The following is a 72089-nucleotide window of genomic DNA, read 5'->3' on the forward strand; positions in this document are numbered from 1 at the left end:
AGAGGCCTTAAACAGAGTTCTTCATTTGAACAGGTATTATGTTCTTCTTGGATTCTCTCATTAACCACTTGCCAACCATATACTGTACTGTATATATACGTATATGGCGGCAAGGTGGCTCTCCTGCACTGGATCCAGTGCCATCTTAAGAGCGTTAAAGGGCCCTGGGCAATGCAGTGCACTGGGGCCCCCCCCTACACAATCACCCACGAGAATAAAAATGAAAATTATCAATAAAGCGATATTTATTGGTATTGGTATTTATTGGTATTGGTATTTATTGGTACAGCAGTGCCAGGCTAATGACAGTTTCCAAGTTCAGCGGCTGGGTCCAGTGAACACACACACGGACGGAAGTCAGACTCGACTGTCCTGTGTGTACCTGCTCCTGTGGAGGCGGACAGGCATTCCTGCAGTTGTGGGCTCCCCCTCCACAGCCCAAGTGGCTTAACAGCATCACAGCGCTAACAGGCGCTTGCCACCTGCTAAGTTCGGTGGCGGGATACACACGGGAATCGGGACTAATGCTTGGCTGGGTCGCTGGGCAGGTGGGGCCCCCTAGGTAAGTGGGGCCCCTGGGCAACTTCCCAGCATGCCCATTCGGTAAGATGGCCCTGACTTGATAACGTACTTTGTATGTGATCCAGCATGTTCGGGTTGGGGGCGCACAGGTGTGCCACTGGCGGCCCGCATCCACTGTGATTATTTACAGCTGGAGCCGATCAGCTAGTACCGCAGAGTCGATGTCCGCCCGACACCCGCCGATTATTCGTTACACAGGCAAAACGAGGTAACAAGGCAGATTGCCGTTCTGTCAGCTGGAAAGACATTGATCCTGTGTTCCTGATAAGCAGGAACACAGATCTCTGCCTTCCCCTAGTACAAGCACCTCCAAAAGTTTAGTAAAGCACAGGCTAGGAACACAGTTAACCTTTTGATTGCTAGAAAAGACAACAAAGAAAAAGAGGTGCGCACCGACCTAGTGCATTACCATAAAACCATTTATTTAAAATATTAAAAAGTGTACAAAGTACTCACAAGACTGGTGTGATACAACACACATCAACATAACATATGCAATCTCCAAGGTAGCCAAGGTCTCAAATGTAGCGAATGGACATGCAGATGGTCGCATGGGGCTGCTGTGGCTAGGCTGACGCGTTTCAGGGGCGAACCCCCTTACTCAGAGCCAGAAAGAGTGCTGCTAGATCACATGCCAGACGGCCGAAGACTAAACGGGAGCTGGCCCCACCCCTTCCTGCTCCGCCCCAAACCCAAAGGCGGAACAAAGGGGATGGAGGGGAGGGGGAAAAAGGGAGGGGAAGTTTCCCCGCCCCCCCCCCTCGTTTATGTTCCTTTCCTGTCCCAGCACCCCCTTCATGTCTCTTCCTCCCCCTTTCTTTCTTGTCGCCCTTCCTATCCTATGAGCCCCACTTCCCCTTTCCCCTCCCCCTCCTTTTTCCCCCTCCCCTCCATCCCCTTTGTCCCGCCTTTGGGTTTGGGGTGGAGCAGGAAGGGGTGGGGCCAGCTCCCATTTAGTCTTCGGCCGTCTGGCATGTGATCTAGCAGCACTTTTTCTGGCTCTGAGGAAGGGGGTTCGCCCCTGAAACGCGTCAGCCTAGCCACAGCAGCCCCATGCGACCATCTGCATGTCCATTCGCTACATTTGGGACCTTGGCTACCTTGGAGATTGCATATGTTATGTTGATGTGTGTTGTATCACACCAGTCTTGTGAGTACTTTGTACACTTTTTAATATTTTAAATAAATGGTTTTATGGTAATGCACTAGGTCAGTGCGCCCCTCTTTTTCTTTTTTGTCTTTTCTACCAGTTGGTTCTGGATACCCTTGATCCTGAAGGGGGCAGCAAGACCGATAGCTCTTTCAACACCTGAGTTTGTAGTGCACCTCTTTTCACTCCATCAGACAGCACTCGAGCGCAGGAGATTTTGTTTTACTACTTGAATAACCTTTTGAATGCCCCTGATGTTAACCCCTTCCCAGCCATTGTCATTAGTACAGTGACAGTGCATATTTTTTTAGCACTAATCACTGTTATAGTGTCACTGGTCCCCAAAAAGTGTCAAAATTGTCAGTTAGTGTCCCGACTGCTCACCACAATATCGCAATCCTGCTATAAGGTGACAATCCCCGTGATTACTAGTAAAAAAAAAAAAATAAAAATTCTATAAAAATATCCCATAGTTTGAAAACACTATAACTTTTGCGCAAACTAATCAATATATGGTTGTTTGGATTTTTTTTTTTTTTTTACCAAAAATATGTAGCAGAATACTTGCCTAAATCTATGAAGAAATTAGATTTTTTAATTTCTTTTTATTGCATATGTTTAATAGCAGAAAGTAAAAAGCATTGTTTTTTTTTTGTTTTTTTTTTTCAAAATTGTCGGTTTTATTTATAGCGCAAAAAATAAAAACCGCAGAGGGGATCAAATACAACCAAATGAAAGCTCTATTTGTGGGAAAAAAGGACATACATTTTATTTGGGTGCAGTGTTGCACGACCGCGCAATTGTGAGTTAATGTAACGCAGTGCAGTATCCCAAAAAATGGCCTGGTCATGAAGTGGGGTAAATCTTTCAGAGCTGAAGTGGTTAATAAGGTGTTTTTCTCTTAGAGCTCCCGTTTTTTTTTTTTTTTTTTTTGTTTCGTTTTGTTTTTTGTATTAAATTGTCCACCGAGTTAGTTAGACTCACTTTTTCATCACATTTTCTTGTTGGCCAGTAAATGACAGTATACCATTCAGGAACACAAAGTTCTTATCTTTGATGCGTGGCTTGTGCAGTAATGTTACAGGACACGCTAATATGACAAAACAAACATCAAGCTGCACATGGCCTTGATCTTGACATACAAAAGCAGCCATCTCTCCTGGGATGAGCAATAATGTATAATGAGTTCAGTGTCTGCACTATTCAGAGCTGGGCACAATTGCCGTATTGAGTGGCATTGTACGCAGGACAAGTTGTTTTGCATTCGCAAGTCAACCCACTTTAAATCACTCCACTATAGTGTGTTCAATACATCAGCTTGTGTTTTGTGATTGTGCTTAAAGTTAAAATTTAGAGGCTTTTAAGGGAAAGCAATGAGAAAAAAAAAAAAAAAATATATATATATATATATATATATAGATATATATAGATATCTATCTATCTATTTATATATGTATATATATATATATATATATATATATATATATATATATATATATATATATATATATATATATATATATATATATATATATATATATATACATGTATCTATATCTATCTATCTATCTATCTATCTATCTATCTATCTATCTATCTATCTATCTATCTATCTATCTATCTATCTATCTATCTATCTATATATGCTGTCATTATGTCTGACTAAGATATTAGTATGCGTACACATGTAAATTCCTTTATTTTAAACAAATGCAAGTCAAATGTTGTTGTCATGGTAACCTTTCTGATAATATTCTGTTTATTAATAGTTGTTCTATGAATACATTGAAAAATTGCACAGCATATGCACTGATTGGGTAAAATGTATAAAAAGGAGTGCCTCAGATATGCATGTTTAGACATAAAATCAGAGTAATGCTTGGTGTTCAGTAACAATTGTGACTATACAGTAATGTCAGCAGATATTCTGCTTCCATAGTCATTTCTCTTCCCCCAGCCTACTGATTGGACAGTGAAGGAGCAGGATGTTGACAAGGTAATCTTGTGGTTTCATCTCCTCCAAGCAAGTATGTTGGTCTCTTGTACATGGGCATCAGACTCTAAAGCAAGTCAAATTCCCCATGTCATGAGTTATCCATTTAATTTTCTTTGCATTGCCTGTAAAGTTGTTTTTGCATATGTCAGTAACAGTTTAGATGCTAGCAAAAAGCCTGTGTACATTGGTCCTTAGGCTGACAATTGCATTTAACAGCTAAAACTCTTTTTGTGAGTGTACTGACTCTCCTTCTGACATTCTGGGTGCTGCTGTACAGAGGTTTACAGGGGGCTTTGATCAACTCAGATGCAGGTACATATGTTTGTTGTAAGATAGTTATTTATTTTGAGTGAATATTTAACTGGATTAACTTTTTAAATGTTTGCCTGGAATTCAACATTAGTTTGATTTACTAATAAGTTGACCTTGTTCTGTGTATTTTTTTCCATTGTGCCCCATTTTTACAATATCCTACTATCTGGAAGAAGGTGGTTGCATGACCCTGCCATAAACCTAACATAAACATACCAGAATCCCAAGGCTTCTGTGTTGCAATCTGGCTAGATCGTTTTTCAAGGCTTCAGCTATAGTTATAGCCAGCACCTGTCCCAACATATTTCTTTTTGATACTAAGAGCCGCACAGACGTCAGTTTTTTCATTGTTAGCCGCACAGACGTCAGTTTTTTCATTGTTGCTAGTTTTACTTTGGAATTGTCTGAAAAAGTTTTTTTGAAAATCTTATTCAGCTTGATCTTTACTTAAAGGGTAACTCCTTTTAAATTATGTTGCACCCATATTTAGGGTGTAACATGGTTGCAAGGAGATCTCTGTGAATGAATGAACTACAAGTCCCATCTGTCACAGCACTCCTAGTCTATTGACACATCTTTGACTTCAGCTTTCTAACTAAAAGTCTGTGCCTCAGTAAACACCTGAGCTGCAGGAAGAATTTTTCGGAGCCTGATCGTGGTTCAGTTCTTTGCAAGGTCATTTGCAAATAAAGTAATAAAAAAAACAAAAAAAACAAAACACTTTTTTGCTGCAAATATTGGTGCATTTATTTCTACTGTATTTATGTATTATTTGTAGAATGTGGAGTTAGCCTTTAGCTGTAAATTTAGTTTGTAATATAATATTGTTTTTTTTTTCTAGGTTTCTGAAAATTAATTCAGAACACTCACTACAGCTGGTAAGTGCTCCTTTTATATCTAATTATTATAAATATTTCCGTATGCACTGCAGTAAGCTCAGTAAACGTGTTACTTTTTGTGTTCTTTATGTGTTGTACCTTTTTTCTGTTTTTTGTAGGGGTAGCTTCGCTCTCGTAATTATGTATAGGTTAAAGTGAAATTGTCACCATTGCAATTCCTAAAGATGTTGTGTAATGACCTTCACAGCTTGGTAACCGTTGGGTTCACAGTGGCCTCCATGCTGATCTCCAGAATTTCCCGAGTTGCATGCATTGCATTTTGCATGTATGGCTTTTTGTGTAAGTTCTGCCCAAACCCATATGATACATTAGGGTGGTCTGCAGCAGGGAGTGTGAGTCCACAGAGCTAAAATAAAGAACTTGCTACTGAGTGCTCCAGTGTAGAAGGGGTTTATAATTAGTTTCTATGGGCACCACATGAGCAAAGCTTTTAGCCACAGAGGCCCAAATCTCGTTCCAAGTCTCTGATGGCATGGTTGCACCAAGATCACATTCCCATTTTGACACACAGGGATGGGATTGGTTTGGGTCGGTACAAAAAGTAAAGGGTACACAAATGAGATCAGACCAAGGCCTTGGGAGTTATCTGACAGAGCCCTTACGAAGACTGTAGGCGAGTATAAATCGCCAGTTATGAGCTGGAGAAAATGCTTACTTTGAAAGTATTAGATTGCCTCCCTTGGTTTGAGTATCTTGAAGAGTCTGGAAGAGTTTAATACTTGAATCCGGGGGCGTGGTCTCGGCGTGGATGGATGAGGACGTATGCTAGTTGAGCCCCCGGCCCAAAGTGCTTTCCCAGCCTTATTACACAGCATTAACCCCACTGATAACAGGGAACACCTCTGTCTGTTTGATTCCAGCCGCTACCGGCATAGAGCAATACTTGCTCCTGAATCCGCAGACGGCCTCTACTCCGGTCGGGAATAGGATGGCACCGCCCCCCACCGCCAGTATCCCTGCTGCTCTGGATCACGCAACCTCTATGCAGGGAGGTCACAGGGAGGAACACGACTTGCCACTGTTCTCCCCTCCTAGCCTCCTAGTGATCTATCTCCATGCCTACCTTACTCTTTCTCTATGTCTCCTGATGCAGGCGATGAAAATTACATTCTGGGTCCATGCCTCTTACCAGCAGCAGCTACCCCATCACACAGCCTTAACTGCAGCTATAACACTGATGCTGGCACCCAGCTGCTTGGCTCTACGTCACAGAACACAGTGAGTACTTTCCCCAAAGACACATTACAGCTCAGATCCCTCTCTGCACATCTGACCAAGCAGACCCTATGGACCTGTTAGGAACACTCCCTGTGCGCACTAAAGTGCTGTCTTGAATCTGCCACTAAAGAGTTAACTTAGTGCAGACTAATTGCACTAATTGGCAAAAGGCTGGCCTATTTAAACACCTCAGCAGCACTGAGCCTTTGCTGTCTTGTCTGCAGCTTTACCTGTACTTCCTGATCCTGAACCTGCTGTTTCCTGTTGACTTCCTGATCGACCTCCCGGCTTGTCCACTTCTTCGTCTGCTTGCTGCCAGCCCTGACCTTGGCTCGTTCCTGTGACCACTCTCCTGCCTTATCCTTGTCGGCTTATCTGCTTCCGATTCTGGACTTGTTCACCTCCTGGTGGGGCAACCCTGAGGACCGCAACCTGGTGTTCAGCACGCAGCAAAATCCATCCTCACCATCAGAGGCCCTGGTGAAGACCTGCTGTCACTTAGACTCCGCACCTCAGACTAGCCCAAGTCTACCACCAGTGTGACCCGTCCCTGTTCCTGTTGTACCAGATCCCGCGAGGCTACCTCTGCACGTCAGGCTCAGCCACGAGCACCATTACAGGACCTTTCTTCAGCAGTTACCCACAAGAGCCGACTTTGAAGCTCTAGCTAATCGAGTGGAATCTGCACTGAGAGGACGATTGCAGGTGCTCAAGCAAGAAGTGTCTGAGGTAGACGCTAGGGTGGCAGTTCCAGAACAGGATAAAGGATCACCTTCAATCTACTCATACTGACCTGGCTGACCAAGTTGTACAGCTTTACCTACTTCTTGACAACCTTGAAAATTGCAACCATAGACAGAACATCCAGCTTCGGAGGATTCCAGAGCATGTAACGCAGGCAGAACTCTGTTCACACGTTACTGCCATCTTTAACAGGTATCTGGATCGCCCCCCAGAAACGTAGGTTGTCATTGATAGGGTTCACCGTACCCTTGGCCCTTGATCTACCATTCAAGACAGGCCCAGAGATGTGCAGGCACGGAGAGTAGGAGTATTGGAATTTGATGGGGACACCTCCTGCCTGACATATCCAGAAAGAGAAAGACCCTGCTGATGTGCAGAGCCTTGAAACCCCTGCTGGAGAGGGTCTTGGAACTGGGGATGTCTTACACATGCAGTCATCCCTTCCACCTAAAAGTACGCAAAGGCAATTGTTCCTTTTCGCTGCGTCACCCATCGGAGTTACCTGGCCTATTAACCTTTGCTGAGATGGCTCCCTTGCATGTACCTAACTGGCTTACTACTGATACCTCCATGAATCCCCCAGATTGGGCGCCTCGGGGCAGACCTCAATGAGCCCGAGACAATTGCCGATTCCGAAGGAACGGACCATCTGCGTCACGGAATGATGAACGACGCTGATTGCCTCTCAGCCGTACCTTGTGATTTTTCTATCTATATACACTTGAAGAAAAGCGCCACTCCATCTTACCTTGAACATTTAATACTTAAATCCATGAGGATTTGCTTACAATAAACAGTTACTAAACCAGCTTTTAAGAAATGATGGAGTATTGAAGCCTGGAGGAAACAGAGTATTACCCAAAATGTATATAGAAGGTAGATGTCAATAAGGCTGTAAATGGACTTGAGGCAAACCCATAACCCCAGTGTGTGCTTGGTAACAGGGCAGGTGACTCTGATCTGACTCTTCGATAGTGAAGGCATGTTAGCTATCTGTATCTGGTTGGGCAGGTGGGCCTCCAGTAAACCCATAATGGAGTGTTGCTTGAGGCTTTCCACTGTGCCATTTTGGTTAGTTGCACTTCTTGGCACTACTTATGAAAAATTGGCAGACCCAGACCGCCATGTGTTTTAGTTCTGTAAAAAACAACTTTGCATCCTAATGGAAGGGGCCTCACTGTATCAGTTTTAGAATTTGACACTGTAATGCCTAAAGTGGAAAAGAGGGAATAGAATGTGGCAAGACCCTGACTAAGTACAAAAATGTGGGCAATAAAGATATACTGTATCTTATTTGTATATTCACAGACCATGGGATATAAACTTGTACTTTCAGGTGCCCTGACACTGGCAAAACTTTTGCAGACATGCCCCCTCAACGCCCCTGCTATACCCCTACCCCACTCCATGAGTTGTCAGTTTTTTGCCTGTGTCCTAAGGTGATGGATGTCTTCTCCCTTATGGGGAAATTACTCTTAGCCTAACAAGTAAATTTTTTTTGTCTGCAAACTCAGTAAAAGTTTTGTTAACATACAACCCCAAAAGCTGGCCAAGTTACATGAGCAATGGCATCAAGTTCATAAGGAAATCAGTGGGCTGGAGAGAATCGGGAGCACATCATCTATGAACAGGCATATTTTAAGATGATATCCAATCACCTTTACCCCAGTAATGTTCCGTTTGTAGCTTGGGCAAGAGGCTCAATGGCCAGAGCAAATAGCAGTGGCGACAGGGGGAGCCTCCTTTCATGCCCTGTGATATTGGGAATTCGCCTGAGAGATAGCCACCATAACTAATAGATGCTATTAAAGATGAGTAAAGGGCATCAATCCAATTCAAGAACAAAACACTGAACCCCCAGTGTTTCAACACTAATGCCTAGTACACACAGTGAGAAAATCGGACGAAAAATACCACTTACGGAGCAATTGCCCAATAATCTGATCTTAGTATACAACTTTCAAGAGGCAATCACGACAGTTAATGCAAAATTATCCAAAGGAACAAATATTAGGGATAGACCGATTATCGGCAAGGCCGATATATCAGCGGCCGATATGCACTTTCCCCGATATTGCTGATATTTTTGTGACGTTATTCTGCCTTCTTAGGCCGCCTCCCTCGCTTTGGAGAGCCTCATCTGGAGTCGCAACAAGTCTCGCGGGAGTGTATCACAGCCATACACTCACTCACAGCCAGCCACCCACATCCATAGGCCCTCTACCAGCCAGCCAGCCACAGGCACTGTACCAGCGAGCCAGCCACCCACAGGACCTGTACCAGCCAGCCACCCACAGGCCCTGTACCAGCCAGCCACCCACAGCCCCTGTGCCAGCCACCCATCCACCACAGGGTGCCAGCCCGCCAGCCACCCACCACAGGGTGTCAGACAGCCAGCCACCCACCACAGGGTGCCGGACAGCCAGCCACCCACAGCCCCTGTGCCAGCTACCCACCTACCACAGGGTGCTAGCCAGCCACCCACCCACCACAGGGTGCCAGCCAGCCACCCACCACAGGGTGCCAGACAGCCACCCAACACAGGCTGCCAGCCAGCCACCCACCACAGGGTGCCAGCAAGCCAGCCATTAAGCAAAAATTAACATGTTCAGTACCAGATTTGTGTCAAAAATTGTCTTTATTTTTCAAAACTTTAAATGTACAAAATATCGGCCCATATCGGCCGATACTGATACGTTGTGACCAAAATATTGGTATCGGCCCTGAAAAAAAACATATTGGTCTATCCCTAACAAATATGACATTTTTTTTGTTAAAAATTGAGTGAACAAGACCGCGCAGGTTCAGAAACGCAAGAATACACCACATTACAATACATGACATCATTACGGGAAGTTGTATTCTGTCTTATGAGAATTTCTAGTAACCTATTCCTTTTCGATATGAGATTAGCATGCAAAAAAAAAAATGGACAATCATTCCTCCTATATTCTCATTGTGTGTACTAGGCATAAGTGTAGGTAATCTCAACTGAGAGAGTTGAACACCTTTTGAATTTCCAGCCAAAGGAGCATTAGGGACATTTCCCGTGCAACGTGAAGAAGAAGTGAGATCCTACAAACATTGTCCCCTAACTTTCTGGTACAATCTAAAATCTAAATTAAATGCTAATATGGTTAATATTTTTTGTCAGTGTTGCTTCAGTCCTAGAATGGTTAATTTCCACATAATTACCAGCATCCTCATTGAAATGTAAGTGCATATTTCCTTGTGTCTTGTAAAATATGTCCAATGGGTGGGGAGGACAGCTGTAAGCATTTAGTGTAAACCAAAGTAGAGCCTTTATGGTCCTTTACTAGTCATACTATTCAGTGCAGCTGGAAGCAAAGTCTTCACCTTTTATATTTCTCAGCAGTATTTGTCATTAAACCACTCTGCAATGTCTATGGATTGGACAGCGGAATGAGTTTTACTTTACCAAATGGCTGCATACTACAGTTTTTACTTCAGAATTCTAGCCACAAGATTTAGGCCTCATGCACCCAGGTTTATTGCTAAATGCTGTATCTCCTGACAGGAGAAAATCTAGGCCTCATGCACCCAGGTTTATTGCTAAATGCTGTATCTCCTGACAGGAGAAAATCTAGGCCTCATGCACCCTGGTTTATTGCTAAATGCTGTATCTCCTGACAGGAGAAAATCAGCATTAAAGACTTACCAAAGCTGCATTTTTTTCAAATCAGTTTACCAGCGTTGGGTGTTCGGGTGTTTATTTTATTTTCCAAAATTTTTATTTTATTCTGGCTATTGAAATGAATAAACACCGAAGTGCTAAACAGATCTAGCGTTTAGGTGCGTTCAGAAGTGTCAAGCTTTTTTTTTTCTGTAAAACTCTGCTGCTCCTGGACGCACTGGCAATGGTGTTTTTTTTTTTCCCTGCCACTAAACACTGCTAAAAGCCTGTGTGTGTGGACACATAAGCTAACATGCATGGGAATTTAGAGGCAGGAAACAAAGACTCCTCTAGGAGCAGCTGAAAAATGTCCAGTGTGCATTAGGCCTTACAAGTATCGTATCTAATGTGGTTTCCTGGTGGAAAGTACATTTTCAAGGCATTTGGTTTATAAATAAATCTTGACGATAGACAGTCTATAATGTTTTAGGAAGCAAATTAATTGTAACCCAATCTTTTAGGCCCCTTTCACACATACGTTCCAATCAGTTCATCAGTTCAGTCACGTCAAAATGTATCAGTTTTTCATCAGTTTTTCATCCGTTTTTTCATCCGTTTTTCATCTGTTTTTCATCTGTTTTTTCATCCGTTTACATCCCTTTTTCGTCTGATCCGTTTTTTTGACGGATGAAAAATCGGGCATTCATCCGTTCCAAAAAACAGACATTGACGGAAGCGGATGAAAACGGATGTTAACGCATGATCATCCGTTGTCATCCGTTTTTACATAGAGATACATTGATGTCCGTTTTTCATCCGTCAACAGATGGATGAAAAACAGACAAACGGACCGTATGTGTGAAAGGGGTCTTAATGTTAAAGTAAACGTCTCCTGTTTTTACAATTTTTACAATTGAGAAACCTGTCCTGAGAAATGCAGGCATCCTTGACATACATGCATGTAAACAGGAGGTGAGATGCATTAAGATGCTGCAAAAGATGAAACAAAATGAAAATAAATATTTTATTTATTAAAAAATGGCACTAGTTTATGATACATAGGGTTTACATCTACTTTAAGAGTTTTGACACTTGTGTGAAAGGCCCCCTATATTTTTGCAACAAAGCTCCTTTTTATGTAACATAGGGGTTGATTTACTAAAACTGGAGAGTGCAAAATCTGGTGCAGCTCTACAAAGAAACCAATCAGCTTCCAAGTTTTTTTGTTGATTAAAGAGGTTGTACACCGAGAAAAAAATTTTTTCTCTTCTTTACATCCTGAAAGAGAAACACATAATGAGCTAGTATGCATCGCATGTATAGTCGCCCGTCTTCCGGGATCGCGACATCCGGCCATCTGTTTGGCCGGAGCCGCGGTGACGTCACTCCCGCGCACGCGCGCGGGAGCCGACGGTCACGGCACGGGGCTCTGAAGGAACGGCACGATCTGCCGTTCCTTCAGAGCGCATGCGCCAGTGACGTCACTGGCTGCATTAAAGGTAAATATCTCCTAAACGGTGCATGTTTAGGAGATATTTACAGTACCTATAGGTAAGCCTTATCATAGGCTTACCTATAGGTACAACTTCCTGAGGAGGGTTTACTTCCTCTTTAATTGAACAAGCTAAAGATATAAGCTGGTTGGCTACCATGCACAGCTTCACCAGATGTTGCACTCTCCAGTTGTAGTAAATCAACCTCATAGATTCAATGGAGAGCAATATCACCATGTGCAACAGGAAAGATACTACATTTTCCCACGGAGGGCTTATGTAGTCCCGTACTCTTGTTTGAACAGCCATTACTTGTTTCTTTAAAACATTTAGGGCTCATAGCAATATTTTAAGCCTGGAGTTTATATACAATGTATACATAACATACAGTATTGTATGCCGGTTTTGGAAGGCTTCCAGATTTCTAGCAAATGGTTTAATTGTGTGAAAATAGATATTTCATTTAAGCATGTTTTACATAGCTGGACAGCTGCACAAGCAGATGTGTTTTTTAGGTTTCCATAGTGGTCTCAAGTGATCTTCAGGATGTTTGCTTTGGCTCTTGGGTGTGCTTGGATGTATGGGAAGTTAAAATTATATTATGCTATATGTGAAAATGATGTGTGCGTGGGTTTCTTCCTTGGCTGATTGTCTCACAGATTAAAGCAGATGACATTTGATGAAGGAAAGGAAGACCCATCTTATTTCTTATTAGTACAATTTAAAAAAATGCTATTTAAAGTATTGTACTTATTTTCCTTATATTGTAGTATTCTATAGATAAAAATTAGTAGTGATTAAAGGACAGCTTTGCCTGGAACTGAAAGCTCAATTTTGCACTGCTGCAAACAAGTTGAAATATACAGAATATTTTCTTCCTTCATCTTCCTGAAATTCCAGTGATGAGTTATCCCTATATAGAGAGTGTGCTCCAAACAATATTTGAGAAGCTATCGCCTGCTTGCTGCAGGGAATTGTCATTAACCACTTGCCGACAGCCGCACGACTATGTACTGTGGCAGTCAGCCTCTCCTGGGCAAAGTGACGTATGGGTATGTCACTCGACGTATGGGTATGTCACTCGCCCTCGTTCCCTGCCTTCCCCGCGCGTGTGACCGGCGGCTCCGATGTCCCCGGCCACTCACGATCTTGCTCAGGAGAAGGAGAAAGACAGACAAGTGATGTAAACACAGCCGTCTGTCATTCTCCCTTAGATCATCACTGAGGCTATACGATCTTGCTATGTAGGATCGTATGTCTCTGTGATGATCTAACAAGCCACACCCCCTGACAGAATCACGCCCCTAGGGACACACTTAACCCTTTGTTCACCAACAAAGTTAACCCCTTCCCTGCCAGTGTCATTTTTACAATAACAGTGCATATTTTTAGCACTGATTACTGTAGTAATGTCACTGGTCCCCCCAAAAGTGTCAAAAATGTCAGTCAAGGGTCCGATCTGTCCGCCGCAATGTCGCAGTCCCGCAAAAAAAATTGCAGATCGCCGCCAGTTAGTTAAAAAAAAAACAATAAAAATGACATTAATCTTTCCCGTAGTTAGTAAGCACAATAACTTTTGCGCAAACCAATCAAAATATGCTTATTGCGATATTTTTTACCAAAAATATGTAGCACAAAACAAATTGGCTTGAAATGTTAAAAAATTTTGATTTTTACATTTTTTTTGAGAATTTTATATAAAAAAATGTGAAAGATATTGTTATTTTTTCAAAATTGTCGCTCGTTTTTTGTTTATAGCGCAAAAAGTAAAAATCGCAGAGGTGATCAAATACCACCAAAAAAAAGCTCTGCTTGTGGGAAAAAAAGGACATCACCTTTCCTTTTCAATCTGCAGCTCTGTAATTTTCTGTAAGATGCAATGCAATATGGCTACCTGGAGGTGTTCTGTACACAGAATGTGTACTGACCACACCCCTAATTTCTGGCTTTTGTAATTGGCTCACTGATCTTCCCAGAAGTCTGCACTAAGAAATAAGTCAGATATCAGGCATCCCCTGCAAAAAAAAATTTAATCTTTGGTGAGTTACTCCCAATGGGAAATCACTTTCCCCATGGACACAGACAAATACACAGGGGTTTCTTCAGAATAACAAAAGGTAGGAATCTGCAACAAAGTTTGTTGCAATCCTTGCAATGTACAGAGATCACTCAGAGGGGCATATTTTTTTCTCACCAAAAGTGGAGTTACACTTTAAAGCTAAAACCTGATGGGTGATTAAGACCACCAATGTCTATTCAAACACTTTCTAACTTGAAATTGCAGTCCTGGGTTAGGTTGACTTTTAGTGCCGGTTCACACATATGTGATGACAGACATCGCGTGTGATTCAGAGCCAGAGATGTATAGTAACTAAGTAGAACTAGTTCACTACTGTACTTAAAGCGGAGTTCCAGCCATTCACTCACCTGTCCAACGGTCCAGCGATGCGGCTGCCCGAAGCCTCGATCCTCTCCCTCGGCGCCGGCATCACTGCTGTGGGCACCCGGCTGTGACAGTTTGCGGCTTCACAGCCGGGTACCCACTGCGCATGCGCGAGTCGCGCTGCGCGACGTGATTGGCCAGCAATCTTCTGGGACCTCTGACGTGTCCCAGAAGATTGCAGGGAGGGAGGGGGAGAGGAGAACTTCCGTTCAGGGCGCCGCTGCGCTCCGAGCGAAAGTGGGAGCGGGTACCTGTCAAAACTAGGTACCTGCTCCCCCCCCCCCCCAAAAAAAAATGACATGCCAAATGTGTCATGTCAGGGGGTCAGGACTCCCTAAAGCGGAAGTTCCACTTTTGGGTGGAACTCCGCTTTAAGTACCGAAAGGCGGTATCTGTACTGTCCTGGAGTAGAATTTTTTTCTCCTACTTCCACTTTTACTTCACTACATTTTTTCGATGATTTCAATACTTCTACTCCGATATTTTTTTTTGTGCTGCATAGTTACTCGTTACTATTATAAAAATTACCACTGCCAGAACAGTAGATGGCAGGTTTCATGAAGCTGAAAACATGTGTATTATCAGCGCATACGAAAATAAATGCTACTGTATGTATAAATAAAAGCTGCATTTGAAATAATAAAAAACAATATGATGTTCAAACTTTTGACTTCTTTCTTTAATAACTACATAATACAGTACTTGTACTTTTACTTTCAGTACTTGAGTAGCAATTTTTTTTCAAAACTACTGGTACTTTTACTTTCAGTACTTGAGTAGCAAAATTTAAAAAAAAAAACTACTTGCGATACTTAAGTACAAAAAATGTTAAATACTTTAGTACTTCTACTCAAGTCACTTTTTTATCGAGCACTTCCACTTCTACTCAAGTCACTTTTTGATCGAGCACTTGTGCTTTTACTCACGTATGGGTTTCGAGAACTTTATACAACTCTGTTCAGAGCACACTGCACTGCAAATCACATGCAATGTCTGTGCGATGCAAATTCAGCCATACAGATTATATGGCTGAATTTGCATTACATTCAGGCACAACTTGCACAGGACGCTTTTTTGGGTCCACTCCAGAATCGGATCGCATGGGTGTTCACACCTATGCGATCCGATTCATGTCCGAACTGACAGTTCGCGCTGTGATATGCAAACTGACCTGGGGGTGTCGTTAACGTTGTATTGACACCCCCAACAATTCACATTTGGCAGTGTGTACTGCCTGCGAGATGAATGCGATGCGGGAACCCGCAGTGGATTCACAGGGTTCCCGCATCGCATATATGTGAACCGGGACTTAAAGTTAAACTCTGGGGAAAAGAAAAATCCTCTTGTGCATTGAGGCTACCCCTGCATTGAAAGGTTTAAATATTCGTTTATGACTAGGGTACCAGTAACAAGGACTTTATTAAGGCTTACCTATAAGTACTGTAAATATCTTCTAAACTTGCTCCGTTTAGGAGATATTTACATTTCATGCAGCCGATGACGTCATCAGCGCATGTGCTACGCGTGCCGTTCCTTCAGAGCCCTGTGCCGTGGATGGCGGCTCCCACGCGCATGCGTGAGAGTGATGTCATCGCGCCTTCTGCCAATCAGATGGCCGGAGGACGCGAACCAGGAAGCAGGACGGCTGAAAACGTCGGCCATGTCACTGGTGAGCGGACGGCACTGCGGGGGCTTTATTCTAAGGTAAGTATTTTATAATGAGCTAGCATGCGATTCATACTAGCTCATTATGCCTTTGTCTTACAGGGTTTTCTTTTTTTTTTTTTGGGTTTACAACCTCTTTAAAATGCAAAATCTGAACTATTTCACTAATAATGCTCCAATAAACAATTAATTGGAAATCTTTGAAAATTGTTTCTTTCCTAAACAAATAGGACTCAAGGCACCCTCCATTAGTCAATCTTTTGGCCAGTGCTCATTACAGTCCCATTTAAAAAAACTGCAGTTTATAATGCATAATCACCAAGCATGTAAATCCTATAGTAACTTGAGAAACTAATGCAATTGTGTAGTTGAATATGTTTTTGGGTTGGTTTGTCTAGTTGTGTAGCACCCTACAAGGTAGGTGCTAGGTAAAGTGTAGTAGGTCTTGTATGCTTATCAGCAGGGCCATGCTTTTCAGCTAGGCTGTCATGTGTTCCCAGGTGTGCCTGTTGAGTTGGGTAGTCTCCCCACTGTGTCCCAATGAGGGCTCTCATTGGGCAGTGGAGAAACCTGACCAATAGCACACCAGGGCTTGAATCCATCCTGGAAGGGCAGATTTTGCCACAGAGCATTCTGGGAGGGGGAATAAGCCTCTGGGGAGCACATGACAGGTTGTCTTTGGCAGGAAGCAGAGTCCCAGGAGGGAGGGCATGGCTGTCTCTCCTCCTGACAGGAAGGATTGAGTATCCCAGGTGGCTTGCCTGAGGGGGTACAGGGCTGAGCTGAGCTGCAGAGATGATCCGGTGTGCCGAGGACCAGCGGAGCTGAGATTGGACGAGTTTCAGGAAAGCATTCTCAGTCGTGAGTACTGAAAACTGCCCCTGGGGGTCTGCCTAGTGAAAGGGGACCACTCCGGAGAAGGTCAGAGGGATCCAGGAGCTAGCTAGCCGGTGCAGGAGCAAAGTAAAGGGGGTGCCAGACTTGACCCTGAAGAGAAAAAGGGGGGTGCCAGTGGTTGGGCCCTGAAGTGTACAGTGCAGTGTGTACAGTGTTAAGTGTTGCAGCAGCATTACAGAAGGCTAACTCAGTCAGGAAGAACTGGAGGGAGCAGTGTAAAAGACTTTTGAGCTAACCAGAGCGTCAGAAGTTAGTCTTCAGTACAGTCAAGGACTTTTGAGCTAACCAGAGTGTCAGAAGTTAAGTTTCAATACAGTTCAGCAAGTCAGTGATTTCAAGCACCAGCAAGCCTTGGTCGGTATCCAGATGGCGCCAGGTCAGCGCTGAAAGGCATTTGTACCTAGTTGAGCCAGAGGAGTATCCCACTCATTCCCTTCTCCCATCCCCATATAAAATAAACAAAACAAACCAAAGATGCCGAACTATTCATTGTCTTAGATCTCACACTTGGGCAATAGGCTTAAATGTGCTGTTGGTGTTACCAGTGACCATGGCAGACCCACATCAGGCCTAATGCCTGGAAATCCTGCTACAGTTGGAATTGTTTTCTTAAAAAGTCTTCCTTACGTCATTATTGGGCTCATGGCTGATACTCATGTAAGGCTCCATTCACACTTATACGACTTGTCATACGACTTTGTACATCAAAGTCGCATGACATGTCAAACCCCATGTTTTCCAATGAGTATCGTTCATATCTATTCGACTTGGTGTCCAATTCACACTTGTACGACTTCTCATGTGACTTTGGACATTAAAGTCGGAAGACAAGACGTATCTCATGTTTTCCAATGATAACCGTGACCTTTAAATAGGCTATCCCCCCTTCAGTCCATCATGAACGCTGCTGCCAGGCTCATCCACCTTACAAACCTCTCTGTGTCTGCTACCCCTCTTTGCAAATCCCTCAATTGGATGCCCCTCAACCTACAAATTAAATTCAAGTTACTGACCATAACTTACAAAGCCATCCATAACTTGGCACCCAGCTACATCACTAACTTGGTCTCAAAATACCACATTCTCTTCATTCCTCCAAGGACCTCCTGCTCTCTCTAGCTCCCTTGTCACTTCTTCCGATGCTAGCCTCCAGGACTTCTCCCGAGCCTCTACCCTCCTCTGGAATGCTCTACCCCAATTTGTCCGCCTATCTCCTACTTTGTTTACTTTCAGACGATCCCTGAAAACACATCTCTTCAGAGAAACCTATCTGGAAACCACCTAACAACCTAACAACTGTACTTATTTTCTCCATCAGCCCATCCCCCACAGTTATTATCTCTTGTATCTCTTGACCCTTCCTCTTAGATCGTAAGCTCTAACGAGCAGGGCCCTCTGATTCCTACTGTATTAAAATGTATTGTATTTGTACTGTCTACCCTCCAGTTGTAAAGCGCTGTGTAAACTGCTGGCACTATATAAATCCTTTATAATAATGATGTAGCACCCTACAGGTAGGTGCTAGGTAAAAGTATAGTGGGCCTTGGCTGCCTAACAGGAGGGCCATGATTTCAGCTGGGCTGTCATGTCTCCCAGGTGTGGTTACTGAGAGGGGAGTCTTCCCACTGGCTCTGTGAGAGGATTTTCATTGGGCAGTGGAGGAAATCCAATCAGTGGCCCATTCAGGCTTGTATCTACCCCAGAAGGCACATTCTGCCACAGAGGATTCTGGGAGTGGGTATAAGTTTGAGGGGAATACATGACGCAGCATCTTTGGCGGGAAGCAGAGTCCCAGGAGGGAGAGTACGGCTGTCTCTCCTCCTGTCAGAATGATCGGGTGTCTTGGGTGGCTACCTGAGTATCTAGAAGGGAGAGCTGAGTTGCAGACAGGATCCGTTGTGCCGAGGACCAGTGGAGGAAGAGGGGTTCAGTTCCAGGAAAGCCTTCCAAGGTCGTGAGTACTGTGAACTGCCCCTGGGGTCTGGCTAGTGTAGAGGGGGCCACTCTGGTGAAGGTCCCAGGGATCCTAGAGCCTGCAAGTGTAAAGGGGGTTGCCTAGTGAAAGGACCCTGGAGTGTAAAGGTGGTTGCCTAGTGAAATTACTCTGAAGTGTAAAGGGGGTTGCCTAGTGAAAGGACTCTGAAGTGTAAAGGGGGTTGCCTAGGGAACGGACCCTGAAGTGTAAAGGGTCGCCAGCAGTTGGGCCCTGAAGAGTTAAGTATGCAGTGTTAAGAGTTGCAGCAGTACAAGCAGTCACAAGGAACTACCTCAGTCAGTGAAGGGCTGGAGGGAGTCATACACAGGACTTTTGAGCTAGAGAGTGTGTCAAGAGTCATGGATCATTACAGTCCTGGATCTTCTGAGTTAACCAAGGAGTTAAAATCAATGTTTCAGCACTTTCAGCAGAACAGTATTTAAAGCGCCAGGAAGCTTTGGTCGGCATTCAGCTGGTGTCTGGACAGCGCCAACGGGCATTTTTCTGTACAGTGTTCCAGTTAAACCTAGTTGAACCAGAGGAGTATCCCACTCATTCCCTTCTCCCATCCCCATTATGAAATATACAACACAAACCAAAGATGCCAGAATGGTCATTGTCTCAGTTCTCACACATGGGTTTTCAACTTAAATGTTTCCAGTAACAATGACAGACCCACCTCAGGCCCAATGCCTGGAAATATTGCTCTAATAATAATATGTGCAACTTAAAGTTGCAGCAACTTCAAAGTCGTTCATGCACTATTTTGGTTCAATTTTAATGCAACTTGAGGACCATGTGAACATATGGACTTTAATGTTAGCCCTCAAAAGTGGCATGAAAGTCATACCTATATGTTTTACGTGCAACAGTTGTCCATTATCATTGGTCAAAGCCAAACTCGCATCCAAGTGGCACCTATTCAAAGTTGTATTCCAAAGACGCTTGACTTTGGAGTTGTACAGGTGTGAATGGAGCCTCAAAGTAGTTCATGCACTACATTAGTCTGAATTTTCATGCAACTTGAGGGACATAGACTTCAATGTTAACCTTCAAAAGTTGCATTAAAATCGAACCTGAATGTTATACATGCGACAACTGTGCAACAGTTGTCCATTATCATTGGTCAAAGCCAAAGTCACATCTAAGTTGCACCCATTCAAAAATGCACCACACTTGCTCTCCAAAGCCGCAAAACTTTGGAGTCGTACAAACGTGAGTGGAGCCTTAGTTAGAGCTTAAATCCATAAAATGCAGTGTGACTTATGTTGGAAGATGCAATTAACTGTCTGTATTCTACTCTTTTTATGGATTCATGTTATGCAGATTGGGAGTATCCAAGACAGCCTATGATAGTGGCACCTTTAGTCAAGGCCAAAAGGCAGAAGGAGAAGCCACTTGCTAACTTTCTTGAAATGCAAAACCATTTTGTTAGTACAGAGTATATGTATGTAATTTTCTCTACTTTTTATTTATGTCTTCCCAGGCAAGCATATATCATCAAGAAACAGAGCCATGGTATGCAGGCCGAGTGTATTCTAGGTATTGGAAGCATTACAGTCAGGCAATGCAGTGGCTGTACAGACATAAGAGAGCATATAGAATGGCAATGGCATCTCTCTATTATCCTCCCTGGTACCTGGCTGAAACCTTTCAAGCCGGTCGCTATACTGTTTGTGAAGGGGAATCCTCTCGCTCAATCACCTACACAGGCTCTCAAAAGCAATCACACCGACCATGTCCATGTTTAAAGGTATCTTCTTCAAAGGACAAGGAGTCTGATATGGAGCAGGAAGCTGCTGCATCAACAGATTCTGAAGAGGGTGGAATAGAATGTGATATGAGTAACATGGAGATCACAGAAGAGCTGCGCCAATATTTTGCACAAACGGAGAAACACCGGGAGGAATTAAGTGAGTAAAACCATTTATATCTGTTATTAAATGTTATTCATTTACAGTAACATTTTACTGTAGTGCACTGTTTAATTGGGCGACTATGTGGCAAATGAGGTTTAATGTTTATAAATGTAAACATGGGAGCTAAGAATATGCATGCATCATACATACTAGGGGGAGTAGAAGTGGGGGAATCAATGGTGTAGAAGGATCTGGGTGTTCTGGTAGATCAAAAGCTTAACCACTTAAGCACCGGAAGATTTTACCCCCTTCCTGACCAGGGCCTATTTTGCGATTCGGCACTGTGTGACTTTAACTGACAATTACGCGGTCGTGCGACGCTGTACCTAAACGGATTTGACGTCCTTTTTTTCCCCACAAACAGAGCTTTCTTGTGGTGGTATTTGATCACCTGTGCGATTTTTTGATCATGCGCTATAAACAAAAAAAGAGCGTCAATTTTGCAAAAATAGCAATATTTTTCACATTTTTTTATATGAAATTCCCCCCCAAAAAAAATGTAAAAATCTAAATTTTTTAACATTTTCGTCCAATTTGTTTTATGCTACATATGTTTGGTAAAAAAAATCACAAAAAGCGTATTTTGATTGGTTTGCGCAAAAGTTATCGCGTTTACTAACAAAGGGAAAGATTTTTGTCATTTTTTTTAACGTGTAATGGCGGCAATCTGCAATTTTTTTTGCGGTACTGCGACATTGCGGCAGACAGATCGGACCCTTGACTGACATTTTTGACACTTTTGGGGTTATCAGTGACATTACTGCAGTAATCAGTGCTATACATATGCACTGTTACTGCAAAATGGCACTGGTAGTGAAGGGGTTAAATTTATTTGAGAGGGAGGGGTGGTGTGTGTCCCTAGGGGTGTGATTCTAACTGTGATTGGCTGTGGCTTGAGCTGTAGAAACAGTGATCAACGGTCCTACATAGTAGAACCGTATGATCACTGTTTCTACACAGGGGAGAATGACAGGCGGCTTGTTTACACTAGCCGCCTGACTTTCTCCCTCTGCAGCGACGATCGCAGAGTGACCGGCGGACATCGGGTCCGCCGGTCACACGCGCGGGGGGGTCCGTGACCACGCCTCCGGGGGTGCGCGCTCCCTAGACCCTCACAGGCTAGCGACGTAGATCTACGTCACTCTGCCTGTGAGGGGCTCACTGCCGACGTAAATAGTTGTGCGGCAGTCGGCAAGTGGTTAATAATAGCCTGCAATGCCAAGCTGCGGTTTCCAAAGAAAGCAAAGTTCTTTCTTGTATTAACCACTTGCTTTCCAAAATGGGGTAATTTTGTGGGCATTTCCATTGTCCTGGTGCTCCAGAGTCTTTAAAATTGTTATAGGTTGTCAGGAAATGATATGTATAATTTTTGCTCCTAGAACACCTGGAGGTGCTACTAAGATGTTTGACCTCTGTACGTGGTCAGGCTGTGGAAAAGTCCCACACATGTGGTATTACCATACTCAAAAGGAGTAGCAGAGTGTATTTTGGGGTCTAGTTGCAAGTATGCCAATACTGTGTGAGAGAAATAACTTGATAATATGACCATTTTGTGAAAATAAATAAATAAATCTTCATTTTGCAAAGAATTGTGGAAAAAAAATTACAACTTCAAAAAACTCACCATGCCTCTTACTAAATACCTTGGAATGTCTGCTTTCCAAAAAGGGGTCATTTGTGGGGTATTTGTATTTTACTGGCTTGTTAGGGTCTCAAGAAATGAGATCGGTCGTCAGTACATAAGGTGTGAGCAATTTTCAATGATTGGCACCATAGCTTGAAGACTTTATAACCTTCACAAAGGCCAAGTAATTTATACTTATTTGGGTTTTTTTTTTACCAAAGATATGTAGCAACATAAATTTTGGCCAAAATGTATGAAGAAAAATTACTCAATTTGCAAAATTTTAATACCGTAAACAAAGAAAAATGCATTTTTTTACAAACGTTTTAGTCTTTTTTATTTATAGCACAACCCCCCCCCCCCCAAAAAAAAAAAAAAAAAAACAATGATGATTAAATACCACCAAAAGAAAGCTCTGTTTGTGTGAAAAAAGGACCAAAATTTCATATGGGTACAGTGTTGCATGACTGAGTAATTGTCATTCAAAATGTGAGAGCACTGAAAGCTGAAAATTGGTCTGGTTAGGAAGGGGGTTTAAGTGCCCAGTGGTTAAGTGGTTAAGAGAGGTATGGACTGCAAAGAGAGAGATATCACTTTGCCCCTGTATAAATCATTAGTAAGACCTCGTTTGGAATATGCAGTTCAGTTTTGGGCACCAGTTCTCAAAAAGGATATCGGGGAACTGGAGAAAGTGCAGAGAAGGGTAACCAAACTAGAGGCCTGGAGGAGCTCCGCTATGAGGAAAGTTTAGAGGAACTGAATTTATTCTTTCTTGAGAAGAGGAGATTAGGGGGGATATGATCAACATGTACAAAAACGTAAGGGCTCCAGATAGTGAATTTTGTGTGGAGTTATTCACTTTAAGGTCATCACAGAGGACAAGGGGGCACTCTTTACGTCTAGAGGAAAAAAAGATTTATTCTCCAAATACGGAAAGGTTTCTTCACAGAAAGAGCTGTGAAAATGTGGAATAGGCTCCCTTCAGAGGTGGTTCTGGTCAGCTCAGTAGATAGCTTTAAAAAAGACCTGGATTCTTTCCTAAATAAATATAATAAAACTTGGTAATCACATTTATAGGTAAAGTTGATCCTGGAAATATCCGATTGCCTCTTAGGGGATCAGGAAGGAATTTTTTCCTCTGCTGGAGCAAATTGGATCATGCTTTGCTGTTGTTTTTTGGCTTCCTCTGGATCAACTGTGGGTATAGGATTGTGTATATGGGATTGTATGGTTGTTTTTTTTGGGTTGTGGGTTGAACTAGATGGACTTGTGTCTTTTTTCAACCTGACTAACTATGTAACTATGTTATTTTTGGAAGTTGTAGGGAATAGTAAAACCTTTTTGTGCTGTTTGGTACAAAAACCAAAAGAAAATGAATTCAATGGGACACAAAGACACAACAGGAAGTGAGAAGAAATCTCTCCAAAGTGAAAGGAAACCCCTTTTTAGAAAGTTGTCGCTGAACTGAGTGCCCCTTTTGGAAGATTTGGATTGGAGAACTCAGCTCCTTTTCTGGTGACAACCATAACATTTTGGTCTTCTCATCACAAGATGATAGCGGTCACCAGAAGAAATATAGAGCATAAATCTCTCCCAGGGGAAGGCAGGGGGATGGAAACAGCAATACAACCTGTGAGACCTGAAGCTTTCCCTACTATATCCATAACTAACATGGAAGCGGTTTAAAATCATAGTAACTGATTCTCATAGTCCACTTCCACATGCATTGATTGACTCTTAAAGCAGTAGTAAACTGTGTTTTTTTTTTTTTCACTCCTACCTACAGGTAAGCCTATAATAAGGCTTACCTGTAGGTACAGTGAATATCTCCTAAACTTGCACCGTGTAGGAGATATTAACATTGCATGCAGCTGATGACATCATTGGAGCATGCGCTCTGAAAGTCCGGTATACTGTGCCGGACTGTCAGAGCTCTTTCAGTAAATGAGGGCTCCAGTGCACATCTGAGGGAGTGACGTCATCGTGACCCCGGCCATTTATGTAGCCAGAGGCCGCAAAACCGGAAAGAAGACCGGGTGAAGATAGAATCCCTGTCAGCAGTGAGGGATTCCACTCAAAGTGGAAGTTCCTCTTTAGGGACTCATCCCCGCTCTTCTTGCACAATTGGCAAGGAGCAGGGGAGGGAGGGGGAACAGGTACCCGATTTTTACAGGTACCTGCTTCCCACTTCCGTCCGAGCCCTGCGACGTTCAGAAACACAAGTTCTCCTCCCTCCCCACTGCATTCTTCTGGGACACTGACAGGTCCCAGAAGACTGCATCCAGCATTCAGGCTGCGTAGCATGACTTGCGCATGTGCAGTAGGCACCCGGCTGTGAAGCCAAAAGCTGTCACAGCCGGATGCCCATAGTGAAGATGCACGAGCCACCAAGGGAGGACAGGGGTGAAGACGTCTGGGCTGAATGCACCCCTGGATCATGGAACAGGTGAGTGGCTGTTTTTTAAAAGTAAGCAGCTGGACTTTTTGTAGTAGCTGACATTTATCTTTTTCAAAGGTGGCTGGAACTCCTCTTTAAGGTAAGTCTCGCATTATGTGCTAGTATGCGATGCATACTAGCACATTATGACATTGCTTTGCAGAAGATTTGTTTTTTAGATGCCGTTTACTACCGCTTTAAATATCAAATAATAATCTGGGGTGTTACATTTTTTTTCTGTCTATACAGTAAACCCCCCTCCATTGCGGGGGTTACGTTCCGGACCCAGCCGCGAAAAGTGAAATTCCGCGAAATAGAAAAACCCTATTAAAATGCATTGTAGGCATGTTTTTTTACTGTCACTGTACGTGTAGAAGCATTTTAAGGTCTTTAAACACACTTTTAAAACAATAGAAACTCATTTAAACACATAAAAGATACTAAGAGACATAGCAAGAGCTATGGAAAACACAAAAATATTTCATTTTTAATGATTTATATAGTAAAATAACATTACAAAAAAAACCGCGAATTACCGGGACCGCAAAAACTGAACCGCGATGTAGCGGGGGATTACTGTATACTGCTTAGCAACTATGAATTAAACTTACTAAACAAGATTTGTAAAATGTGAACAACACAATTCTAGTTTTGGTATATATCGCAGCTTTTTATTGTTGAATTTTTGCTTTGTGCAGTGAATCAGTTTTATCCGAATTTGTTTTGTGAGTAGCTGTCCAAGTCAAACTCTCCATGTAAAGTAACTAGATTGTAGGGAAATTGCACATATAACTGCACGTAGGAGTCATATGGAGTGATATATGCCAACACATCCTGATTTCGTTTTTTTTTTCTTATAGTTAAGTTCCTGTTCCATTTTCACACATACTTTATACTACCATCTGGTTGATCTGAATATAACATATTCTTCATTATTAGCACAGTTTTTCTTCTGTCATTCATTTCAGATTTGTTTAAGTTTTTTTTATAGATTGACACGATCATGTAAAATACCTTGCAGCACCCAAAAAGAGATTTCCTAAAATATGCCCTGTTTATGTAATGCAGACAGAAAGTAGCATAGTTTGTTCTTGATAGAGCTTGTGCTTTATGGCATGCCAGTTACTTTGCCTAAGACATGATCATGCTCCGCTTCGCTAAAAACATTGCAATCCCACACTTCAAAGTTTCCATAACAACAGAACAGAGTGCTTAGAAAGGCTCCATTGACAGGACTCAATAGGGCCTCTTTAAGTAGGAGAGAGCTGGAAGCTCCAAAGGAACAAAAGGGAGAGGAACACAGTCTGAAATTGATTCACATCTTTCTAAATGTATACCCTTTATTTCTTCTTCCTTCTTGTAACTTAAAGTAGAACATATTTACAGTATCTCACAAAAGTGAGTACACCCCTCACATTTTTGTAAATATTTTTTATATCTTTTCATGTGACAGCACTGAAGAAATTACACTTTGCTACAATGTAACGTAGTGAGTGTACAGCTTGTATAACATTGTAATTTTGCTGTCCCCTCAAAATAACTCAACACACAGCTATTAATGTCTAAATCGCTGGCAACAAAAGTGAGTACACCCCTAAATGAAAATATCCAAATTGAGCCCAAAGTGTCAATATTTTTTGTGGCCACTATTATTTTCCAGCACTGCCTTAACCCTCTTGGGCATGGAGTTCACCAGAGCTTCACAGGTTGCCACTGGAGTCCTCTTCCACTACTCCATGACGACATCACAGAGCTGGTGGATGTTAGAGACTATTCGCTCCTCCACCTTCCATTTGAGAATGCCCAACAGATGCTCAATAGGTTTTAGGTCTGGAGACATGCTTGGTCAGTTCATCTCCTTTACCCTCAGCTTCTATAGCAAAGCAGTGGTCGTCTTGGAGGTGTGATTGGGGTCTGTCATGTCACATAGTAGGTGAGGTGAGGTTGAATAAAGACAATAGTCCATCCAGTTCAACCTGTGTAGGTGTATGTGGCCGTAATCATCTCGCATACCCCTGAATGTTCTGATTCTTGAGATGTACATCTAAGAGTCTTTTGTAAGCCACCATACTTCCCGCAGAAACCACCTCTTGTGGTAGAGAATTCCACAATCCTGTAGCCCTAACAGTAAAGAACCCCCCACGTTGCCTGAGGTTAAAACGCTTCTCTAATCGCATTGTATGCCCTCTAGTCCTCATGCAATCCTTCCGACTGAATAGCATTTTTTCTATGCTGAGATCATCATTGAGATATTTATAAATTGCTATCATGTCCCCTCTCAGGCGTCTCTTCTCCAGGGAGAATAAATCAAGCGATTGCAGATGCTCTTCATAATTAAGGTCCTCCAATCCCCTAATTAGTTTAGTTGCCCTTCTCAGGACTTTCACCAGCTCCAACACATCCCTCCTGAGGACCGGCGACCAGAACTGGACAGAATACTCCAGATGCGGTCGGACCAGAGTTTTATAAAGTGGAAGGATTATAGTTTTATCTCTGGAATACATCCCTTTCTTTATGCATGCTAATATTCTGCCGGCTTTGGCAGCTGCCGCTTGACATTGCATGCTATTGCTTAGTCTATCCTCTACCAAGACTCCCAGATCTTTCTCCATTTTTGATTCCCCCAAAGGTTCCCCCCCTAAAGTGTATTGTGCTTTTATGTTTTTAGTCCCCAAGTGCAAAACCTTACACTTCTCCACACTAACCTCATTTGCCATGTCGTTGCCCACTCCGTTATTTTGTCCAGGTCATTCTGTAGGATATCTGCTTCATGCTGTGCAGTTATTGACCTGCCCAATTTTGTGTCATCTGCAAAAACTGATATAGAGCTACTGATCCCGTCCTCAATGCTGTTTATGAATAAATTGAACAAGGTTGGTCCCAGGACTGAGCCTTGGGGGACCCCACTTACCACCTCAGACCTGTCTGAGTATGCGCTATTTATTACCACCCTTTGGACACGCCCTTTTAGCCAGTTCCGTATCCAAGAGCAGACCTTGCGGTCGATGCCTGCAGACCTTATTTTATAAATTAAGCGCTTTTGGGGAACTGTATCAAACGCCTTAGCGAAATCCAGGTACACCACATCCACTGGTTTCCCCCTATCTAGCTCACAGCTCATCTCCTCGTAGAATGTTAAGAGATTGGTTTGACAAGAAGGCCCATTTGTAAACCCGTGCTGGTTATTGCTGATGATGTTGTTGTCTTTAGCAAACTCTACAATATAGTCCCTTATCATCCCCTCCAGAAGTTTACATACTATCGATGTCAGACTGACAGGCCTATAATTTCCCGGGACATGCCTCTGCCCTTTTTTGAATATCGGTATCACGTTAGCTTTCCTCCAATCCCCTGGTACATTTCCTGTCATAATACTGTCAGCAAAGATCAGAAACAGTGGTCTAGATATACTGTAGTCTTACTAAGTTCTTTGAGTACTCTCGGATGTATGCCATCCGGGCCTTGTGATTTATTTGTGTTAATTTTATCCAGCCTTTCCCTAATTTCACCCTCTGTTAGCCATAGTGGCAAGTCCTGTGTATTACTACTAACCATATAGTCGTGGTCAGTGTACCCCTCCTTTTCCTGAGTAAAGGCTGACGAGAAAAAGGCATTCAGCACGGTTGCCTTTTCAGTGTCCTCTGTAACCATCCTCCCATCATCGTTATTTATGTGTGCAATATGCTCTGCTAGTTTTTTTGCTGTTGATATATTTAAAGAATTTCTTTGGGTTCTTTTTACTATCCTCTGCTATTTGTCTCTCAAAGTTGATTTTAGCCATTTTGATTTCGTATTTACTTATTTGCCTCCTTGTATTGCTTGAAAGCCGATACTGTGCTCTCTGATTTATATTTCTTGAAGGCCATTTTTTTTTCCCTTAATACGTTTTTTAACATTACGGTTTAGCCAGCCAGGTTTGGCTTTGTCTCTTCTAAATTTATTTCCCATAGGAATGCACTGCGAGATAGATTTGTTTAATATGTTCCTAAAGCAATTCCATTTTTCCTGGTCAGTGTTCCTAGGGTTTGGTCCCAGTTTACCCTTTCCATCATGGAGCACAATTTGGGAATGTTTGCCCTTCTGAAGTTTAGGGTTCTTAAGTTCCCCACTTGCCTTGTTATATTGTTATTTACGCTAAATGTGATCATCCTGTGATCGCTAGAGCCCAGGTTGTCCTGGACTCCTACCTCCGAGATTAGGTCTGGGTCATTAGTGATCAATAGATCCAGGACTGCATTTTCTCTAGTAGTAGAATCCACCAACTGAGACATGTAGTTGTCCTGTAAGGTTTCCATGAATAGACGGGCCTTCTGTGAGTGTGTAGTCCCCTCTTCCCAGTCAATGTCGGGATAATTGAAGTCCCCCAATATGATGACTGATCCCAGTTTTGCCACTTTTCCCAACAGTGATATAAATTCCAGCTCTACCTCCTCCCTTTGGTTGGGTGGCCTATAGCCAACCCCCACAATTACTTTTCTCTTTTCTTCTTCCCTGTGGAGTTCTACCCATACAGATTCTAACTCCATACTCCTCCCTTCCATAATATCACTCCTCTCTATCACCCTTACATTATTCTTAACATAGAGATATACCCCTCCCCCTCTTTTTCCTACCCTGTCCTTCCGGTATTCCTACCCTGTCCTGTTGGAATACTGCCTAAGCCCATTTCCTGAAGGGAGGGGATCATGCTCTGCTTCAGTATGTCACAGTACATGTTGGCAATAATGGTTCCCTCAATGAACTGTAGCTCCCCAGTGAGGGAAACACTGATGCAGCCCCAGATCAAGACACACCTGGTTGCCGCCACACAGGCTTGACACCATCTCAACCAAATAAGTTTATCTTTGTCTCCTTAGACCACAGGACATGGTTTCAGTAATCCATGTCCTTAGTCTGCTTGTCTTCAGCAAACTGTTTGCAGGCTTTCTTGTGCATCATCTTTAGAAGAGGCTTCCTTCTGGGAGGATAGCCATGCAGACCAATTTGATGCAGTGTGCGGCGTATTGTCTGAGCACTAACAGGTTGACCCCCCACCCCTTCAACCTCTTCAGAAATGCTGGCAATGCTCATACGTCTATTTCCCAAAGACAACCTCTGGATATGATGCTGAGCACTTGCACTCAACCGTTTTGGTTGACCATGGCGAGGCCTGTTCTGAGTGGAACCTGGTCTGTTAAACTGATGTATGGTCTTGGCCACCATGCTGCAGCTCAGTTTCAGGGTCTTGGCAATCTTCTTATAGCCTAGGCCATCTTTATGTAGAGCAACAATTCTTTTTTTTAGATCCTCGGAGAGATCTTAGCCATGAGGTGACATGTTGAATTTCCAGTGACCGGTATGAGAGAGCGATAACACCAAATTTAACACACCTGCTCCCCATTTACACCTGAGACCTTGTAACACCAACGAGTCACGTGACACAGGGGAGGGAAAATGGCTAATTGGGTCTAATTTGGACATTTTCACTTAGGGGTGTACTCACTTTTGTTGCCAGCGGTTTAGAGATTAATGGCGGTGTGTTGAGTTATTTTGAGGGGACAGAAAATTTACACTGTTATATAAGCTGTACACTCACTATTTAACATTGTAGCAAAGTGTAATTTATTCAGTGTTGTCACATGAAAAGATATATAATAAAATATTTACAAAAATGTGAGGGGTGTACTCACTTTTGGTAGATACTGTATTTTAAATGCAGAATAAAGTGTAACTCTACTTTTGTTGAGAAAATGACAATCTCTGGATGATCTGTGTACATTGCAAGGGTTTTTAACAAAGGTTGTTGCAGATTCCTAACGTTTTCTGCTCTGAAGGAATAACTGTTTGTTTCACAATGTCCTTTCCAGACTGATTCCCAACTAGAGAGGTTGTGCTCATTATAACCACCTGGCTCAATATTCTGAGTGTCTGCATTGCTTTAGATGTAGTTATTTCGTACAAGTTAAATTACCAAAAATTAAATTCCTATTGCAGGGGATGCCTAAAATTTTACTTTAATTTTAGTGCAGACATAAAACCAGTGAGCCAATCGCACAACCAGGAAAGGACATTTCTGGGGTTTGGGCGTACACCAACAGTGTACAGATTGTCTCCAAATTACCATATTGCGTTAAATTTTTGGAAAGTTTTAGAAAATTACAGTGACTGCAGTTTAAGATGCAAAGGGGAATTATAATAACTTTACATTTTCAAAATGGGTTGTGTACCAATTGCGCATTATTATTTTTTTAATAGATTTGAAGTTCCCCATAAGGCTCCTTAAAGCTTTTACTGTAAGGCTGACCTCTGATATACACTCACCGGGCCACTTTATTTGGTACACCTTGTTAATCCGGGGTTGGACTCCCTTTTGCCCTCAGAACTGCCTTCATTTCTCGTGGCATAAATTCAACAAGGTTTTGGAAACATTCTTTAGAGATTTTGGTCCATATTGACATTATAGCATCACACAGTTGCTGCAGATTTGTCAGCTGCACATCCATGATGTGAATCTCCCGTTCCACCACATCCCGAAGGTGCTCTATTGGATTGAGATCTGGTGACTGTGGAGACCATTGGAGTACAGTGACCTCATTGTCATCCCAAAGGTGCTCTATTGGATTGAGATCTGGTGACTGTGGAGGCCATTGGAGTACAGTGACCTTATTGTCATGTTCAAAAAGCCAGTGGTGAGATGATTTGAGCTTTGTGACATGATGCAATATCCTGCTGGAAGTAGCTATCAGAAGATGGGTGCACTGTAGTCATAAAGGAGTGGACAGTGTCAGCAACAATGCTCAGGTAGGTACTAAGGGGCCCAAAGTGTGCCAAGAAAATATCCCCCACACCATTACACCACCACCACCAGTCTGAACCATTGATAGAAGGCAGGATGGATCCATGCTTTCATGTAGTTTATGCCAAATTCTGACCCTGCCATCTGAATGTTGCAGCTAAAATCAAGACTCATCAGACCAGGCAACGTTTTTCCAATCTTCTATTGTCCAATTTTGGTGAGCCTGTGCTGATTGCAGCCTCAGTTTCCTGTTCTTAGCTGACAGGAGTGGCTTTTGGTGTGGTCTTCTGCTGCTATGGCCCATCTGCTTCAAGCTTTGATGTGTTGTGCATTCAGAGATGTTATTCTGCATACCTTGGCTGTAACAAGTGGTTATTTGAGTTACTGTTGCCTTTCTATCATTTCAAACAAGTCTGCCTATTCTCCTTTGACCTCTGACATCAACAAGGCATTTTATTCCACACAACTGCCTCTCACTGGATATTTTCTCTTTTTTGGACCATTCTCTGTAACCTCTAGAGATGGTTGTGCATGAAAATCCCAGAAGATCAGCAGTTTTCAGAATACTTAGACCAGCCTGTCTGGCACCAACAACCCTTCAAAGTCACTTAAATCCCTTTTCTTCCCCATTCTGATGCTCGGTTTGAACTTCAGCAAATCGACTTCATCACGTCTAGATGCCTAAATGCATTGAGTTGCTGCCATGTGATTGGCTGATTAGCAATTTGTGTTACCAAGCAGTTGAACAGGTGTACCTAATAAATTTGCTGGTGAGTGTATGTAAATTTCAATTGTTCATTTTTTGTAGTCCCTTTGTTTTTGTATGTTCTCTATGGGCTCGTTTACATGGGCATTCAAAAAGGCACGTTTGGATGCATACAGCTAATAGTTTTGTACACATCTAAATGCAGCACTATAGAATCAATGGGGCCATACACACAGCTGTGTCTACAAATGAAAATGTGCGCCATGCTTAGCGGTATACAAAAAAATGAAGACACAGTTGCGCTGAAGGCCCTACATTTTTGCTTAATTTTTGTGTGTACATTTGTAAACACGTACATACGGTCATTAGAAGAATTGTATGTGTTTAACTGCTGTTCACATGTAAACACTAGTACTTTATTTTATTTCACGTTGGATCTTCTGCTAGCTTTGCCAGCAAGAACTTGTATTCCGTGCAGAAAATAAGCATATGCCCATGTAAATAAAGCCATAGGGCTCTTTCACACGGCCGCTCCGCTTGTCCGCAAATCATCCTATTTTTTTGCGGATGATTTGCGGACATAATGTAAGTCAATGGCACTGCGGATGTCAGCGGAATACCATCCGCTTGAAAGTGGGGGGTGTCATGGCGCTCTTCTAATATCCCAAGGTGGTACAAGGAATGAGGGTGGATGGGAGGGGGGGGGGGGTTATGGGGCTGCGTGGGGGGGGGGAACAAAGTTTGGTACTGTAGGGAAGCTATAGTCCGCGGCAGCCGGCTGAAGCGTGGAGAAGCCCTGAGAGATGCAAGAAAGGAGAGAGCGGCGCCAGCTTAGTATAGTACAAGTTTATTTAACACTGTTAAAATTGGTGACTCACTGTCCGAGGTTGGGTGAGACCGGTACACAAAGACTGTTAGGGTCATCCATCCTCCTCTTCCAGGATAGTGGTCATAGGAGAAGGTGGTGAGGTTCCAGAGGTATAGCCGAGCCGCTGTGGGGCTGCTAGTTGTCACTGGCCGCGGCGGAGCATGCACAACAGGGCTCCGGCTGCCGACTTCTGATCCCTGATGACATCACTTCCTGGCAGGAGAAAAATAGGGGTTGCACGCGTTCGGAGCATCCGTGCTCCTTCGTCGTCGTGTAATCACTTGTAGCATATAATTTGGCTTACATTGGCATAGTCTATAGCAGTGTTTCTCAACCTCAGTCCTAAGGGCAAACTAATGCCCCGTACACACGTACCGATTGTCGGCCGTAAATATTCAGCCGACGACCGATCGGCCGATTGTAGGCTTGTTAGTATGATGCTTCCAACAGCCGACAGCGCACTTTCAGCTGAAAAGAATCTGTCGTGTAGGCATTAAAATTTTTGTTGGCCAACACCATAACGGCCGATTGTTCGCCAGTCAGTACAGATTTCGGCCGACAATCAGCAGATTTGCAAGACTGGGCATGCTCAGAAAAGAAAAAAACACACGGAAAGTTAACCATCACATGACATCACTTCTGCAGTCGGCTGTTGTTGGCCGACAAAATTTGTGTGCAGTCTTTTGCAGTTTTCAACAGACACGACACCCCTGGACAAAAGACGGCCAATCGTTCGGCCGACGATCGGTACGTGGGTACGGGGCATTACAGGCCAGGTTTGCAAGAAAACTGAAATACATCACAGGTGATATCATTTGCTGCTCAGTGATTGCAGTATTCTAGTCTGCATCCCCCCAAGATAATGTTCAAAATCTGGCCTGTTAGTGTGCCCTGAGGACCGGAGTTCAGAAACACTGGTCTATAGTTTAACGCCCATCATAACACCAGGGAGCCGAGATTTCCCTTTTTTTCTGGATTGAACCACATTCTATGCATGAAGGTAAAAAAACCTTCACTATGCAGCTTCTCCCACCCCCCACTCCCCACCCCTCCCTAATACCTGAGCCCGATCTAGATCCAGCAATGTGCACAAGAGTGTCTGCTGTCCCGGCTCACTGCCTCCTCTTTGGCTAGGAGACAGCAAGGACCATTGGCTCCCATTACTGTCAATCACAGCCAGTGAGGAGGGAGCAGGGACTTTGTGAACTGTGTGTCTTATAGACACATAGAGCCGGGGCTTGGGAGCAAGCATGCACGAGTGCCCCCATAGATATAGGCTTGCTTTGGGGGCACTCAGCAGGGGGGAGGAGCCAGGAGCACTGACAGGGGACCTGAGAAGAGGAGGATCTGGGCTGCTCTGTGCAAATTCTTTACACAGAGCAGTTAAGTATATCATATTTGTTATTTAACCACTTATCGACTGTATACCTTACATACAGTGGGTACGGAAAGTATTCAGACCCCCTTAAATTTTTCACTCTTTGTTATATTGCAGCCATTTGCTAAAATCATTTAAGTTCATTCTTCTTCCTCATGAATGTACACATAGCACCCCATACTGACAGAAAAACACAGAATTGTTGACATTGTTGCAGATTTATTAAAAAAGAAAAACTGAAATATCACATGGTCCTAAGTATTCAGACCCTTTGCTCAGTATTTAGTAGAAGCCCCCTTTTGATCTAATACAGCCAGGAGTCTTTTTGGGAAAGATGCAACAAGTCTTTCACACCTGGATTTGGGGATCCTCTGCCATTCCTCCTTGCAGATCCTCTCCAGTTCTGTCAGGTTGGATGGTAAACGTTGGTGGACAGCCATTTTTAGGTCTCTCCAGAGATGCTCAATTGGGTTTAAGTCAGGGCTCTGGCTGGGCCATTCAAGAACAGTCACGGAGTTGTTGTGAAGCCACTCCTTCGTTATTTTAGCTGTGTGCTTAGGGTCATTGTCTTGTTGGAAGGTAAACCTTAGGCCCAGTCTGAGGTCCAGAGCACTCTGGAGAAGGTTTTTGTCCAGGATATCCCTGTACTTGGCCACATTCATGTTTCCCTCGATTGCAACCAGTCGTCCTGTCCCTGCAGCTGAAAAACACCCCCACAGCATGATGCTGCCACCACCATGCTTCACTGTTGGGACTGTATTGGACAGGTGATGAGCAGTGCCTGGTTTTCTCCACACATACCGCTTAGAATTAAGGCCAAAAAGTTCTATTTTGGTCTCATCAGACCAGAGAATCTTATTTCTCAGCATCTTGGAGACCTTCAGGTGTTTTTTTAGCAAACTCCATGCGGGCTTTCATGTGTCTTACACTGAGGAGAGGCTTCCGTCGGGCCACTCTGCCATAAAGCCCCGACTGGTGGAGGGCTGCAGTGATGGTTGACTTTCTATAACTTTCTCCCATCTCATGACTGCATCTCTGGAGCTCAGCCACAGTGATCTTTGGGTTCTTCTTTACCTCTCTCACCAAGGCTCTTCTCCCCCGATAGCTCAGTTTGGCCGGACGGCCAGCTCTAGGAAGGGTTTTGGTCGTCCCAAACGTCTTCCATTTGAGGATTATGGAGGCCACTGTGCTCTTAGGAACCTTAAGTGCAGCAGAAATATTTTTGTAACCTTGGCCAGATCTGTGCCTTGCCACAATTCTGTCTCTGAGCTCTTCAGGCAGTTCCTTTGACCTCATGATTCTCATTTGCTCTGACATGCATTGTGATCTGGAAGGTCTTATATAGACAGGTGTGTGGCTTTCCTAATCAAGTCCAATCAGTATAATCAAACACAGCTGGACTCAAATGAAGGTGTAGAACCATCTCAAGGATGATCAGAAGAAATGGAAAGCACCTGAGTTAAATATATGAGTGTCACAGCAAAGGGTCTGAATACTTAGGACCATGTGATATTTCAGTTTTTCTTTTTTAATAAATCTGCAACAATGTCAACAATTCTGTGTTTTTCTGTCAGTATGGGGTGCTATGTGTACATTCATGAGGAAGAAGAATGAACTTAAATGATTTTAGCAAATGGCTGCAATATAACAAAGAGTGAAAAATTTAAGGGGGTCTGAATACTTTCCGTACCCACTGTATATGGCAGCAAGGTGGCTATGCTGCACCAGATCACATACCTAGTACGTGATCCAAAACTTCCGGGTAAGGAGTGCGCATGGCGGGAGGCGGCCCACTCCTGCTCTGATTATACACAGCGGGGGGCTTATCTGTGGGTATTGCAGACTTGATGTCCACCAGCAACCACTGGACATTAGGCAGAGAGCAAGAGCGGTGGTCTGCCAATGTAAACAAGGCAGATCACTGTTCTAATAGGAGAGAAGGCATGGATCCTGTGTCTCTACAAAGCAGGGACTAGGATCCATGTCTTCCCCTACTAAAAGCCCCTCCTACAGAACAATAAAACACTGGCTAGGAATGTAGTTAGCCCCTTTTACCGTCCCTGATGTTTAACCCCTTCCCAGCCAGTGTCCGACTGTTCACCGCAATATTGCAGTCTCGGTATAAATCGCTGATCGCTGCCATTACTGGTAAAAATAAAGAAAGAAAACTATTCCATAGTTTGGAGATGCTTTAACTTTTATGTAAACTAGTTAATATATGCTTATTTTTTTTACCAAAAATATGTAGCAGAATACATATTGGCCCAAATTTATAAAGACATTTGATTTGTTTACATTTTTTAATTGAATATGTTTTATAGCAGAAAGTAAAAATATTGTTTTTTTTTTTTTTTTTCAAAATTGTTGGTCTTTTTTTGTTTATAGCACAAAAAATAAAAAAGCAGAGGTGATCAAATACCAAAAAAAGAAAGCTCGATTTGTGAGGAAGAAAGGACACAATGTCAAGTGGTTAAAAAAACAAAACAAATGTAAGCTTTTAATATTACTTTAACTCCCAATCATCAAAAAATAATTTCAAGCTATACATATCTTTTTTCCAAGGGTTTTCTAGATAGACCAGGACATCGTAGATCATTTTTATCCTCACTATTGCACTGAACAGTGCTCACCTTACGTGTAAGCACCATTTAGTACATTAGTACTTTGAGCCCAGGCTGATGTGATAAAAATCCCCTAGGCGGCAGGTCCATGACAGCCATGGGCTCAGGGAAAATGGATTAAATGACAGTCTGTCATTCAACCCAGAAGACTGGCTCTGTTTAGTGTCAGTGAAGATTTAATGCAACGGACAGCTCTGGATTGAAGGTGAGCAGGGCCGCTGATGGAGGGGGGGGGGCACCAGTCCTCCTGTAGGGGCCCCTGGCACACAGGGGGGCCCCAACAGCACAGGGAATTGGTGCGGTCGGACGGAGGGGCAATTACAGAAGGAAGCCCTGTGCGGCTTTCTGCAGTATCTGAAAGCCAGTTTCTCCCCCTCCTACCAGCTTTCACCCGCTGCAGGGAGAGACACAGACATAGGGCATTATTCCTGTAATTGCTTCAGACACGACCCCCCTTCCTGTTCTTCCAGCTTTTGACCTTCCTGTGTGTCCCGCTTTCACTGTGTCCCCCCCCCCCCCTTTCCGCAGTGCTTTAGGCTTCCCTGTTCTCTAAAAAAAAATAACAAATTGTAAAAAAAAAAAAAAAAAAAATTTAACATTGCAATATATAATTTAAAAAAATTTAAAATAAAATACATGTAAACATATTTAACATTAAAGAAAAAAAGTTTTACATTTTTTTTTTTTAATTTAAAAAACAATTACAGGGCTAATTCGCACAGGTTCTCTGTTATGTTTGTGTCCCCTAAAAATGATTTTAGTGTACAGTAATCCCCCGCTACATCGCGGTTCAGTTTTTGCGGTCCCGGTAATTCGCGGTTTTTTTTGTAATGTTATTTTACTATATAAATCATTAAAAATGAAAGATTTTTGTGTTTTTCATAGCTCTTGCTATGTCTCTCAGTATCTTTTATGTGTTTAAATGAGTTTCTATTGTTTTAAAAGTGTGTTTAAAGACCTTAAAATGCTTCTACACGTACAGTGACAGTAAAAAAATCATGCCTACAATGCATTTTAATAGGGTTTTTCTATTTCGCGGAATTTCACTTTTCGCGGCTGGGTCCGGAACGTAACCCCCGCAATGGAGGGGGGTTTACTGTATTTTTAGTGAAAATATTGTCTTGATAAATCCGGGGGGGGGGGGGGGGGCAGGGCGGTCAGGTGGGCGGTACTGGGCCCCATGATTTCTAACAGCAGCCCTAAAGGTGATTATTGCATTATTTAAAATACATTTAAGTAATGTTATTCTGTTAGGCTTTATCGTTACTTTAGGAAAGCAACAAACAATTCCGGGGGGTGATTTCAGCATCAGTTAGCATCAGACAGAACTCCCTGTTGATTAGGATCTAATGTGTTCTATAAAGCTTCCTTTGAATATGCTAAGTGAACAGTATTTTACACCAATGTATGCTGTAAGTAAAAATTACCAGGAATGAACAAAGTACAAAGGAAACAGGATCTTTAGATCTCATTCACACCTGTGATTAGGGCCCGGACAGTGGATTCCTGCAGCTAGGCATCACAGATGTGTGCATACAGTTGCGGTCAGGAAGCTGGCATAAAGCAATGGCATAGTTACTCAGTTACATAGTTACATAGTTAGTGAGGTTGAAAAAAGACATCAGTCCATCCAGTTCAACCTATGATGTGTGTGTGTGTGTTTGCTGTTAACCGTACATTGTATACCCCTGTATGTTGTGGTCTTTAAGGTGCCCATCTAATAGTTTTTTGAAACTATCAATGCTCCCTGCTGATACGACTGCTTGTGGAAGCAAATTCTACATCCTTACTGCTCTGACAGTGAAGAACCCCTTACGTATTTTAAGATTAAACCGTTTTTCCTCTAGCTTTAGTGAGTGGCCACATGTCTTATTGTATTTCTGACGTAACGTGTAATGGGGGGTGGAGTCTGCGTGACGTACCGCGTATAGTGGGCGGAGCCTGCGTACCTGACGTTGTACTTTCCCTTTGTCCCAGCTGCATGTGTATCTGTCTGCATTGCGTGCACCGCTGAGTGCCGCTAAATGTGAGTACCTTTTACTATATCTAATAAAGACATTGGTATTCAGACGGAGAGCACTATATATGTCCCCTTTGTTTTATATATACACCAATTTCTGAGTTTGATTGGAGTTCATCCATCCCCACCTGAGTGATCTATGTTGGGCTGTCCGAGAGAGCTAGGAGAGGATAATCCTCAGGCTGCTACAGCTGATATATGCGATCTCTGACCCTTTATGGGTCTGTGGCTGAGGTGAGAGACCAATCTAGCAGGTGGTGGGATATATGCATAGCGGTGTTTGTGAAGAATAAACTTTATTCTAGACTCTTTTGATATTTATTATACCATCAATATCACCTGTTTATATATTAAGTATTTCTGGCGCAGCACTTTGACGGTAGCCATAAGCCATGGCTATTCGCATGTATCCACAAATGAAACTGTTACATCCGGTTATAGACAGACGATCAGCCCTGGATGCAATCTGTGTCCTGCCCTAATCACGGGTGAGAATGAGGCCTCAGTTGTGTAATGGCCTGTACACGTGATCCAAAGATTGGATGACAGATTGTCCGTTTTTGTTTTTGCATGCTAGTCGCATATCGAAAATGGAGAGGTTACTAAAGTTACGAAATTCTCATACAACAGAATAAAAAATGTGAAGTAATGTGTTGTAGTATATTTGTATTGTATTTTCGGACAACTGTACTGATTAAATGAAAACCATATGATCTGGTATCATACGAGAAAAATGTTCCTGCTTGTCCCATCGGATAATATCGGATGAACTGTCGTGATCGGCTCTCGAAAAGTTCTGCACTAACGATCAGATTATCGTACGGTCGCTTCGAAAGTGTGTATTAGTGCTTGTATAAGGTCAATATAGGACATTCTGTACATTTATTGATATCATGAATCGTTATTTGACCCCTTGAACGGTTTAAAAGTCTGGGCTTCTGTTTCTATGTCATACTGCTGTGTTTGTGAAATGTAAACGGATGAGGATTATTAGTGGTTGCATGGGACATTATTTTCTTGTTTTCTTAAACCTGCATGTAGGAGAAGACACAGAAGTCAGTTCTCATAGCCTCTGTGCTGGAGTTCTGTATACTGGGACCACATTTCTATCAGTCTTATTTTTCTTCCTAAGGGGAAGGATGGTGTTCTGTTTCATATACAGCAGGCATACTTCGATGTTTCATAATGTGATTGCCACCTACTCACTGCTATTTATTGTTTCAGCTTTGTCTTTATGTGATCTTATGTGGCCTCTTGTTAACTGTCTTCCTGAAGCTTTTCTTTTATACATGATTGATTTTATTCAAGCTTCTTCTAGAACTGGATGGAATAGTAATGTAACTGTCTAAAAGGTCTCTTTAATGTCTTTTCTTTGAAAAAAATGTCACAGATGAACTAGGGTTTTTGTTTTTAAAATAATGTTTTACGCTTTTTATATATGTGTTTAGATATCTATAGGCTGCTGGGGGCTACAACCGTTTGCTGAGAGGCACTGCTTTGGGCACCACAGGTCCAGGCAGCTCTTCACTATTGCATACTTACATCTTTGCCCTTTGTTAGTTTATTTCACGGATGAGATAATGCATTTATTTCGGAACTTGCTAGTGACAGTGGTGCTGTTCCCAACTTCCTACACCAGCATGGGCAAAGCACAAGTTTGCTTTAAATACAAATTTTGTAACCAGTGCTCTCATGTAACAAATGTTTCTGCATACTTTACTTTTTTTAAAGCAGAGGTTTCTGTAGAAATACAGATATTTATCATATCTGCAGTGCTTATGATGAAAACATGTTCAAAAAAACTAAAGCACAGAAAAAATTGGGTTGTCAGGCTTTGGCTCATAGCTTGGCAGAACAGCTTCATTTTTTCCACTTGACGCTCTCTTTTTTTTCCAACCTGGCACTCGCAATGCAAGAGATTTTGCACATTCCCATATCCTACCTCCCACTTCCCCCTCATCACCCTTTGTATGCTTAAGCCGTGCATCTGCTGCCATTAACCAGGGAAATTGTGACTCAAGACAGGAATCAGAAAAAGCAGGGGCTTTACACCCATAAAGTTTGAATTCTGAGTGGACAGCTTTTCTACATTACAGGGTACAGTGCATGAGATGGCTCTGGGACTAGATCAGCCATCTGTATTTTCAGCTAATTTCTAGAAAATCTTGTCCACAACTTACTTTATCATAACATGTTTAAGTGACTGCAGTTTTTACTAAAGAAAAAACTTTTTGAATTAAATGTCTGCCTGTTGTGGTGTTTGAAGGCCTCGCTGCTGCTGTTTAGTCAGGTTTTAAATAATGGGGCAGCAATTTATGATCTGCTATCTAATCTCCATACCAGAAAAGCTAATGAACTATTCTACAAACTACATTTATCATACACAAACTCCACACAGATCATTTTCTCCAAAAAAAAAAAAGACCCCAGACTTGAGAGATAAGCGGGTTGAAAATAAGCTTTTCGCTTTACAAGGGAAGTTGCACTTTGCAATTTTTTCCCAAAACTCAGTAACTGAGATGAATCTCTGTTGACTCGTGTCTTCCTATCATGTACGAACAAATATTATGTTTTTCCTTCCCCCTGCACATGATTGGGGCATTCTAAATTTTACCCCATTTAATAAGCTCTGAACAAAATTTCTTTGCAAAGTGCAACTTCCCCTGCAAAGGGCCAGTTTATAAGCATTCAGTAAATCAACCCCATAGCATAAACCACTAAGCCAGAGCTCGACAAATCCCAGGCGCCAGATTGCCATGGTGACTAGAAATTACGCCCTGGTGCCTGGGCTTTTGTCAGCCTATTCACTGTTGCAGGGATGCACAATTTGTATTGGCCGACGCCCAGGCCATGAAGTTCCGGCTGCCAGACAGGTTCTTTTTCACTTGTCAGTTGGAAGCATTCAGGTGGCTCCACTGTCGTCTGATTGCTTCCACACAGGTGAGCAATGTGCCCCTTCTCCCATGCGCACGCCTGCCATGTATCTCCGGCTCCGCTTGACCACCTGTGGACCCCAGACCGACACTGCAGGTGCCGCTGTTTGATACGGGAGGGAGGATAGCAGACTCATGTCCTCTCTCCTCGCTATCTTGATCCTGATCCATAAGCGGCGTGTATGACGTCACTTTCGGGTCCAATTGACAGTGTCCCTGGCCAGCATGGCCAGGAAAGAATGTAATGCAGTGTGATCCACATGCAGTGGAGCACGGGGGAGACATGCAGGGTCTTTTAGATCTAGCTCCCAACTTTTTGAGCTGGCTCCTGGAATCAAAGCAGATTTGTCATGCCCTGCAATAAGCTATTATTAAATGTGAAAGGGGCTTAAGTCATATCTTCGCTTTTCTGTATAGTGGTTAAGCTCCGGTGTGCAGTGTTTACACCTTCTGTCTTGATTTTCTTCTGCTAGTCTGGATGAGCTTGTTTAACCGGTTGCCGACCGCCGCACGACTATATACTGCGGCGGTCAGCCCCGGCCAGGCAGAGTGACGTAGCGGTACGTCACTAGCCTTCGCCGCTCTGGCGCGCGCGCGCGCACCCGCGGTCCCGCCGATGACTCGATTGGGTTCAGAACCGATCAGTCATCAGGTCCAGGCCAATCATTTTTGGTCTGGACCTGTTGATCGGTCCTGCCCAATCAGATCTACCTCTAAGCCTGTGAAATGTAAACACAGGCTTAGAGGAGATGTGCCCTCCCCTCCCAACGGTCTTTTTGGATCCAGCGTGAGAGGAGAGCACATCTAATTGTAAGTACAGCACCAAGCACGTACATACACACTTAGATAGGCACATTTCACCCCCGATCGCCCCCCCAATTAACCCCTACAGCACCTGACACAACACACACTATATACAGCATATAGCATATACCTATATACCTGTATAAGTGTGATTTGTGAACAGGTGTAGCCCTTGCGACCCCCCCTTTTCCACTCAAATTACCCCCCACCCCCCCCTAATAAAGATTTAACCCACTGATCTCCCCTGACCCCCCCCTGATCACCGCCGTTAACCCCTACACCCTCTGTCACATCAGCACTAATACAAACGCAATATACGGTGTTATTGTATTTTTGTATTAAGGCCCGTACACACGTACCGATCGTCGGCATACAAACGTCGGTGGACGAAGGATCTGCCGATTGTACGCGTGTTAGTATGGTGCCTCCGACAGATGTCTGCGCACAATCCGCGGACAAAAGTCTTTCGTGCAAACATGAAAATATTTGTATGCCGACACCAGAACGGACGATTGTTCGCCTGTCAGTACACAATTCGGCCGACAGACCGCAGATTTGCAAGACTGGGCATGCTCAGAAAATAGAAAACACAGGGAAAGTTAACCATTACATGACATCACTTCTGCAGTCGGCGGACAAAATTCTTGTGCTGTCCTTGTGCTGTCTTTGCACTTTTCAGCAGACACCGACATCCCGGGGAGAAAAGAGGAACATTTGTAAGCCGACCATCGGTACGTGTGTACGGGGCTTAAGTGTGATTGTGATCAGAATTAGCGCAGGCGACTAAGTTTCTGTCCCAAGAAGGTTTAGGGTCCCCGCCACCCGCCCAATAAAGATTTAAGCCCCTGACCCCCCCCTGATCACCCCTACACCCCCTGCCATAACACACACCGTATACAGTATATAGCATTTTGCTATATACCCGTATAAGTGTGATTTGTGGTCAGGTCTAGCGCTTGCGACCCCCTTTTTTCCACTTGAATTACCCGCCACCCCCCCTAATAAAGATTTGAGCCCCTGATCTCCCCTGACCCCCCCCTGATCACCGCTAGTTAACCCCTACACCCTCTGTCACATCAGCACTAATACAAACGTAATATACTGTGTTTTTGTATTTTTGTATTAGTGTGATTGTGATCAGAATTAGCGCAGGCGACTAAGTTTGTGTCCCAAGGAGGTTTAGGGTCCCCGCCACCCGCCCAATAAAGATTTAATCCCCTGATCCCCCCCTGATCACCCCTACACCCCCTGCCACAACGCACACTGTATACAGTATATAGCATTTTCTATATACCCGTATAAGTGTGACTTGTGACCAGGTTTAGCGCTTGCCACCGTTCCTTTTATCCTTAGGATACCCGCCAGTCCCTTCCAATAAAGATTTAAACCCCTGATCCCCCCCTGATCACATCCCGTTAACCCCTACACCCTCTGTCACATTAGCACTAATACACACATAATATACTGTTTTTACTGTATTTTGTATTGGTGTCATTGTGACTTGAGGTTGCGCTAGCTAGCTAGTTTCTTTCCCAAAGGAGGTTTAGGGTCCCCGCCACCCCCCCCCCAGATCCCCGGCGCATAGTTTAGAAGTAACCCCTTGATCACCACACACGCACGCACGCACCTACACTTCCATTTCTAGTATAGTGTTTGAACAGATCAATATCTGATCTGATCAGAGCTATACTAGCGCCCCCATAGTTTAGGGTTCCCAAAACGCGGTGTTTGCACGATCAGCACTGATTCCGGCCAGCACCTGCGTTTAACCCTTTCACCCAGGTAAGTGTAGTAATCAATAGATTACTGTCACTTACAAAAAACACAAGACACAAAACCGCTGTGTTAGCAGAGTCAGGCCTGATCCCTGCTAGCATTAGCAGTTTTTTTGGTAGCGCTTGAAATAGTCTTCGACAACCAGGTGCTTTTATTACCTGTGAGTCGCATCACTGTACGGGTAAATTTAGTTACCAAAATGTCTAAACGTTCGTACAGTGATGAAGCTATTTACAGTATAATGACCATGTCAGGTGAGAGCGATGGGGAAGCCTCACCGGCAGAATCAGGGTCAGTATACGAACCAGATGACAGCAGCGGCTCCCTGACAGACAGCTCCGACGACAGATGGGTCCCTGTTAGACCCAGGCGTACCCGACCCCATTCTGGTGTTGTTGAAATGCAGGAATCGCAGGGTGCTCGTATGGAGCAGAGTGTGGGTACTAGTGCCGCTCATCCTTCTGGCGACCTGGCAAGCGCCAGCGGCCTAGTACAACCTGGACCTAGTACAACCAGCACTGCAGTAAGACCTGGTGACGTGGCGAGTCCCCTAAGTGCAGTTGAAGCTGGTGCGGTGGCTAGCACAAGTAGTGGCCCGCAGCCACCGCGTATTCGAAGACAGGCCCGTAGAGCCCATAGTGCCCTCCCTGATGCGCTGGCATATCCCAATTGGCAACCCACTGATTCTACAGCGCCAGTACTTCCCCCATTCACCGCCCAACCTGGAATCCACGTGGAGACAGCTGGTTTTACGCCCCTGAACTTTTTTGAGCTGTTCTTCACGGAAGATCTTTTCAGATCTATTGTGGATCAATCAAATTTATATGCTCAACAATTTATCGCCGCCAACCCAAATTCGCACCTTGCCAGACGATTCGGCTGGAATCCTATAACGGTTTCCGAATTTAAGATCTTTCTGGGCCTTTCCCTCCACATGGGCATAACTAAACAAAGTGAATTGCGGCTATATTGGTCCACTAGCCCAGCTCACCATATGCGCATGTACTCTGCCTCCATGTCCAGGGGGAGATACGAGCAAATTCTGCGATTTATGCATTTCAGCGACAATGAAATCTGTCGTCCTCGGGGAGACCCTGCATACGATCGGCTCCACAAAATTCGGCCCCTCATAGACCACTTCAATCAGCGGTTTGCAGCCTTGTTTACCCCCGAACAAGTTGTCTGCATTGACGAGTCCCTGATTAAATTTACTGGCCGTCTTGCTATCAAACAGTACCTCCCCAGCAAGCGTGCCAGATACGGGGTCAAGTTGTATAAGCTCTGTGACAGGGCCACAGGCTATACAGTTAATTTCCGTGTCTATGAGGGAAAAGATAGCACTGTGGAGCCCCCGAACTGCCCAGACTACATAGGGAGCAGCGGTAAGATTGTTTGGGACTTGGTGTCACCCTTATCCGGAAAGGGGTACCATTTGTACGTGGACAATTTTTACACAAGCGTGCCACTATTTAGTCACCTGCTTGATTTACAAATTGGCGCATGTGGCACCGTGCGACCTAATCGCCGGGGCTTCCCCCAACGGCTTGTAAATTCCCGTCTTAGTCGGGGGGCGAGAGCCTGCTTGAAAACGGACAAATTACTTGCGGTGAAGTGGAAGGATACACGGGATGTTTATGTTCTGTCCTCCCTTCACGCAGACACGACAGTCCAAATCCCTACGGCAACTGGCGTTATGGAGAAACCCCTCTGTGTCCACGAATATAACCTTAACATGGGAGGGGTGGACCTTAACGACCAGCTTTTGGCGCCGTATTTAGTTGCCCGTAAAGCCAGACGCTGGTACAAAAAAGTGTCTGTTTACCTTTTCCAATTGGCTATGCTGAACGCCTTTGTCCTATACAGGGCGTCAGGACGAACTGGACCCTTCCGGGAATTCCAGGAAGCGGTCATCCTTGCCTACCTGTACCCAGGAGGCATGCCTGCCCAACTTCCCCTTCCAGATGCAGTGAGCCGGCTGCATGAGAGGCATTTTCCTTATGCCCTCCCGAGTACCCCTACCCAAATACGACCCCAAAGACGATGTCGTGTCTGTAGCAGGCGCGGATTTAGGCGTGACACCCGTTATTATTGTCCCAAATGTCCTGACCATCCTGGTCTCTGCATCGGGGAATGTTTTGAGCGCTACCATACACTAGTGGAGTATTAGTGTAGGGTACAGCACGACACAGTGTAGGGCACACAAACACAGGGTCTCGAAGGATGTTGGATGTCCATCGACATTTTGAGAGACCCAAGCTGGAAGAGAAGATCGCAGAAGATCGCACTCCCTCCCAAATCAAGAAATAAAGGAACAGTTAGAAAGTAAAATAAAAGGATCCAAAAACTGTTGTGGTGTCAGTAATTTTATATGTCCTTCTACTCCTTCCTACTATACTTTTTTCAATGTCCTTTGTTTGTTTTTTCATTCTTTTGTGACCTGTTTCTCTTGCAGGTAATTGTCGGCTACCACGCATTGATTTTATATATTCTGACACAAACAGCGTTTGCGCTCAGCATATATGGATACCTTTGCTGATAGCAGCTGTGGTGATTTTCTGATTTCAGCACTGCAGTTAAAATCTTATTTTGGTATACGTGGATAGTGTCGTGTATACCCATCATTAAATTCAGTGGGTGGTTGTTTGGGCGGTTAATGATGAGAATCCAAAAACTTTTGTTGTGTCAGTCATTTTATATGTCCTACTCTTCCTAATGTACTTTTTTTTAATGTACTTTGTTTGTTTTTTCATTCTTTTGTGACCTGTTTCTCCTGCAGGTACTCGTCAGCTACCACGCATTGATTTTATATATTCTGACACAAACAGTGTTTGCGCTCAGCATATATGGATACCTTTGCTGATAGCAGCTGTGGTGATTTTCTGATTTCAGCACTGCAGTTAAAATCCTATTTTGGTATACGTGGATAGTGTCGTGTATACCCATCATTAAATTCAGTGGGTGGTTGTTTGGGCGGTTAATGATGAGTAATACTACGCATTATTCCTGTGCTGATTTCTGATAGGTTCTCTTTTTTTCCGTTCAGCCCACAGGCTGCATGAAAAAAAAAAACCTATATGCCAAACAAGGACCAGCAATGTACTGGTACGTTGCTGGACTTTGAGTGGTTGTACCAGGATGATGCCTGCAGATTTAGGCATCATCTTGGTATCGTTTTTTACAGCCAGCGGTCGGCTAACATGTAAAAGCAATCCTAGCAGGTAATTGGCCGCTAGACTGCTTTTACATGCAGTGGGAGGGGTCTCCCCCCCCCCCCACCGCCGCCTTCCGCAGCCTTCCGTGGTTTTTCTCGGGCTCTCCTGTCCCACCGGTTAACCCGAGAGTGCAGCCGGTGGTTCAGTTATCTAACCATAGAGCTAATTGAAGATTAGAATGGCTCCAATCATCTCTATGGCCTAAGATGCCGGAGGCTACGAGCATTTCATGACTTCTTTTTCGCCAGAAATAAACAGGGCCATTGGGAAATTGGGAAAGTATTTTATCACACCAATTTTGGCGTGGTCAGATACATTAAGGTCAGAGGAGAGATCTAGAGTATAAAAGACCCCAATTTTTTTAAAAAAGAGTACCTGTCACTACCGATTGCTATCATAGGGGATATCTAAATTCACTGTGATAACAATAAAAATGATTTAAAAAAAAAAAATTAAAGGAAAGGTGTCAAAATAACATAAAAAAGCAAAAAAAAAAAAAAAAAATTGAGCCCCCCCCCTTTCCCCCCGTGCTTGCACGCAATGGCACACGCAAGCGTTGGTCTAGTGTCATATGTAAACCGCAATTTCAGCATGCATGTGAGGTATCGCCGCGATCGCCAGATCGAGTGCAGTAATTTTTGCAGTAGACCTCCTCTGTAAGTCTAAAGTGGTAACCTGTAGAGACTTTTAAAGTTTTTAAAAATGTACGTACGTTGTTGCCGCTGCGCAGGCGTGCGCAATTTTTAAAGCATGTCATGTCAGGTGTCTATGAACTCGGCATAAGATCATCTTTTAAATTTTACCAAAAAAATTGGAATTATATAGTGTATTTGTGCAATAAATTAAAAAAAAATGTATTTTTTTCGCAAAAATTGCGTTTGGAAAATCTGTGCGCAAATACCGTGTGACAAAAAAATTTGCAACATCCCCCATTTTATTCTATAGGGCCTCTGCTTTAAAGAAATATATAATGTTTGGGGGTTCAAAGTAATTTTCTAGTAAAAAAAAAATATTTTTTCATGTAAACAAAAAGGCACAGAAAAGGCTTGGTTTTCAAGTGGTTAGAAGAGTGGGTGATGTGTGGATAAGATTGAGCATAAAATGCCGGGACAGTTCAAACACCCCCCAAATGACCCCTTTTTGAAAAGTAGACACCCAAAGCTATTTGCTGAGAGGCATGGTGAGTCCATGGAATATTTTATATTTTGCTACAAGTGTCGGGAAAATTATTATTTCTTTTTTTTTTGTTGTTTTTTTACAGAAAGTTGTCACTAAATGATATATTGCTCACACATGCCATGTGTATATGTGAAATGACACCCCAAAATACATTCTGCTGCTTCTCCTGAGTACAGGGATACCCCATGTGTGAGACTTTTTGGCAGCGTAGCTGTGTACGCGCCCCCGAAAACCAATCCACATCTTCAGGTTTTCTAATGGCGTAAATTGCTGATTTTACCCCTGACTACCTGTCACAGTTTCAGAGGCCCTGAAATTTCAAGATAGCACAAAACCCCCCCAAATGACCCCATTTTGCAAAGTAGACACTCCAAGCTATTGGCTGAGAAGCATGGTGAGTCCATGGAATAGTTTATATTTTGCCACAAGTTTCGGGAAAATAATTTTTTTTTTTTTTTTAACACAAAGTTGTCAGTAAATGATATAATGCTCACGCATGCCATGGGTATATGTGAAATGACACCCCAAAATACATTCTGCTGCTTCTCCTGAGTACAGGGATACCCCATGTGTGAGACTTTTTTGCAGTCTAGCCGAGTACAGGACCCCGAAAACCAACCTCCACTTTCAGGCTTTCCAAGGGCGTAAATTGTTGATTTCACTCCTGACTACCTATCACAGTTTCGGAGGCCCTAAAATTCCAAGATAGCACAAAACCCCCCCAAATGACCCAATTTTGCAAAGTAGACACTCCAATCTATTTGCTGAGAGGCATGGTGAGTATTTTGCAGCTCTCATTTTTTTTGGAAAATGAAGAAAAAACAGGAAAATGCATTTTTTTTCCTCTTTTTTCAATTTCCAAAACTTTGTGACAAAAAGTGAGATCTGCAAAACACTCAACATGCCTCTCTGCAAATAGCTCAGGGTGTCTACTTTCCAAAATGGGGTCATTTGGGGGGGTTTTGTGCTATCTTGGAATTTTAGGGCCTCCGAAACTGTGATAGGTAGTCAGGAGTGAAATCAACAATTTACGCCCTTGGAAAGCCTGAAAGTGGAGGTTGGTTTTCGGGGTCCTGTACTCGGCTAGACTGCAAAAAAGTCTCACACATGGGGTATCCCTGTACTCAGGAGAAGCAGCAGAATGTATTTTGGGGTGTCATTTCACATATACCCATGGCATGTGTGAGCAATATATCATTTACTGACAGCTTTGTGTAAAAAAAAAAATAAATATATATATATATATATATATTTCCCGGAACTTGTGGCAAAATATAAAATATTCCATGGACTCACCATGCCTCTCAGCAAACAGCTTGGGGTGTCTACTTTCCAAAATGGGGTCATTTGGGGGGGTTTTGTGCTATCTTGGAATTTTAGGGCCTCCGAAACTGTGATAGGTAGTCAGGAGTGAAATCAACAATTTACGCCTTTGGAAAGCCTGAAAGTGGAGGTTGGTTTTCGGGGTCCTGTACTCGGCTAGACTGCAAAAAAGTCTCACACATGGGGTATCCCTGTACTCAGGAGAAGCAGCAGAATGTATTTTGGGGTGTCATTTCACATATACACATGGCATGTGTGAGCAATATATCATTTACTGACAGCTTTGTGTAAAAAAAAAAAAAAAATATATATATATATATATATTTCCCGGAACTTGTGGCAAAATATAAAATATTCCATGGACTCACCATGCCTCTCAGCAAATAGCTTGGGGTGTCTACTTTCCAAAATGGGGTCATTTGGGGGGGTTTTGTGCTATCTTGGAATTTTAGGGCCTCCGAAACTGCTACAGGTAGTGCAGAGGTGACATGAACAATTTACGCCATTAGAAAACCTGAGAGTGTTGATTGGTTTTCGCGGTCCTGTACACAGCTAGGCTCCCAAAAAGTCTCACACATGGGGCATCCCCATACTCAGGAGAAGCGGCAGAATGTATTTTGGGGTGTCATTCCACATATACCCATGTCATGTGTGAGAAATTTATCTTTTAGTGACAACGTTGTGTAAAAAAAAAAAATTAAAAAAAAAAATTGTAATTTTCCCGAAACTTGTGGCAAAATATAAAATATTCCATGGACTCACCATGCCTCTCAGCAAACAGCTTGGGGTGTCTACTTTCCAAAATGGGGTCATTTGGGGGGGTTTTGTGGTATCTTGACATTTCAGGGCCTCCTAAACCGTTATAGGTAGTGAGAAAATGCAATGAAAAATGTACGCCCTTTGAAATTCTGATGGTGGTGATTTGTTTTCCGGCTCCCGTACACAGCTACGCTCCCAAAAAGTCTCACATATGTGGTATCCCTGTACTCAGGAGAAGCAGCAGAATATATTTTGGGGTGTAATTACACATATACCCATGGCATGTGTGAGCAATATATCATTTCAATGACAACTTTGTGTAAAAAAAAAAAAAAAAAATTTTTTTAGTCATTTTTCAAACACCTGTGACAAAAAAATAAAATATTCAATGAGCTCAACATGCCTCTCAGAACATTCCTTAGGATGTCTACTTTCCAAAAAGTGGTAGTTTGGGGGGGTTTTGTACTGCCCCGCCATTTTAGCACTTCATGAAATGAGATAGGCAGTCAGAAATTAAAGCTTCGTAAATTTCAGTATTTACACCATAGTTTGTAGACGCTATAACTTTTGCGCAAACCAATAAAAATACACTCATTGATTTTTTTTTTGTCAAAGACATGTAGCTAAATATATTTTGGCCAAAAAAAATGACATAAATTGAGTATATTGGATATTTTTTAAAAGACAAAGTTGAAAATGTCATTTTTTTGCAAAATTTTCGCTCTTTTTTTATTAATATCGCAAAAAATAAAAAGCGCAGAGGTGATCAAATGCCACCAAAAGAAAGCTCTGTTTGTGGGAAAAAAAGGACGTAAATTTCGTTTAGGTACAGCATTGCATGACCGAGCAATTATCAGTTAAAGTCACGAAGTGCCAAGTTGAAAAAAGGGGTCTGGTCCTTTAGCAGCCAAATCCTCCGGGGCTTAAGTGGTTAAACCTCAGCACCCATTCTGTGCTTTGGATTGCAGGGGAAGGCTTTGTAGTGCTTTGAGCAGCTCTTGGCATATGGGACACAATAATTATGTCTATGCCATACATTTTCTACATGCATTTTATAATTGACATCAGCCTTGGCACATTATGCGTGTTTTCTCTATCTGCTCTATATCAGATAGTTTTAGATCTTAATGAAAATAACTGTGTTCCCTAGTTTGGGATAAATCTCCAAGCAATCAGTCAATGACAGTTGTAAAATGAATCGATCTTGGATGTTCTTTCTCATCTGACTCATTGTTATGTTCATTATCTGCACATTTAACATCTTTTTATTTTTTTTAAATAAATTTGTCATGTCATTTCAGAGAAGCAACAGCAGTTGGAGGAGGAAATGCAGGAACAGTATGTAGACGCAGGTCATGATCTTCATGTCCCCACAAAATGATCCGCACAACCTCCTTTCAAGAGGCCTGGAGAAAGGAGTAGGATAGAGATGAAGAAACTTCATGGAGAGGACACAGCTAAAATCCAAGGAATGGAAATAGCCATACAGCTTATTTTTGACAGGCATCAAAGTACTGGCCAATCATCCCATTAAAGTTATAGTCCAATAGTCCAAGATCTGAACATTTTTATGTGATATTGTCAGACACTGCAGCTGTATCAACGTGTGAATTTAACTAAGCGATGTTTGTTCTGCCTTGGTTACCTTTTTATTACTATAGCAATAGCAGAATGCATTTTTTGCTTACATTATCCCTGTTTGTTCAGAATTTTATATTTGAATCTAGGTTACATGTTATTGATATTTCTTATTGTGTAAAAACAAAAGAAAATACCTTAACCACTTAAGCCCCGGAGGATTTGGCTGCTTAAAGACCAGGGTTTTTTTTGCGATTTTTTACTGCGTGACTTTAATGGACAATTGTGCGGTCGTGCGACGCTGTACCTAAACGAATTTGACATCCTTTTTTCCCCCACAAACAGAGCTTTCTTTTGATGGTATTTGATCACCTGTGCAATTTTTACTTTTTGCGCTATAAACAAAAAAAGAGCGTACATTTTGCAAAAATAACAATATTTTTCACATTTTTTTTATATGAAATTCTCCCCCAAAAAAATGTAAAAATCCAAATTTTTTAACATTTTTGGCCAATTTGTTTTCTGCTACCTATGTTTGGTAAAAAAAATCGCAAAAAGAGTATTTTGATTGGTTTGTGCAAAAGTTATTGCGTTTACTAACTAAGGGAAAGATTTCTGTCATTTTTGGTGTTTTTTTTTTTTTTAACGCGTAATGGCGGCAATCTGCGATTTTTTTTGCGGTACTGCGACATTGCGGCGGACAGATCGGACCCTTGACTGACATTTTTGACACTTTTGGGGTTACCAGTGACATTACTGCAGTAATCAGTGCTATACATATGCACTGTTACTGCAAAATGACACTGGCAGGGAAGGGGTTAACTTTATTGGGGAGGGAGGGGTTAAGTGTGTCCCTAGGGGCATGCTTTCTACTGTGATTGGCTGTGGCTACTAGTGTAGGAACAGTGATCAACGGTCCTACATAGTAGAACCGTCTGAACACTGTTTCTACACAGGGGAGAATGACAGGCGGCTTGTTTACATCAGCCGCCTGACTTTCTCCCTCTGTACAGACGATCGGCGAGTGACCGGCGGACATTGGGTCCGCCGGTCACACGCACTAACTTCCCTGTGAACGAGCCGCGGTGGGCGCGCGCCTCCGTGGGCACACGCCCGCCCGCTATTGGCTCACAAGGAAGTGACAGGCAAGTGACGTACCGATACGTCACTCTGCCTGGCCGGGGCTGACCGCCGCAGTATATAGTCGTGCGGCGGTCGGCAATCGGTTAATAAAGTATCTATAGCAGAGCTAAATGAGAATAAGTACAAAAATGGTTACACCTGGTTGTCGAAAGGTGGTCGAGATTTTCCTTGAGATATATCCCTTTTGATGATGCATGGCAAAACACTGGGTAAGAGGTTAGAAAGTCACAAAGTGTTACAGAACATGGAAATGTAATTATTTTAGTAAATATAAACTGCTAAATACCTTTTCTCATCAGCAGTATATAACAATCTTTTAATGTCTATCAGTGTCTGGTTGAAGCTTGTAGGAGGATTTTTCTTTCTATTCTGACTGTTCTATGAGGCTGCAGGACTCCTGACCCTCTGTCTTGACAGTGCTGATTGGACTTTCGCCCATCACATGCTTTCTCCCAGGAGAAAAAGAAAAACTCTCTAGCAATGCACACCAAGCTGAGCATGTCCAGAGTGACTCCAAAGGATCTCTCTTATCAGGAGTTGGTTAGGGGACAGTGGAAGAAGGGGAGGATCAGATAAGACAGGATCAAACAGCCCTTTACACAATGAGGAGGATTAACCCCTTAGATTCCACAATGAGAATAGCAAGCATGCTTTCCTGCATCTACAGACTGATTTTACTGGTGTGGGTTTAGTAACACTTTAATGGTCATGGGTCAAAAACAAAAACCCTTTTTTTTTTATTTTCTATTTAGAAAGTTGCAAACCTATGAAAAATCAGGGGCTACAAAATGAAAGAGGATGCTCTGATAACTGGATGAGGTATTCCAGGATAGGAATCTCTAATGGCTGTCACAAGATCTCAAAGAGGCTAACACCAACCAGTCAGATGTTCTATTTCTTTCCTGGTTTACACAAAAAAAAAAAAAAAAATATATATATATATATATATATATATATATATATATATATATATATATATATATATATATAGATGCACCTAATTTACAGTTAGTTCACCAGCAAAGGTATCAAATTTTATTTTCCTAATTAGAAAACAAAAAACAGGACCTCCTTTGTATCTTAACCTGTCTTTTATTGCTATGTAGATATTACATTTTATTTTCTTCTTTTAATCACATCATGTAAGATTTCCTAGGAAGGGTCACAGCCCTCATACTTCTCTGACCAAGAGTTTACCAGGCCTTAAGTTATTAATCTAAAATTTTACTAGCCAGAAATAAGCTTCCCCAGTTACTCGCTTGGTCCTCTATTTAGCCCCCTGACACCTTAGGTAAGGGTACTCACTAACCAATTGTATGGCACATGGCTTAGGAAGGGGGTAGCCAAAGCCAGCTATCAGGAGGATGGTCAGTACTTACACTATGGGTTTCATAGTTTGTAGGGGATTATATTTACCTTAAGGGGGCATACTGTTCATAGTAGGTAAAAAAATATTTCCACATTGTTTTGCTTTATATATTTAAATACTAGTTTGATCTCTCAATTATAGATGGACACTGGATGGCTAAAACCTCTGCAGACAGTTGATAACTGTAACTTTATGCCATTTAAAGGACAGGTTTCTTCCCCTGTACCACAGTAGGATCTCACAAAGTTTCAAACTTTTGAGACTGTTCATTTCTTTTGATGAATCCCTAATTCTGCACATAGTATGCATTGAATTGTGGCTGTTATTTTGTAATCGGTCAAGATGATATGGACCCTATAGTCAACTAGTGTCATGTACTATCATAAGATTGCTATGGGGGCACCCAAGCCAGACCCTGCCCCCTCTCTTTCCTGATTGACTAACTGACTTTGATTGACAGCCACGGGAGCCAATGGCACCGTGGCTGTGTCCCAGCCATACAGGAGGGAGAGTCCCAGACAGCCAAGGGACTCATGGACATTGCTGGAGAGAGAAGAGGCTCATGTAAGTATTAGGGGGGCTGAGGGGGGCTGTTTCACACAGAAGGCTTTTATCTTAAGATAAAAAACCTTCTAACTTTACAACTCCCTTAATTTAACACGCTAAGGTTAGAAACTGATTGGTTTCTATGCAGAAGTAAGCCTGATTTTGCACTTTCCAGCTTTGGTAAATAAACCCTTATGGAAGCGAAGATTTGCTTTTATTGCTCAGAGACTTGACAAATTTACTTTGAACATTGATAATACACAGAGTACAGTGAGTTGTCTTTGAACTTAGGCCCATAAGCAAGTCTACATTATTGCACACAATAATAGTCAGCATATCAAATATAGATGATATAAAAAGAACGGTATTTGAAAATGAACATGTTACATTTCCTACATATAAATTTATCTTGACATATTCCTATTAATCAATTTTCTGTGTGTGTGATTTGGTAGAATTCAATGCAAAATGATCTGTTTATCCTATTCTCAATTTCTCCTCTGTGAGCTATTACCATATCAATTGGAATCTGAACATTTTAATATGATGTGAGCTTTGTCTGTAAAATGCAGTGTTATATGGATGGGCAGTGATACCTTTTATGTATCACACTGTGTCCTTGGTCATATATATAAATAAATCAGATTCACTTGGGCAATATATAAGTAAAAACATCTTCACCTATGATTGATTTGTCTGGCATAAATCTTGAGTAAGCACGAGTCATTCGTGTGAAACGCGTCAACTATGTTCCTGTGCTGTTATCTGGCATGGTGATAATAAAGAACTTCTAAGATTTTGACTTCACTGTGGCGTGCCACCATCTTCCTTTCTTCATTTGCATCTTCGTTGGCGAGCCAGGGTGAGCAACTGCAGCGGTCAGCAACCTACTGATTGCCTGAGCGGTGTACACTTTGTGGTTGGCATAAATCCTGCCCTATTACTGTGCTTGTACACATCTGTTTTTTTTAGGATGCTCTGTTTCATGTATGTTCAACACTAGGGCCAGGGGCCAAATCCAGGCTGCAAAGGACATGTGGTCCTCACACCCAGGGCTTTTCTTTTTGCCCTCGCCCTCAACTCCCCACCATCACTTGTACACACAGAAGCCTACTGTGTTTATAAGGACAGCTTTGCTCTGCTACTCGTCGCTCTCACAGATCCCTGCACGCTTTCACAGTGGGGACAGATGCCGACCAATTATCTCCCTGCATGACAATGCAAAGCCGCCTACACCACTAGACTAGTACACCCATACTAGAACAAGACCGGATGCGAGATGTGATGAAGCTGAGGGGAGGGTTGGGTGGGGGGGGGGTGAGGACTGTGGAGGGAGATGTGTGCAGAGATGGGGGATGGGGGGAGAGTGGTGCAGAGGTTAGAGTCAAGTAGGACAGGTGGAAGTGAGATGTATAAAACACCCCTAAACCTTGCACTCTCTATATAGCATACACCAAACCCTGCACTCTGTACAAAGCGCACGCCTGAACTCTGCACTCTGTATGTAATGCACTCCTGAACCCTGCACTCTGTACATAGCACACTTCTAAACTCTGCAGTCTGTACTCTGTTTACCCTTGAACTCTGTACATAGCGCATTCCTGAACCCTGAACTTTGTACACATTGCACCCCTAAGTTCTGCAATCTGTACACTCCTGAACTCTGTAATCTGCATGTAGCGCACTCCTGAACTATGCACTCTATAGGTATAGGACTCCTGAACTCTGCATGCAGCGCACTCTTAAGTCCTGCACTCTGTACGCAGTCCACCCTTAAGTTCTGGACTCTGTTCGTATCACACTCCTGAACTCTGCTCCCTGTATGTAGCACAATCCTGAACTCTGCACTTTATATGGAGCGTACTCCTGAACTCTGCATTCTGTACGCAATGCACCCTTAAGTCCTGCACTCTGTATGCAGTGCACCACTAAAGTATTACTAAACCCAGGACCAAGAATTAACTAGTTTTGGTCCCCCACAGTACCTGGAAATGCAAATACTTTAGTAACTATAAACTGCTAAATACTTTTTCTCATCTGCAGTGTATAGCAGTTTTATTACTTCTATCGGTGTCTGGTTAAAGCTTGTAGGAGGAGTTTCCATTCCACTCTGAGGCTGCAGGACCCCTGATGCTCTGTCTGGACAGTGCTAATCGGTCCTGTGCTGATCACATGCATCCTCCTCCGAAAAAAAAAAAAACTATCTAGCAATACAAACTAAGTTGAGAATGTCCAAAGTTCCCCCAAAGCTCTGTTCTACTAGGAGATGGATTGGGGGCAGTGGAAGAAGGGGAGGATCAGAGAAGACAGGATCAAACAGTCTCTTTACACAATGCACAGGATAACCCCTTAGATTCCACAGAGAGTATAACAAGCATGCTTTACTGCATATACAGACTGATTTTACTGTTGTGGATTTAGTAACACTTTAAAGTGGAGTTCCGGCCTCAAAATCGGAAAAATCGATTTTGGGCCATCCGCTTGCTGAGGGCAACCTGAAAGAGAAATGGATAGTGACAATTTTTTGTTTTGGTCACTTACCTTATTATAGAAGAAAATATACTCACCTTCCTTCCACTTCCTCCCTCTTCGGCCGCGGCCCGCGCCGTCACTTCCGGTTTGCGATGATTCCTGGGAGCTGAACGTCATTGCTTCCAGGAATCAATGCGCCTGCATTGGTCCCGCTCGTCACTTCCAGTGCAGGCGCGGCATTCACTGCTAAACAGCTTCTGGGCATGCCCAGAAGCTGTGCAGGGATGCCGCGCCTGCACCGGAAGTGATGAGCGGGGCCGGTGCATTGTGGGACTCCGACGTCACGGAAGAGGACACGAAGAGGGACGCTGCGGCTTCAGATGCCCACACCTGACATGGCAGCGCTGGAGAAGAAATTTTCAAGGTAAGTATTTCTTCTTACAGGTAAGTGCGACCCGGGACAGTTCAGAGGCTATCCATTATGGAATGTACTAGCCCTGACTGTCCCGGGGGTATTTTTAGCTCAAATTGACCCCCGAGGCCGGAACTCCGCTTTATGCCCCGCACTCTGTACGCAGCACTCTCCTGAAATCTGCACTCTGTACTGTATGTATAGCCCCCTCCTGAATCCTGCACTCTGTATGTAGCACACTCCTGAATCCTGCACTCTGTATGTAGCACACTCCTGAACTCTGCACTCTGTATGTAGCACACTCCTGAACTCTGCACTCTATACGTAGCGCACTCCTGAATTCTGCACTCTGTACAGCACACTTCTGAACATTGCAGTCTGTAATCCGTGTACCCCTGAACTCTGCACATACCACACTCCTGAGCTAGTTATTACTTAAGTTATTACTAAAACCATAATCAAATGCAGAGGCAATTATTTAATATGATAAGGAGTAGATTCATTTATATAATTTTAGAGATGCAACTGGCCCTTTGAGGGCAGCCATTATACTGATAAGCAGCCTGCGATAAAATTGTGTTTGACACCCCTGCTCTATTTCATTATTAAAAGTGCATCTCCTATCATCTCAATGGAATAAAATCACTGGGTAAACTGCCAGTACTATTAAACAGTGGAGTTTTGTCAGAAAATTTTTAATTTTAACTAACTTAACCTAAGTTTAACTATTACTTAGTTTTATATGAATTACTGGCAGCGTCTGCATCCCTTTAGACGTGATTTCCCTTTGGTAGTGTCTCACCAAAAACACATTTTTTTTTTTTGCATTTTGCAGGGAAAAGCTCAAAATCGGATTTGTATTTTAGTGCAGACTTCTGGGAAAATCAGTGAGCCAATCACACAAGCAGAAAATGACATACTGGGGGGGGGGGGGGGGGGGGGTTGTTCTGTACACCATCTATGTACAGAACACCTCCAAGTAGCCATAATGCATTGCATTTTACTGAAAATTACAGTGCTGCAGACTGAAACGGAAAGTCCATTTTTATTAACATTCAATTACAATATGACTTGTGTCGCAACTATATACGCTATATTATTTTTTCTTTGCTAATTTTTTGTCCACGAAAGTGGAGATTGACTTTAGAGCCACTTTAAAGCCAAACTCCAGCCTTACCTTCACAGTGGGAATTAGAAGCTACAGCTAGTCAGGAGTATGTCTGGCATCATCTAGCCTTTTTTTCCCCAGCCTGACTGTTCCTGACCAGCACCTTTCATTCATTGAATTTCAGTTCTTTCAACCATAGAGGCTCAGCATGTTGGTATTAGGGTGGTCTGCAAATGCCATCTGCTTAGGAATGCCCAATCCTCCAGACTGATACTTATCCATAAAGATTTTCAATATTTACATAGCTTGAATCAGGGCTGAGTGCCTTTGAGAGATGTTCTGAGTCAATGTGTTGTGATGAATTCAAGAGGCTATGTGCTGGCCCCTCCCACTTGCCAAAATCTTCCTGGATTGTATGGGAAAGCACAGAGACCCAGTGGGGACAACACTGGATCTAAAAGTATAATAAAAACAGGTTTTATTTAAATTTTTCATTAGCATGTTGGTGAGGGGGGGGGGGGGGGGGGGCCAGGGAAAGCAAAATATAAGCAAATTTAATTTCAGTTTCAATATCATGGTGGATTCCAGAACTGACAGATGTCATATGACATGCCACTGTTATTCTGTGTAGAATATCTATACATCTAAAGCCTGCGTGGCCACCCTTCGCTCTGGAAAAAATAAAGACCAAATACTAACTTGGTCAACAATTGTGTTTGTCACAGCACAATCAATATTAAAAAATGAATGTGGTACTAAAGGGCCTAATCTTGTAGCCACCATTAAATTGACCCATCAATCAGTCACAAGCCTAGAGGTGTTACACGACTTGAACAAAATACATTCTATATCTCATAGTTGAAGGAATTCTATATATGTTTGTTTGCCTTTACAAGAAGAATGGATGAAATCAGCGTGCTGCTTTGTTAATTGCCGAAACCAAATGCTTGGTTCCTCTGGAAACATGTTTTTTTTTTTGGATAAGGCTCCATGTACACGGGACGTTGTTAAAAGTCCCTTTGAATGCTGGAATTTGTAGGACATTTGAAGCGTCCGTTCGGTCGCGTTTGTACCCGCGTTTAGCGGGCGTTTGCGGGCGTTTGCGTTTAGAGCCGTTCCTAGAGGTCAAAAAAATTATTCCCCTTTAAAATGGAAAAACGTGAATGCCAAACGCGGGTCATAGCGTTCGGTCGCGTTCGGACGCGTTCGGACGCGTTCGGTCGTGTTTTTGCGTTTGAAACACCGGGAAACACACGTTTGAACGCAAATAATTGCGTTCTAAAAAAAGTCCCTGAACGCAACTGCCCGCAAACGACCTCAAACGACCTGGTGTACATGGACAGATAAGATAAAATGTAGATGGGTTCAGGGGCTTCTAAAAAAAACGCCCAACTGCTCCTAAACGGCCATTTCCAGCGTCCCGTGTACATGGAGCCTTAGTGTAACCTCAACTAGGGAAAATAAATATATAACAACAATATTAAGCATGTAGAGTATAGTCAAATATTTTCATTCTTTTTTGAATGTTGTTTGCTAATTTTATTTGTATTCATTTTTGTACTCAGTGATTTACTACCCAGAAATGAGTCTAATGCTATCTGTCCCCATTGTCATTTTGTTTCATGTTGTTAATAGTAAATTAACCCTTAACGCTGCTTGTAGTATGTTCATGTGACTTACATACAAATCTAAATTGCATACAGTTCCCTCTAGATATTCTTTTACATTAACAGTGATAGAAGGAGGACAGAGGGGAAATGCATAGTTTATCTTCAGAAAAGAAAAATTATTCAAGCAATTGTATGAAAGCCAGAAAGCTAAAAATGTTTAGAAGTAACTATTAATGCCATCCTTCATATTTCTTTTATGACAGGTTTACTTCCATCCCAGCATTTATCACTTACACACAATCACTTCTCAATAGTCAACAACCTTTTTCAATAGTCACCATTCGCTATAATGGGGCTGTAGAGTGTTGTCGTGTTAGCCATCAAGTGCTGCAGAAAGTTCGGAATTTAAAGTGATTGTAAGTCTTGTTTAAAAATAAAAAATAACAAACATGTTATACTTACCTGCTTTGTGCAGGGATTTTGCACAGGACAGCCTGGATCCTCCACTTCTCGGGTTCCTCTTCGGCACTCCTGGCCCCTTCCTCCTGTTGAGTGCAAATACAGCAAGCAGTTTGCTATGGGGGCACCCAAGCTTAACCTCAGTTCCCTGTGTCCATTCAGTAACGGAGCTGCAACCCGGCCCTGCCCCCTCTCTCTCCTGATTGGCTGAATGATTTTTACTTGACAGCAGTGGAAGCCAATCGTGCTGCACTGCTGTCTTAGCCAATGAGGAGCTTAGACACTCCTGCAACATCGCTGGATAAAGATCGGCTCAAGTAAGTATTAGGGAAGCTGAAGGGGGCTGCTACACGCAGAAAGTTTTTTTTTTTTATCTTAATGCATAGAATGTATTAGGATAAAAAAAGTCTTCTGCCTTTACAATCCCTTTAAGTGTTACCCCTTACTGGCTAACTTAAGTTAACCACTTAAGCCCCGGAGGATTTGGCTGCTAAAAGACCAGGGGGTATTTTGCGATTCGGCACTGCGTGACTTTAACGGACAATTGCGCGGTCGTGCAACGCTGTACCTAAACGAATTTGACGTCCTTTTTTTCCCACAAACAGAGCTTTCTTTTGGTGGTATTTGATCACCTGTGCAATTTTTTGATCATGCGCTATAAACAAAAAAAGAGCGTAAATTTTGCAAAAATAACAATATTTTTCACATTTTTTTATATGAAATTCCCCCCCCCCCCAAAAAAAAGTAAAAATCAAAATTTTTTAACATTTTCGGCCAATTTGTTTTATGCTACATATGTTTGGTAAAGAAAATCGCAAAAAGCGTATTTTGATTGGTTTGCGCAAAAGTTATCGCGTTTACTAACAAAGGGAAAAATTTTTGTCATTTTTGTTGTTTTTTTTTTAACGCGTAATGGCGGCGATCTGCGATTTTTTTGCGGTACTGCGACATTGGGGCGGACAGATCAGACCCTTGACTGACATTTTTGACACTTTTGGGGTTACCAGTGACATTTCTACAGTAATCAGTGCTATGTATATATGCACTGTTACTGTAAAATTACACTGGCAGTGAAGGGGTTAACTTTATTTGAGAGGGAGGGGCTGTGTGTGTCCCTAGGGGCGTGATTCTAACTGTGATTGGCTGTGGCTTGAGCTGTTGGAACAATGATCAACAGTCCTACATAGTAGAACCGTATGATCAGGGTTTCTACACAGGGGAGAATGACAGGCGGCTTGTTTACACTAGCCGCCTGCCTTTCTCCCTCTCCCCCGACGATCGCAGAGTGACCGGCGGACATCGGGTCCGCCGGTCACACGCGCGGGCGGGTCCGTGACCGCGCGGGAGCGGGAGCGTGCCGCCGGCGGCGCGCGCTCGCTCCCCAGAGCCTCACAGGCTAGTGACGTACCGATACGTCACTCCGCCTGTGAGGGGCTGACCGCCGCAGTATATGTACTTGCGGCGGTCGGCAAGCGGTTAATAAAGGTGAAAATGTATAGGATAACTTACAGCGGAACTTCACTCTCTCCAAAACATTGGATATTTTAAATACTTATTCTGCTAGCATTAATAAACAGATAGGGAAATATATTATATTTACCTTTTTTACTTTTTTTTTTTACATTTCTTCAATTACTTCCTAGGCAAATGATGTTATATAACCCAGGAGTCTTCAGGAGGGGAGGAGGGGTTTTCTCAGCTAAGCACACCCTCCTGCATGCATGCCTCAACTAAGGACAGATGTATTCAAGGAACTAAATACTACATTAATCATTTACCCTTACTCAAGAGGGCCATGGCTGGAAATGCTAGGGGGTGTGAAAATGCTAGGGGGGTGTTTTTCAAAGTGATTTCTCAGCAAAATAAAGCATGGAGACATGGATGGATGGCTACATTTGCTTTGAATATTAAAATGAATTAATTTGTGTTTAGTTTGTGGTGCTCAGGCACAGTGTAGTTCCTCTTTAAGTCATCATTATTAAGCCTGATGAAAGGTTCTACAGTAAGTGATCTCAAAAGCTTGCACCTTTAATAACTCAAGTTGGTCAATAAACTTATATTGATGGGTCTGCAAATCAGCTCCCAAACATTCAGTTGTGGTATCATTGGCTTATCTGGTGGGCCAGTCCATGATCTCTGGTGTGTCCACACAGCTTGTGAAAGCACACAGTCTTTAATCAAATTATCCCAAAAAAAACTAGATCACTATTTTTGCCAATTTAATGTCCAGTTTTCTAGTGCCCTTCACTTATTAAACAGTTACCTGCTGTGGTTTAGCATTATACATGAACAATGCTCTGACACATGATCAACATCTGGCTTGGAGCAGATCTGATTTAGACTGAGTTTAAAGAGTTTAAAGCTGTCCTCAAAGTTAGGTAAATTTCTTTAGATACTTGTCACTGGAACATTTTGTCCCCACCTGTTCCCTTGTCAAATATTTGGATAGCTCTCACTTTTTCCATGGTCACAACAAATAGAAGGGATGAATCTCCCCATGGAGACAAAGACAATAAAAACCTCAGAGCGGTTCTAACCCTTCCGCATCCAACCAACAAAAAAAGTTTTGGTTGTAGTTACAAACAAGAAAAAAAATGAAAACAGTTCTGTTTTAGAGCCGGTTCACACTACCACGACCAGAAAGTCGCCCCGTGACTTGAAGAGACTTGTTTAGAGACTTGGAAGAGACTTGGAAGAGACTTGGAAGAGACTTGGGCACTACTTTGAAGAGACAGACGACTTTGTCTGTGGGGAATGCCTGGCTAATCTCTTTCTTCTTCCTGGAAAGTCTGATAACAAGTCGCTTCAATTAAGATAAGGAGGCAACTCCCATTGAAGTATATGGGACAGTCGGATCACAGGTCGCCTCAAAGTAGTACAGGACCCTTTTCTGAAGTCGGAGCAACTTCAGTAGTGCCAATTAAGACGGCACTGATTGATTAACATTGCTTTTGTTATCTCAAGCGACCTGGGGCTACACAAGTCGCCTCACAAGTCGTGCTAGTGTGAATGGGCTCTTAACGTCAATTTGAAATATGTGTGGAACACATTTATTAAAGATTCACAATGAGCTGTATGGTAAAATAAAAGCAAACCAAAAAGATGCATGGCTAAATTATTAATAAATGCATGGGTACAACACTCATAGAAATCAATAAAAAATTCAGAAACTGTCTTTACATCTACAAACCAGTATCCTGGAGTAAACCAAAATGGCTTCAACAGCCATTCAGTCTTGTTGTGTTTCTAACTGTGTCCGTGTCCATCCTTAACATGCATGTTCTTATCCACATTGGCATTTTTTATAGAGAGAGACACCAACCAGTGAAATGCCAACACTGGAAAATGCATTGATTGGTATAGCCAGATCACTAGTATGAGATAATATGACATGGTATTACTTCACTGCCACCATTTTGGTCCCATTCAAACTGTTGTGAATTTTTAGGCACATTGATGCATAATTTCACTCAACTGGCTCATTACTTTTCTATAAAGCTTTAATGCGTGTCCTTAGACACACATTTCTTCCAGCACACCACAAGGCAGCAAGGATCAGTGCTTTGGTTTGAAGTGCATTTTGGGTTGCACCTCATAGTCAAGATAAGTTGTGCACACAAAGGTTTGAATGGGTCCTTAAAGAATTTTATTTTTCGATGCCCTTACTGCATGGGTTAACATGGGTTTTGTTCAGGGGCACACAATACTTACCTGATCCTTCGATGCTCCAGAAAATAGCGCTCCCCCACATCCCACTGTTCCTGCTGTTCTCATGTCTAGAGTCAATCTTTGGGCATGATGACATCAGAAACAGTCCATGCACAAGACAGCTAGCGTGTGGGGGGCAGACGCAGAAGGCACCAGTCTTACGCTCGGAAGATCGGCAGATAAAGTAAGTAAAGCTCCACTCTCCTCACCCCTAGACAAAAACAAGCAGTTAACCCATGCAGTGTGGGGACAACCCCACTGCATGGGAAAAAATGTTTTTCATAGAGTTCTTCTTTAAAGTAGATCTCAATCCAAACGTTAAATTAACTGCACTTTCTGTTGTCATTCTGTCACATGCACCTCTGATGAGTGGATGAGTAACAGGGCTCCACTAACACATATTGCCCAATCATCATACATGATTGTTTCATTCAGTAAGCCCATCCATAGCAATAATGTGCAGCTGGCACTGGAGCAAATGCAAGAAGTGACTAAAAGAGGCTGAAGCGCTAAAATGTAAAGTGTATAAAAAAAGTGACAACATTGATTCTTTATCATTTATTGAAGGACACATTTTATATTCATGAAACTTGAGTTATATTGCTGCCTACAGAAGATAGGCAGCTGCTGGTAGACCCAGGCCAGATGCTAAATCCCCAAAGTTTTTCCTGTCTTCCACTGAATGCAAGTTTTCCCAATTAATAAAATATTGGAGATCTTACTGTGCCAGGGATCTCCAAACTACAGCCCTCCAGCTGTTGCGGAACTACAGGTTCCAAGAGCCATTTTGAAACTCTGACATTCACAGACATGACTAGGCATGATGGGAATTGTAATTCCTGAACAACTGGGGGGGGGGGGGGGGATAGTTTGGAGACCCCTGCCTTAAGTGATCGAGCTTCTGCAGTGGCACAGGAACTCAGGGGCCTGCCTCAGGTGTCAAGTCAGCTATAGTCTGAGTATTCAAGAGCTATGCCAGTTACTTTACTTGTCCCTGTCTCTGAATATTCATCTGCAGTGTGCAGCATGCTGGCTGTGTCAGAATCAGAGTTGTATAAAGTACTCGAAACCCATACTTGAGTAAAAGTGCAAGTGCTCGATCAAAAAGTGACTTGAGTAGAAGTACTAAAGTATTCAACATTTTTTGTACTTAAGTATCGCAGGTAGTTTTTAAAAAAAATTTGCTACTTAAGTACTGAAAGTAAAAGTACCAGTAGTTTTGAAAAAAAAATTGTTACTCAAGTACTGAAAGTAAAAGTACAAGTACTGTGTTATGTAGTTATTAAAGAAAGAAGTCAAAAGTTTGAACATCATATTGTTTTTTATTATTTCAAATGCAGCTTTTATTTATACATACAGTAGCTTTTATTTTCGTATGCGCTGATAATACACGTTTTGAGCTTCATGAAACCTGCCATCTACTGTTCTGGCAGTGGTAATTTTTATAATAGTAATGAGTAACTATGCAGCACAAAAAAAAAATATCGGAGTAGAAGTATTGAAATAATCGAAAAAATGTAGTGAAGTAAAAGTGGAAGTAGGAGAAAAAAATTCTACTCTAGGAAAGTAAAGATACCGCCTTTCGGTACTTAAGTACAATAGTGAAGTAGTTCTACTTAGTTACTATACATCTCTGGTCAGAATTCCTCATGTTTTTACACCTGGGCTTGTGTGGTGTTAATGTCAATGGACTGCAATCATTGTTTGTTCCTTAGTTTGACCTCTATTTTGGTTATTGGTTTCCACTCCTACCCCATGATTGCCTTTATAATTTCGTCTGGAAGGGGCGGAGTTCATGCACACTTCCCACCCCTTTCTTCCTGCCTGGGTGGACAACGAGCAGCATCCCCTCTCTGCCCTTCAAGTGATCACCACCATCAGGTTCCTTTTTTTTCATTGGGGTTACAGCACTCTTTCAGAGTTTCACTCAAACACTTGTAATAATGATTTTTCCATAGCTTCTCCAACACATGCAATGATGATTGTTCAATAGCATGACAACCCCTCTATCGCTTAAGGTTTTTAGTCTGGTCTGACACCCACTCTAGGTTTCAAAAGTACTCAATAGAATATATGGATGCGGCACAGGTTGAGGCCTTGTTTTCCTCCCAAGAGTGGGCAAAGTCTAGTGCTGGGTGGAAGGTCTGGTGCAGTTGCAGGCAAACCTAAAATTTGATGTTCTGCTTTTCGGGGCTTAATCAGCTTGACTATGGCTGAGAGAATCATCTCTGTACATCCTGTTATCCTCTCCCTGCAGGGCCCTTGGTACCAGCAATTGTGGCTTCCCCTGGGTCATCTTGTGCAAACTATCCTACAGTAGTTGCCTTCCCTTCATTCATGGAGGGATTTATGGTGCCTCTTGTGCACCTGGTGAAACAGCATTTATGCGGAGTCTGTGTCTGCTCTTCGCCTTCTTCCTTGATGAAGTCTGGCTCGGACAGTTTGATGAGTACAGGTTTGGAAGCTGGGATCTGTGTGGGACGGGTCTCGGAAGCCAAACCCCACTCTCTCTTAGTGAGTTTGATTTCTGACATGACATTTACATCTTGGCCACCGTATCCAATCAAAAGTAAAGAGCAGCATCACTTATTGAGGCAGGCTAGGAATCTTGTCTTTCCTCACTTGGTGCGACTGCCTCGGCAAACATCTTGCTTGTACCACATTGCCCTGGTGGTCATTAGGATTTTCCAGGCCCTCTGTCTTTTAGAACTACTTGAAAAGTGTTGGGGACAGGAGGTGAGAAATAATCTCTCCAATGGGGATACAAAAATAAATATCTGACAGAGATTCTTCCCCAATCTACCTAAAACTTAAATTGTTACTAAACCCAGGACCCTGCATTCATTATATCTGGCCTCCCACGGTACATACATAATGGAAATGCATTTAATTTAGTAAATATAAACTGTTAAATACCTTTTCAGCGGTATATAGCTGTCAGTCTATCAATCTATCAATGTCCAGGTGAGCACTGGTTAAAGCTCGTAGGAGGAGTTTTCATTCTCCCCTGGCTGTCCAATGAGGCTACATGACCCCTGACCTTCTGTCTGGACAGTGCTGATCACATGCACCCCCCCCCCCCAAAAAAAAAAACAACAACTCTCTAGCAGAGCACATCAAACTGAGCATGTGCAGAGTGACTCTATGGCTCTGTTCTATCAGCAGATTAATTGGAGACAGAAAAAAAGGGGAGGATCAGAGAAGACAGGATCAAACAGCTTTTTTTTTTTACAAAATGAGGAGGATTAACCCCTTAGGTTCCACAGTGAGTATAACAAGCATGCTTTTCTGCATGTACAGCCTGATATTACTGTTGTGGGTTTAATAACACTTTAAAAATAAGTTGTGACCAAAGCTTGTAAAATTCAAGATTTGTGAGGATGCTAGGTGAAGCTATGAAGAAAAATCTGTGAAATCCTGCTAAGAAGCAAAGTCAGATGTGTAAAGCATGAAAAATTGGCTATCCTTGTAAAGTGTGCAGAACTTGCCAAAGTCGTTAGTATGAAGACAGGCCTGCATTGTTTCATGAAATGTGTAAATGATTACATTTACACCAGGTTACTACAGTTATAACTTTCTGGCCAAAATATCTACGTTCACCACTTGTGACAGGGGTCCACGTGAGTCTCTGCATTAACTTTCCCTATATATGCTTCATCATGTTTGGAAAATCATTTGTAAAGTAAAGTGTTTTAGGGTAAGGGCAAATTAGAACTTGATATTATTTGTATTAGTATTAATATTATATGATTTTAGAATTTTAACCACTTCAGCTCCTGAAGGTTTTACCCCCTAATGACCAGGCCATGTTTTGCGATTCAGCACTGCGTTAGTTTAACGAAAAAGTGCGCGGTCGTGTGACGCTGTACCCGAATACAATTGATGTCCTTTTTTTCCCACAAATAGAGCTTACTTTTGGTGGAATTTGATCACCTCTACGGTTTTTAGATTTTGCGCTATAAACAAAAAATAAAATGACAATTTTGAAAAAAACACAATATTTTTTACTTTCTGCTATAAAACATTCAATGTAAAAAATCCATTTTTTTTTTATCAGTTTAGGCCAATTTGTATTCTGCTACATATTTTTGGTAAAAAAAAAAATCCCAAAGAGCGTATTTTAATTGGTTTGCGCAAAATTTATAGCGTTTACAAACTACGGGATCAATTTTTGGAGTTTTATTCTATTTTTTATCAGTAATGGTGGCGATCTGCGATTTTTAGCAGGACTGCAACATTGCGGCAGACAGATCGGACCCCTAACTGACATTTTTTACACTTTTTGGGGACCAGTGACATTAATACAGTAATCAGTGCTAAATAATATGCACTGTTACTGTATAAATGACACTGGCAGGGAAGGGGTTAACACTGGGGGTGATCAAAGGGGTTAATGTATGCCTAAAGTGCTTACTCACTGTGTTGGGGGAATGGCTCTGTGACAGGCACAGACAGATCGGGGTTTCAGCTTAGCTGAAACTCCTGATCTCTCTCTGCCTATGTGACAGAAGGATTGCCTGCTTTGTTTACACAAGCAGGCGGGTCTTCTGTCAGTTTCTCTGACTATTGCGGGAGGCCGGCGGCAATTGCTGCAGCTCCTCCTGCAGCCCGCCGAGATCGCGTGCACGAAATCACGTAGATATATGTAATTTAGCGCAGCCGTGTTGCCCAGTAGCAGTATATCTGCGGTGGGTGGTCGGCAGCTGGTGAAGATATTGTTAGAATAAAATAATAGATTGTCGTGAAGGTGCCATGAAATATATGGAGGCTGATTTTCAAATCCTTTTGTTATACTTTTTGCGTTTAAAAGTAAAAAAAAGGTTCTCACCATTATAAATACAGTGTCAAGCCTAAAGTGATACTAAACTCTATTTAAGAAAAAAGTATGTATTCTTAACTCAGAAAAGTACTTTTTACTGCTCCCAGCCACCTCCAAATTCCTTTCTTGTTCTGCTGTGATCTGACTTTTTGTTAAAGGGTGGTTACGTTCATTCTCCATCATCCCACTGTATATAAGAATGTAGCTGCCCTCTCTTTCTCGCTTTTGAGATGGACGAGAGTCCATGGATGGTGATTTGTAGTGTTCATAGAGCAGTGCACATGACCACAACCAATGTGCACTGCTCGTTCCAAACAAACAGAGATTAAAGGGAAAAGCAGAGGTTCGGAGGAGGTTACAAGGAGGCAGAAAAACACAGTAAGAAACAATTTCATGACAACAAGGCCATTAAGTGGTGGATGTGTGTGGATTGGTTTTAGAGAATAAGGATTTTGTTTAGTGTCAATTTTAGAAAAACAGCACCTAAAGGAAAACTTCACTTTCACATTTAAAGTAGTCAAATACTACTGGAACTGGAGAAAGTCCAGAGAAGGGCAACAAAAATAATTAGGGGAATGGAGGACATCAGCTATGAGGAAAGACTACAAGCACTGAACCTATTCTCTCTGGAGAAGAGACGATTGAGGGGGGATATGATATCAATGTACAAATACTGTACTGGCGACCCTAGCATAAGGAACAAACTATTCAGAGAAAGGAGATACAATAAGACACGTGGTCACTCACTAAAACTTGAGGAAAGGCGGTTTAACCTTAAAGTGCGTAAGGGGTTCTTCACTGTAAGAGCGGTAAGGATGTGGAATTCTCTTCCACAAGCAGTCGTATCAGCGGGGAGCATTGATAGTTTAAAAAAACTATTGGATGGACACCTTAAAGACCACAACATACAGGGGTATACAATGTACGGTTAAAAGCAAACACACACAAACATCATAGGTTGAACTGGATGGACTTATGTCTTTTTTCAACCTCACTAACTATGTTACTATGTTACTATGTAAATGTTTGCCCACCTGATTGGCGACCACATACACATAAAACCCATCTAAAGCCTCTTGATTTGTCCTCCCAGCATGATAAACTGGCAAGTTAACATGTTGAATGAGCAAAAAAGAATTGAGCTATGACTAAGCTCTAAAGAAGTAAGAAACGCATTAGCTAGTGATGCTGTTCCCCTCTATTTGAGTTTTTGGACATGTTTTTATGGACTTGCTGAAATAAAGGTGATTTTACTGGATGTGGGGCCGACCAGAATTCTTTTTTGCTCATTGGAATTCGGTGATGGACGGGGTCTGCACCTGGTCTGTATGTTAGTGGAGGTGGAGATGGGAGACTGACCTAGAGCGGTGTTCACATCTATGCTTTGGAATGTTGAATGTATTAAACAAATTTAATTTACCCCTTTTTTAAATTGGAAATGCAGCTAGGAAGCAGGATTTCTTCTGCACCCTAGTAAAAAGTACTAGAATGGGTGGCAGGGACTTTGCACCACTTCCCTGAGC

The 72089-nt window shown here is 42.6% G+C and overlaps 1 protein-coding gene across 1 annotated transcript; it reads left to right on the forward strand.

Annotated features, from left to right (window-relative positions):
• Positions 1 to 3717: 3717 nt before the first annotated feature.
• On the forward strand, positions 3718 to 52839 carry GEMIN8 (gem nuclear organelle associated protein 8; the record flags this gene model as incomplete). Its single annotated transcript, XM_082248103.1, has 5 exons — positions 3718 to 3728; positions 4882 to 4918; positions 19881 to 19973; positions 20495 to 20921; positions 52644 to 52839. 5 exons carry the CDS (start codon positions 3718 to 3720, stop codon positions 52721 to 52723), a joined length of 648 nt encoding a protein of 215 aa, XP_082104229.1. The 3' UTR covers positions 52724 to 52839.
• Positions 52840 to 72089: the final 19250 nt, after the last annotated feature.

Source organism: Pelophylax lessonae (assembly GCF_965119305.1).
Source record: "Pelophylax lessonae genome assembly, chromosome: 2".
NCBI classification, from domain to species: domain Eukaryota; kingdom Metazoa; phylum Chordata; class Amphibia; order Anura; family Ranidae; genus Pelophylax; species Pelophylax lessonae.